Here is a 72,089-nt window from a genome sequence, read left to right on the forward strand (position 1 = left end):
TTATTCAATATCGAGATTTTCACGTGATTTTTACTTTGTCAGATTGTTGCCATTATAAATGACTATACCTATATATCAAATATTCTTTCGTCATCTTTTGATGCCAGCCAACTGGCAAAGTTAAAATGTAACGAACAACATCATTTCAATATGTTTTTGATCTCATATTCGCCTAAGTGGACAAACGTTTTGAACGAATGAGTGTTAGAAAAAGGTCTTAGAAGAAAAGGGCAAGTTATCAAAATAGCGCAAGGAAATGTGGGTTTTTTTTAATTATCATATTTTCATGATATTTCTAAACTGACCTTTTTATTTGGACAGTTTATTGATCGTTTAAAATTACTGCACACGCAATTGTTAACGCTTCCATGCCAACGTTATGTCGCTTATTCATGTACTTATGCTTTATATATTTTATATGACTGAAGATATAAGGCAAGTAGAAAGCGGACATGGAGTTTCGTGCCAACCATCTATTAGTTTCAAATATAAACCAGAAAATGTCCAAGCCACCACAAAAACATTTCGTGCTCTGAACGTTCCAACGTTAAATACGGGAAGTGTCCTGAAGACTTTAAGTTGGAATATTTTTTGGGCTTCAAAGTTTTTGACTATATCTAAACCGAACACGTTTTCTCTTATCAACGAACAAACTGCAGAATTGCAAATTCCTATAGAGCCCATGGAATGTTTTTCTTAGCGTTTTGTTGGATTGTAAAGCATTCACTTGGTTTTGAAAGGGCCATCAAAGTCACACTATGAGAAAGATTTACAACATATTTGTCAAAGTAACTGGGGAGTAATTAGGGACACCATTCCAAAGAAGGGATGTGGGCCGTTTATTGAGAATATTCGAATGGTTCATTTCGTATTTCTCTGACTAGGGTAACATGGCCGATACAAAAATGTCCAAAACTGAAAATCATGACTTTGAAATGAAAAAAAAGTCCCAACTTTAAAGGACGAATGACATTTTAAAGGGCATTATTACCAAGCTGTAGGCTGCCTAGTCAATTTCCACTCTGATGTAGCAGCCAGTTATGTCAATCCTGCGTGCAGCGATAATTTTTGCGCGGGTCGATGCATTTAAAACGCGCTGCGCGATGGCGAGAACCTTCACTGTGAAGTTACTGTGAAGGCACTGTTTGTGGTGGTTTCAATTCTTTTATCGAATTCGCTATATTATTATACCAGACTTTTATGATAATCCAAGGACTTTTATTTGCAATTTTACAACAAATTATTTTGCGTCAATCTTCTCTCAAGTTTTACTTACTCGTAAACTAAGCAGTTAAAAAGCCGTTACAATTTCCCAGCAGACCAACTTTATTAAAAGGTGGAGATGATGCTCAAATATTTCCAAATCTGCGATCAATTAAAAATTTTGCGATAAAAGCAAGATCACTGTCCACACACTGACCACCACATTTCTATTTGCTCATGTGTTAGCGACAATACTACGCTGCAGTAATATATATTGCCTAGCAGAAATCGAGGAGTCAATGTAAAGTCTTTATATAGTTGGTCCGCTCTGAGGGGTCCTAATGAATCCATCTTGTCAGGGCCAACTTTTTGTTGACCCAAGGGCTTATCTGAAAACAGGTCTTGGGGCAAACCATGCTTTGTCAACAAATTACCTTTTGCTTTGTGGTTATATATGACGATTGTCAGATTAATTTTGTTCCATTTTTGGTTGTCGAGCAAGGGATTAGCCTCCGGTTGGCCATATAATGTGTTGGTCATAACAAATCAGTATGAACAAAGTCAATTCTGCTTGTATTTTAAAGAAAGGATTGCACAACGAGACGCTCGTGTGGTAGCACTTACGAGTAATCCTAGTAAGCATGGTAATCAGCGACGGCAAGTGGCTCGTTGCGCATCACCTCAACACTGTGACACAAATTTAAAAACGGCCGCCCAGCAGCCGGACAAATCATCTATAGCGTGATCAACGTTTTTTTCCACAATTATGCGCACAAAATGTCCATATTATTAGCAGGAATGGCAGGGCTCGCGAGGCATATCGCAAAAGTTACTGCCAGTCATGCCAATGGCAGATGAAGATTGTAAGCTTGTAAGCAACAGTGGGATGAATATTGTTTCCACTCGTTGGAATATTATTATTTTGCAGAGCGCCGCGAATATGCCCAAAAATGAATTGTCTTTTTTAATCATCAATAGAAATCCATGGTGCAGATAGTGCATGTTACTTCATAGGTAACACTCTCAGGGTAGGATGGCGGACTATTTTTCTATCAAGACGCACGATCTTCAAAATATCAGTGAGATATTAAACGCGCAAAAAAGGGTCCGACATGTCCGAAGGAGGTGTGATGTCATAAAAATAAATGTGCGTGTTGAGGTGTTTAAAGTCTGCGCAATGCAGTTCGCGTTTACAATAATAGGGTGTTTTTGCAACCTCACGCGAAACGCCTACGTGAACGCCTATGTTCACGCACGTAGGCGTTCACGTAGGTTCTGTTTATTTGTTTTCACACTAGCGCTCGTGTACGTGTACGTGTACGTTTACGTGAAAGTTGAACGCTATGCTCTTTTGTGGGGAATAGGCATTCATGTTAAACATCTTACGCAATTAAGGCGTGCACTCTTTGATAACGATGCTCGGACCCAAGGAGAAATTGCACATTCATGTATTATACATGACATACTGGTAGCAAGAAAATGGCTGTGTATAACATGCCGATAGAAAACGTGCTGCAACTTGCCGTTGTGCTTGAGGACGACGGGCTACTTTTGGCAGCAGCTGAGAACAAGAAGTCGAGATCAACCTACAACTCGGAAACCCTGCTGTTTGACCTGGAAAACCAAACAGACGGAGAAAACAAGGCAATGTTTCGGTTTTCCAAGGAAGAGATCTTTAGACTTGCCGAAGCTCTTAGAGTTCCAGACAAGATAGTACTCCGCAATCGTGGAGTAACGAATGTAAGTCGGTACTTTCATGCCTATTTTCCGACACTGTTCTTAGACAAACATACACTCAGTTGGCTGTTAAACATGACACACATTCAGGAATGAGAGCGGCAAAGCCATCAGTGGAGCAATGCCGTTTTTTGTAGTCTGTTTTCACTTAAAGAGTATCATTACTGAATGACCACTAACAAAGCTATCATAGGGACAGGGACATCGAAAAGGTCGGAATGGCTTCTAACCAATTATTTGCTTTTTTAGGGTGTTGAAGCTACATGTGTTCTTCTGAGGCGGCTGGCTTATCGAAACCGTCTGTGTGACCTGGAGGGGGTGTTCGGAAGGCCTGCAAGTACACTATCGCTGATTTTTACTTACATGGTATGTTTTGATGTTGCAAACTTGTTAGTCTAACAGATGCTTCCTATATACATAATATAAGACACCTCGTGGCCGATATAAAAGAGACTGACACGAGAGCACGTACAACACCAGGTCAACCTTTTTCATTCTTAGTGTATGTATTTAGCATGACCGACGGATTTTACACTGTATGGGCCATACAACCCCAAGCCGCGTTAAAAATATCTAAAACTTGTCCGGTGTTTTATTTTCAGGTTGACCACTTGTGCACAACATTCGGTCATCTCCTGTCGAACCTCAACCAGCCTTGGCTTGATGCACAGCACATCCAGACATATGCGGAGGCGGTGGAGGCGAAGGGTGCTCCACTTAGTCATTGCTGGGGATTCCTGGATGGAACCGTCCGTCCCATCTGTCGGCCGGTACAGTTTCAGAGAGTGTGCTACAACGGCCATAAGAGAGTTCATGCACTCAAATTTCAATCGATCATGCTGCCCAATGGACTGATTGGCAATTTGTTTGGGCCAGTTGAAGGAAGAAGACATGATTGTGCCTTGCTCCGACTGAGCGGGCTTTTGCCGCAGTTGCAGGCCTTGGATTTTACCGATCAGGACGGAAATCCATACTACTTGTATGGCGACACAGCCTACCCTATTCGGCGCTGCCTGATAAAGCCGTTCAAGGGAGCGAATTTGACGGAGGAACAAGTTGAATTCAACAGAGGCATGTCGAGCGTTAGGGAATGTGTAGAGTGGGGGTTCGGGAACATAGTGCAAGAATTTGCTTTTTTAGATTTTAAAAAAACCTAAAGGTCTTTTTGCAGCCGGTCGCAAACATGTATTTGGTTGGAGCGCTCCTGACAAACTGCGACACCTGTTTTTATGGCAACACCACATCCATGTTCTTCCAGTGTAATCCACCGTCACTCGAGGAGTATTTGCGACCGGTGTGATAGAATCAAATGCCCTCCCTTTCCTGATGCCCGCCTGTATTGTTCGTCTTCGGATTAAGGGTCTTGGCCTCTCTGGAGGCCTATTGAGTGGTGCCGTGTTCTATTGTTGAGGGCATTTAATATCAGGGGGCATCTGATTCTATTACACCGGCTCCACTTCTACATGTACATTGTAATGTGAATTGTCAAGAATACTTTAACACCAGAATGCTGCTGGAAGCCATTGGATTTGTAAATATATATTATATGTAAAATACATGTAAGCCCTTAAAAAAGAATAAAAAATCAATGAACGTTGTTAGTTGCAAGCATGTAATTTCATTTCATTCTACATGTACATGAAATTGTATAGATCTCTTGAGTCACTTTTTCGCCAGGCAGTCACGCATCATCTGCATATATACTTGTTTTTCTTCTTTCTCCATTTCCAATCTTTGCTCCCGTTCCTTTCGTTCCATTTCGAACTTGGCTGCCTGCAATTTCAGCTCCTCCTTCTTTAGTTCCAATTCCTCCTTCATTAACTTAGTTTCCTCATTTTTAATCTCTGCATCCTGGCCTAGTTTTTCGGCGAGGTAGTCTGTCAAAGACGTTGTTGATCTCCTTTTCGCACCTGAAATAAGGATTAAACCTGATAAGGATTAAACCTGGTATTTATAACTAATATTTGGCCAGTTATTTGAGGGGTAGGACATCCGTATTTGAGGTGAGACCAAAAGTTGGGTAAACGTTTTGGAAGTCTGCTATTACCCCCGTTCAACATTCAGTTTTCTTACACTGACAAGATCGTGAAGGCTCGCCACCTCGTCCCCTGGGCTTAAGGGGCGAGATGGGCAGGTAGTTCGCCATATTGTAAACGACCATCAACCCCGTCGAGCGGGAAATACCCTTGGAACGAGGTTGGAAGATTCGCTCTGCTAAAACATGACTAACATCGTCCACGGCAGTACTTAGGGTTCACTAACTTCTTGACACCACAAGATTTGTGGAACTGTTTTGCGCCCTTGTTTTGTATTCTGCTTTCTCTCAATACATACATAAAATACAAACGTAGACATACCTTTGGTTTTGCCCTCTGTTGCAGCTTGCCGAATCGCTTTTCCGGCTTCCTCCAACTGTTTTTCTTTTTCATCCTTTGATGGAGCATCCGTTACGGCTTGTAACGCTTTAGCCGCTTCCCGCTCATCAGCCATGGTTACCATTTCACCCAGGAGTTGTTTTCTTTCATCGTACTCTTCAGCTGTACCAGAGCTAAAAGGCGAATGAAGCTTGAACATATCAATAAAGTCGACCCGATTGGTCAGGAGCCTCCGCTTTTTGGGACTAATGACTTGGCCCAACAAAACACTTCCATGCGCATAGAATATTGACAGAAAGCAGAAACTTGTTTTAGTTTGAAGTTGGCGAGTACTTCAAATTGACAGTTTTTTGGTTAGGAGATAATTTACAATGGATGTTGGCCCAAAATACCATGGACATCATACTGTAGGAGAGAATAGCATGCGCGGACATATTTTGGGACACGCCATAATTTGTAGGCCTAACCATAAAGTCATCGCATTATGCGGAGAATGTGAAATGTGATCTGGTTTTGTAATACCGCAGGCAAGTAACCTCCTCTCGATAGGCCCGAAGTTTAGACCATCCGTTATGAATGATGACCACTGTGAATACTGATTATCTTTCCTCAACGCAATTGGTTAGAAGTTTCATTGGGGCGGAAACTGATCTTAGAAGGTTGGGCTATGGCAACGTAAACTCCAAGTCTAATCTTTTGGACAAGGCATGGACAGAAAAATAACCTTGCGTTCAAACATTTTAAAAAAGTGGAAATACTTACGATTTTATGGAGTCTAGCTCCTCTTTTTTAAACATCTTTACCAGGCGCTCACATCGCTCTTTTACACATCTTGCTGTGAGCATACCGAAATGGTACCCCACTTCTTTGGTCTTCTTTTTCTCTTTCACCCAAGTGTTAAGAGCTGCTGCTATTGTTTCCCATCTATTTGCATCACCATCTACCGCCACAGCTTCCCGCAACATTGCGATATCCAGCGCAGGAAAAAAACGGACGAATTTTTTACTCATAATTGCTCCTGAAATGAAAACAAAGCAAAATAAAGGTTGCAGGCATCTCATGTGTGGATGAAGTATCTAAACTAATAGCATGTAGTCTGTCTACCTAATATCCAGATTGCTTGAGTCGCGGTGCAAATAAATCAGGGCACCCATACACCCCTGTTAGGTTGAAGAGCTTGAAATATAAACACCGAAAGGATAGGCAAGAAACGAAGATTTTCCCGGGGCCACCACGGTGCCGGTGTACACGAAAGAAAGGGGGGGAATTCGGACAACACAGAGACAACGTGGCAGACACATCTTTGAAATACCCATGGGCCATAGGCCATGGGCGTACAAGTGCAGAACTCACCTCTATCCAGCGAAATGGACGGTCGAATAGGACGCGCATCCTTTATAGGCCTGTGGTTTACGTCATACAGTGCGCATAAACTACTGACGTAACAGTTTCGGGATTCGATTCACGATGAAAGGCCATTTATAAGCAAAAACGGGCGTCTGAATAATAGAGCTTTAACGAAGGCCCGCACGTTATCCGTGAAATGACTTTCACTCGCGTATGTGTATACGTCACAGGTACACAATTTTCAGTGAGTAGACGTTCACGTAGGCGTTTCGCGTATCGGTGCGAAAACACCCTATTATCTGGTTGACATGCCTGAGCTGCTCAATTACATTTGACTTTGTACAAGTTGTTGTTAACTGCCATGTTGGGAATTTCATATTTATCAGTGAGAACTGTTAGAACTGATGTGACCGGCTTCGAGTTCGAATTCGAAGACTTTTATGCATTATTACTTTTAGTTTAATCTAAAATAATTCATTGCTTATACATCAAACACACACATATTGCCTGAAAGAATATATATTGACACCATCTTCTTCTTCTTATGATTTTTCAATGGATGATAACGGCTTTTGTCTAATAAGCAAGAACCTAGTTCATACCGTTTTGAAAATAAATAAAGTCCGAAGATTTTGATAATTTTGACAGGTTAAAAGCGTTGGTTATCTGGGCGAACATTTGGCGCATGTTTTGTCAACGCTGAAGGGTGTTGTGACAACCAATGTTACGAGGGTAACAACCGGACATTTACTCGGGACATGCCGTTTTCGAAACCACCTGTGAGAAAAACGATAGAAAACGATACTTTTCGAGTCCTTTTGTATTCCACCGCACCTAATTTCGGTAACATTCGATTCTTTTCGATACTTTTAGACCCCCACCTGCGGTTTCAATAGATGTGATAAGATTGCGGGTTTGCGACACCTATAACGTATTGCAGAACTGAAATAATTGCTCGATCTGAATACCTCTCGAACTCTGTCGAAAAAAATCGAAAATACTTCTCAGGCAAAAGCATTAACATTTTCGGTCATTTACGATCGTTTTCGGAAATATTCGACAGGGATTAGACCAGCAATCACAATAGAATTAACTGTTTCGATTTTCTTCGAAACTTTCCGAGTTCTTGCCCAGCATGGCTCGCCAAGGCCGGGTCGAATTCCGTGAGATTTCCGAGAGACGGTTTAATGACCGTGAAGCATTTCGAGTGATTTTCGAGTGATTTCGAGACCGATGCAGATTCCGAGAGTTTTCCGACAGAAAAACGAGAGTTGCTGTTCATAGTGTTAATGGAAAACACGTTGAAACTTTTTTTGGCCGCACGGGTCATTGCATCACAACAAAAGACAGCCTTGGTAGGTGTGGTGTTCAAGAGGAATCTCGTAGTGTGGAGCCACGTGTATCGAATAGTGAAAGAGAAAGAGTTCGAGGCCAATCTGCTCGATCTGTTGTAAAACTTTATTTAAACTGAACTAAAACATGAAACATAAAACCATCATAATTATGATGTGTAAGTTAGGTCGAAAATCAATAGTAGGCTGGAGAAAACCTAGTTATAATAATGAGAAGAATAAGTACATGTATTATTTTTTAGGGTGGAAGGCAATTTCAATAAAACCAAAATCGCTCGAGCGCTGCGAAGTCACTAAAGAAAAAACAATGAAACAAAAAAACTGATGAAACGAAGCAGATGTTTATCTGCTCCGTTCCATCAATTTTTCGTTCAAATGAATAATCCTTATCGCTTATTTGTTCCACCTTGTGAACGCTACATTGACAAAATATCGTGTTGCTTTAATTTCAGGTACTCTTCAGTCAACGGTCACCAATACCATCAGCAATTTACATCCACGTCTCGGAGAAACGATAAAGCTGAATTGTAACATTGTGCATGGAAACGCTAGCAGTGTTACATGGTACAAGGACAAACACCTCGTCAAAAAATTGATTTATTTGTCGCACAATTGCTTAGTGGTTGCAGAAGAGTATAAATCAAGACTGACAAAAGTCAAGTGTGATTCGAATGATTATAATTTTCAATTAAGTAATGTTGTCATTTCGGACAGCGGGGATTGGGGATGTGTGGCTGATGGAGAGGACGCCAAAACCTTGAGATTGGATGTTTCAGGTAAGTTCGAAAAATACATTTATCTATGCGGAATACATAATATTCTCCCAGGGACAGTGAAACGACGGTACGATAACCGGACGTACGCAACGAAATGCCACAACCAGGTTGATATTTGTATGTTTGTTAATATTGTTTAGTAAAGGCCACAGACCAGGTTTGATGTTTTCGGTATGTCAAAAAGTCAATACAGCACTCAAAATCGCTCTTAAAAGGGAGGACAGTGTCATTAACTCGGATTTTGGAGTGTTCCGTATTATTATGCCGAGTAATTTGTAACGTCAAACCAGGAGGACAACAGTTAAGTGCTGTGCAGACATGTGCGCCTTTGTTGGTATTGTAACTCGCTTTTCTCAACTCCATCAGGGTGTTATTCTTCTAGAGATGACATTGTATATATTAAAACTCGCGTAAAGTGCATCCTCGCATTCAATGGTTATGTCTTCCAATACCCAAGTTCCAGGTCTCTTAGTGATGTGAATTATGGATTTCAATTATAACCATAAAAACTGTTAGGCCGGTCTAATCGGTGCCATGTGTATTTCTAAATATGAAAAGCCGTCTGAACGGTCAATGTGAGTGAATGGGTGGTGCATACAAAAGAAGTAAATACTACTAGCAGAAGCAAAAAGTAAGAGCATTTAATAGTAGTAAATAGTAACAGCATAAGTAAAAGGTCAATTTCATATGCATAATATTTACCTTTTACTTCAAAGCTGATGCTTTTACTTGACTAGTATCTACTTGTTAACAACAGTGAGGTCAGCCGATTCAGAGGCCTGGGCAGAAGTGATGTAAGCACAGTTATGTGGTAAGCGTGTAATGCGGCTTAACTCCTGTGTTATATCTTTGAAAGTGAAACAATTATGTCGTTGTGCAAAATGAAGCATGCAACAATTACACTGGGAACTTTTTTCAGCTGTAACCTAACACGTCCTTGCAGGATAGGAAAACGTTTCTTTAACTGTCCAAAACACCGTTAAATTATGACTCTTTCCTTCTTATGACACTTGTTGTATGATCTTTGTTCTAATAAATTTACCGGGTCCTTGAAAGGAGTCATAAGCCAGGGGGCAATACGGTATCCATTACCCCTTACAACAAAGCATCCGTCACCGATTTGGCCATAAAAAGTCCCAGGTCAGATCTAGAGTATTTTCAGATTCTGCTGTCGTGGATAGATCCTGGCCAATTGGCTGCGACACTTGTAAACCGCTCTCCGGCATCACATGTTGCTTGTACATTCAAAGTGGCCACGCTTTTTCGACAAATGTACTCATCTCCGTGGTTTGAGAACCTGCACATGCATACAATCCAGTGCTCCAATGGCACAAGGAAATTGATATTTCGCTTGCCACGAATCCTTAGCAGTCTGAATATCTGCTGCTTCAGTTGGAAACTGAATCCAAATATCGGCTTCTCTACAATCTGGTCAACAATGGCAGCAAAAGATCTTGATACTGTGCACTGATGTATCTCAATGTCTTTGCCAACGCCGAGCTGAAAACCTGGATCCCCAACATGACTCAAAAAAACCTCCATTTGCTGCTTGAAGAAAGAGTGCCACCCCTAGTCTCAATTCGTTCTCCAAGAAAATGTTCGGCCATCCAAATGACGTTTTCTTCATTAAATCGAAATTCCAATCGATACATTGCACCTGATGTTGGTCTTCGTGCGTTATACTCTCTTCCTCGGTACAAATATAAATGCAGCTATTTCCTAAAAATACGACTTTCCTGTTTGACTTCAAAGGTTGGTCTGGAGCTACCTTGGAATTTTAAAGTATTTACTAGAGGATTGGTAGTAATTACTTCGTTTTATGCATAATGATTGAAGTATCTACTAATTTTGGAGTAAACGCTAGAGGAGTAAATACTTCTTGCTTCTACTAGTAGTAAACACTTTTTTACAAGTTTTACTTCATCTTTATGCATACAGATGGCAGTAAATACTAGAAATTACAAGTAAAAAGTATTTACTAGTTTTTATGCACACCACCCAATGTTCGATTTTGCGAAAATAAACACATCCAACAAAATAAGATCAGACTGAGCTCTTCTTTTAGACCAACTTTTTTCGAAATGACCGGATGCTGCTTTCTTATAGTAGCTGCGGTATAAAGGCCGGCTACTTTCTCAGTTTATTGGGTTCTGCATGTAAGAACGATAAAGATATAGGCTTACACGTTTCTTACTATGCCGCCCAGTTGCTGACTTCTCTCTCCTTTCCTAATTTCAGTTCCACCCCTGACCCCGGCCGTCAAAAATCCATCACCGATCAAAGTTGGAGACACTGCAAAATTTACCTGCAATGCCGAAAATAAAAACGTCACGAAACCTGTCACGTACACGTGGACTAAAAATGGCACGAATGTGTCACCAGGGACAACTGAACCTGGTGCTCTGCTTTTTTCACCCGTCAAGAAGGCTGATGAGGGAAAATATGTCTGTGTTGCGAAAAATGATGCTGGCTCTAAGGCAAGCACTGAAGAGGATATCGTTGTATACTGTGAGTATGATTCTTTATGCGTTTCTGTTTCTGTTTAAGCAAACCCATAATTAAGAGGTTTGTATAGCGCTTAATCCAGTTGCTCAAAGTTGCTCATATTTTCTCGCCAAGCTATCTGCCTGTACATGTACATTTATGATTGAAGCATTTAGAATGAAAGGCCCGACCTCCGCGCACAGGACTGGCATTCATATTTCGCCACCAATGCTAGCTAGGCCATTTACTCCCAAGTGGAGAGAAAAAATCTCACTGGGTCTTGTGCCTTCTCAAGTGCACAAAGACGAAGAAACAGTTCCTTTCCAGGGTCGAACCCACGACTTTATGAATATGAGCCTGGCGCTCAACCACCAGGCCACTGAACTCTCAACTTGATGGCTTAGGTACCTTTAAGGAGTTTCCTATGTGTTCGTGGCCTTGCAACCCCAAACCGTAGTTCCTATTCATATTAACATATCATGCCCATGCCTTCAAATCTGTGAAAAATGTTTGTCTTGATATGCTTGAGGCAGTTTTAAGCATATTTGTGCAATTCTCGAGGAGCTTTGGTGGAAATGACGTTCCAATGGTTTTATAAAATGTCAGTATACCAGAGCGTGTGTGGTTTTATTTAAATCAGGGTGATGAGCAGGGACTATCTGAAGACTGACCTCGAGTTTAATGTGGTCAACTTTTTGTCAAATTCAAACTTTTATAGGTAGGAATAAAATAAGCCGACTAACTCTTTTTCTGGCTTAGGAGTGCTTCCAGACAGAAAAACCATTTTTGTGACAATTTAACTATAGTATGGGTATTTTTTTCTGCATGCTCATGTGACCTTGACCTCGTCGTTTCGGCCCCCTGTCTCCAGTCAGGTTTTCGAAGGTACTGCCCAATCCTCATCTGTCAAGTTAATGATGGGATGTCAACTGATATGTGTGTGACATTTGGATACAGGAGACAAATACCAGTCAATTGATATACATGTATATATAACACTTCTGGGTCATTTTAATTAATGTTGATCTATCAGGATCAAAGTCTATTGCCTGGCCGAAGTTCGCTGGGGAATGCACCTCAGATTTTGGCTGAAAACTGTTAAGTATTACCTTACACAGAACCTATCGGCAAACAACCAATAGATATGCTACATTGGAAAACTGGAAGTAGTCGGCCATGGCTCAAATCCGACTTCTTCTGTTGTTGGCTGTCCCAATGCACTTTAGTGGAAGGCCGGTGTAATTGCCTTAAACGTCCTTAAAGAGTAAGTAGGACAGAGTGTCATTGAGATAATGGATTCTTTTATGCAATTTCAATCTCTAATCCGTCTCAAAAACAATATGGAAGGACACTTTTTCCACGGTTAGGTTGGCATTTGAGACTGCTACACCGATGCGAGTGGTCTTGATCGGAGAAATTACACAGAGTCCGATTATATTCTCTCATAAATCATCAATAATATAGGAGCTTCATAGCCTAGTGGTAAACACTGCTGACTACCACGCAATAGGGCCCGGGTTTGATCCCGGGGAGAACCCAGGATTGTGTTGGAGCTTCATAGCCTAGTGGTAAACACTGCTGACTACCACGCAATAGGGCCCGTGTTTGATCCCGGGATAAACCGGCCTGGCTTTCAAGGAACAAAAATTCCTGGCTCTTCATAACACTTGTCCGTGGTCCCGTGTACCTGAGTGTCCTATACTGGGATCATATATACCATATAGCCGCCATACCCCCGGCAAAAATCCAATAGGGTTACGACGCCAGTGGATGATATGATATGGTGAAATAATAATAATAAATCATATTTTCCCGTGTTTAGGTTTTTCATTATTTTCTATGAGTTTCACTGGCTTGAGATACCTCAGCTGGTCAACAAGAGAGATTCTTTCTGCAACATATCAAATTATTATTGACTTTGCCTTTAGTTTTCTCAACACTTAATCCAACCAACATGTCAAATTATGGCCTTGAATATAGAGTACATTGAATGTCTCCTCTTTCTAACGTAAACTTCTCATTTATAGGTCGATTGACACTATGGATGACATTACGGGATGACCTGCGTATTTTGTTGTGGGTTGAAACATGGGTGAGGTGGTATTTGGTCGTACAGCTTCACATTATGCAGAGTAATAATTCCTGAGGGGGATCATTAAGGTTGAAGAGAGATTGGTGGGTTTAAGGTGTTATAACGCATAACTTGCTGAAATGGAATCAGCTTTAAAAAGCCTTGCTTGTATTTTAGATGCTCCATCAGTTGCTTTGTTATTGAATAAAACAACTCGGTCTTTTTCAACATCGGAAGATGACATGAAAACGTTTACATGTGAAGCTATTGGCGGCATCCATGTACCGCTGGTGAAACTAATACGCCAAGAGGGGACAACAAAAGAAATGCTGATTCAGCAAAATAATCGTGTTGTAATATTTCGACGGCAAATGATTTGACAGGATAACTAGATCAAATTCTACTGCGAGGCGACTGGACAAGGAATCCCCGAGTATGATTTGTCTTCGATTGTCACATACAACGTGTTACAGACCAGGAGCCCGGGGGTTCAACCTAGCTAAAAAGTTAACCAATTTCTATGTGTGTCTACAGGCTCCTTAAGGGTAACTATCAAAGGATATGAACGCCTGCCGCGCTCGTTGTGGTGGGTGTGGTCAGGAGGGGATAAATAACTGGACCCCCAAAATAGGCTCGACTAGTTCGTTTATTAACCGCACGAAACTTGCTGCAAAATGTTCAGCATATTCTCATGTCTCATGTACCCCCACCAGACGTTCCTAATTATCCTACCCCTAAAGCTAAGCTAGACTAGCTCATTTACTAACCGCACAAAACATGTTGCAAAATGTCAAGTATATTCACATGTATCAAGAATGACCATCGCCAGATATTTTCAGTGGTGGGGTACGCCCACCAGACATCCCTAATTGCACCACCCTTACCGAGGTAAGCTAGACAGGCCCATTTACTATAAACCGCACGAAACTTGTTGCAAAGTGTTTAGTATATTCACATTCAAGAATGACCATCGCCAGATATTTTCAGTGGTGGGGTACCCCTGAAAGCTAAGCCAGACTAGCTCATTTACTATAAATCGTACGAAACTTGTTGCAAAATATCCAGCATACTCACATGTATCAAGAATGACCATCGTCAGATATTTTGAGTGGTGGGGTACCCCCACCAGACCTCTTTATTTGCCCCATCCTTCTAAGCTATGAGCTGGACTAGCTTATTAACTAACCGCATGAAAATTGTTGCTACAATTTATCAAAAACATACTCATGTGAATCAAGAACAACCACCGTCAGACATTTTCGGCGGTGTCACACATCCCTTCAAAGTTGACTAACCAATAAAGTGTATCTCAACATATCCCAATGCGTCGTAAATTACCAAGCTCGAGCATCTGTAGGGGTAGGTGGTCTACTCCTGCCATGCAGAAGGACATAGTGACAGTCATGGCAAAGAGACTATTGTTGGGAACGAATGAGACCCCGACACTGCATCTCTTAGTGAACTTAGTTGTTCTGATGACGAACCCATGGACAGAAGACTCTGATTCTGATCCTGAATAAGACAAATACTATAGTCTTTTACCTGTCCAGACAAAATGAACTTAGTTATTCTAACATTAGCTGATTTTGCAATAAACTTAAAACGTGTAATACCAGTCACTGAGGGCTATACGATTTGGAGTTATAACTTTCCTGAAAAATACAGTAAATATAATAAACAGAAGCTCATATACCAGGTGGTTGAATATGTAGATCTGTTACCACTAATATATCAAACAAGGTAATCATGTTTGTCATCAAGATCAAATCAAAGAATGTGCAAGACACCTCCACACCCTTTGTATATGTATCAATATACCCAGCATCAATCAATTGATTAACCTCATGTAATCAATATAACAGGAACGGACCAAGTCTGAAATGACAATTTGATAGTGTGTAGTTCTGGAGTATATCTTCAATAAGACATGGCATGCCTACCTGTAAAAGGCTGATGTGAAATAGTACCCGCTGAAGGCATAGCATGGTATCCGGGTAGTGCTCTGGAAAGTCCTGGTTTGCGCTGTTCAAGAACTTCGGCAATATATTGGTACGTTGATGTATCTCCGACTGTTTCCCAACCCACAATCCATAATGATGGTCTTCCCAGATCGTAGTTCTTAATGTTGCTTTTTTTTTTTTTTTATTTATTCGTGTGAAATACATGTACAATATTTGATATGACATGACAAGACATTGAATTATGAACAAAATAAAACGTACATGCATTACACTGGTAACCATGTAGGTCGAGACCTATTATATGGCACCAGATAATATGGGTTGTGTCGTCGGGGTGCCGGCGACATGCGCACTAAGTGGGCCGACAGTTTGCACAACGGCAGAAAGTGACGAAAGTGCACATGTCGTCGACATCCAAACGATCCAACCTGTCAAAATAATAAACATTAAGGGACGATTTAAAATGCATTTTTTTCAAATTATGTAATTGGACCGGGAGGCTGTTCCACAGCTTCGGTGTCCTCACCCAGTATGAGGCACCGAACGTCTCCGAGTGGAATCTCGGCTGCGCCAGTCGTAAACCGTCGCCCCTTACAGCTGGGGTTATATAAAAACGTGCATTAAAATCCAGGACATTATAATAAGAATCGTGCATAAAAACTAGATCCTTGATTTCCCGACGGTACGACAGGGGCAGCAGAGACAACGCTCGCAGACGCTCCACATATGGCATATCAGGGCCTAAAATGTGACGAGTCACCCTCCGCTGGACACGCTCTAAAGTTTCAAGATCACGTCGCACATGTGTGTCGAATACCACCGTACCATATTCAAGGTGACTACGCACAAGTGATTTATACAACATGATATTCAAATTAACGTCTGCAGTACGCCCGCATACACGCCTGATCATACCCCACATTCTACTTGCACTGCTTGCAATACCATTGACATGAGATGACCATGACAGGTCCGAAGAAAAGACAATACCAAGATCCTTGAATTTATCAACCCGAGACAATGCAAAACCATTGATATTGTAAAAGAAGTGTGTCGGATTTAACTTCCTAGTAACACTCATGACCTTGCATTTGCTTGGGCTAAATGTCATGCCCCACCGTTTACTCCAAGCGTACAATTTATCAAGGTCGGTCTGAAGTAGCAGACAGTCGGTTACAGACTCTATCTCCCTACACATTTTGAAATCATCAGCAAAAAGATCCATGGCAGTACCGTCACTAACGACCTCAGCAATATCATTTACGTACAATAAGAATAAAAGAGGGCCTAAAATTGACCCTTGCGGCACACCAGACAGTACATCTAAAAGTGATGACTCCGAGCCATTAATCACAACTCTCTGCTTCCTCTTTGTAAGATACGACGTAAACCAACTCAGAAGACGTCCACAGATTCCAAAGGAACGAATCTTATGTAATAAGAGGCAATGGGGAACGGAATCGAAAGCTTTAGCAAAATCCAAATATATAACATCAGTTTGACCCCCACTATCTAAGACCTGGCCCAGTCTATGCTGGAACTGAACAAGCTGAGTGGCCGTTTACCGCCTGTTACAGAAGCCATGCTGGCCTTTATAGACTGACGGACTTAAGACTGGATAGATACTGTTATAAATGCAACGTTCCATTACTTTAGAAACCACAGATAGGAGAGACACGGGTCTATAATTTGAAATCAAATGCTTGTCTCCCTTCTTGTACACTGGCACAACGTTAGCGATTTTCCAATCGTTTGGTAAAACACCTGTCTGCATTGAAACGTTGAATAAAAATGCGAGTGAAGAACACAGTGTAGAGGCACACTCCCTCAGAACACGATTAGAGACCCTGTCAGGCCCACAGGCCTTAGTCTTGTCCAGCCTGTTTAATACCGATTTCACCTCAACTGCTGTAAAGTTAACAGAATCAAGGTTATAATTATCATACATAGTAACATCAGGTTTTCTCAAGTCGTTATGATGAGAAAAATTGGAATAAAAATAACCATTGAAGGCATTTGCCTTGCGCAGAGGAGTCACAAAAGACTCATTGCCCAGCTTCGCTGTCTCTGGTACAGAGTTTGATTTGGTTTTTGCGTGATAGAAGTTCCAAAAACGTTTTGGGTTTCTACGCACTTCTGATCCAAGATTGTTTACATTCGCTTTGTATTTGTCACGGGTCAATTTTCTGAGTTCATTGCGCAGGCGCCGGTATTTTCTCCAACTAGAGTCACTGTTCCTGTTTTTTGCGCAGCGGCGGGCAGCATTCACTTTTGTTGACATGCGTCTCACTTCGCGGTCAATCCATGGCGGATAGCTTTTGTCACGAATAGTTTTCCGCGGAATAAAGCGGTCTAATCCAGTGTTATACACACCTAGCCACTCTGACCACAAATTGTCAATGCCGTCCTGGCCATTTTGCAAACAGAAATCAGAGTTGGGACCAAGCTCGTCACAAAGGAATGACCTTAGACCTGTGTAGTCCGCACGCGTAAAGGCATAAACAACGCGCGAAATTCCAACACGACGGGGCATTCTAGTACGGAAATTCGACACTACGGGAAAATGATCAGAATCGTACATTCCTGGCCATGTTTCCGTGTCACTGAATCGCTCTGGTTGATTTGTCAGAATTAAGTCGAGTATGTTTCCATGCTTATGAGTAGGGTTGAGGACGAGCTGTGTTAACGAGAAATCGTTCACGATATTACAAAACTCCCCAGACACATGAGAGCCATTGACTCTAGACACAGTGTCCCAATTGATGCTCGGAATGTTTAGGTCGCCTGAGAGACAAATATTGCTGAATTCTCCCTCACAACTTTTGAGAACGTCCCTGAGGTCCCCCAGGAACGCCATCTGCTCATCGACATTATCCGGTGGATTATAGCACACAATAAGAGCAAAAGGCTCGTCAGAATCTGGTTTGACCTCGCACACAAGAATCTCGGAGTTTTCTTTTTCCAGATCAGTTCTACGGTACGACGGCATGTCCGATCTACATGCCATTAGAACGCCGCCACCACGTTCTTGGTCCTGCGAGTTGTGGTCCCTTCGATGGATGGTGTACGAAGGCGGCAGTATTTCACCGTCTGCTACCTCTGCGTTTAACCAAGTCTCCGAAACACACACGAAATCAAACTGATTACAAAGCACCAACTGCTGGAATTGCGCCAGCTTATTTTTCGACCGATTTACAGTTTTTAGACTACGAGCGTTCAGCAACATAAATGAGTGGCCATCCCTGACTGCATGTTCTCCAGCGGAGTTGTCTCGACACATTGCGTCATCCTAGCGGTTTGCATTCGCTCCACGGTTATATCCTTCCTGGCGGTTGTTCGTGTTTCGTGTTACTGTTTGGTTACCCTGAGGTCGATTTCGGCTATTCATTTTATCGTTTCGATTATTCTCGTTGGGGACATATTTCTGTTGCTTGGCGACCACTCGCGAGCCTTTGACCTCAAGCACGTCGCCAGCGCCTTGGAGATTTTTCACAATTGTCCGTATATTATTCTCGGCGATTCTCTGTGACAGAGGCTTATCGTTCGAAATATACACATTACTGTACTGACGACACTCCTTAAGCGATTGTTTAGCGTCCATTATCAGAGATTTGTCCTCATACGACGTGGCAATAATCAGGCCTGGGCGGTCATTGTATGAGCGTTTGCGTTCGACTTTTTGAAAAGACAAGTCCTTCAGCTTTAGCCCTTCCCGCAAAAGGGCTTGTGTCTTGTTTGCGACATTTTCATTCTTTCCCTCCTGTAGATTTCGAATCACAATATTCAAAAACTCCGCGGAATCATCCGACTTTCTTCTAAGAGCAGCCACCTGAGCTTTCACTTCTGCCACTTCCACTTTTACTTTCTCACTAACGATGTCGTTCACCTTGCGTAACACAGATTCATCAATTGTCCGCTCAAGCGTATTAATCTGGTCAGTAAGCTTTCTCTCTATATCATTGACGTTGCCCGTAAGGTTAAGTATAGCATTCATAATGTCCTTGTTACTGAACGTTTTCTGACCTGGGTTTTTCGGCGTCTTTGTCGCAGCCGTTGCACGAATCGGTGCAGACCCCCCGGCGGCGTTAATACAGGAGGGCACTGGTGATGAAACATCATCTGAAGAACCGGTAACGTCAGAACAGCCTACAGCTCCACAAACACTCACATCGGCAAGGACCGTCCTATCACTTTCACCTGACACCTTTCGCCATTTTAGAAGCGACCCTATGTCTGTTTCACACAGGGTCTTAAGGCTTGTACCCACGGACGCGATTTTCCTTGCTTTTGCCACCGCGGAAAGTCGCAGCGATAATCGCAAAGAATGGTTCCTAGTCAATTCAGTACATGTGTTCCCACTTGAGCGATGCTACAAAATCCAAGCGATTTCTCGTGCTTTCTCGTGCTTGGTCTTGCGCGCTACGTAATTGAGATTGCAAAAAGGGCAATCTATGCGACAAATCGCGGCGACCGGTTAGGTCATTTTGACTCAAGTAACTACCTTTGGGTTATTGACAGACAGAATTACGTAATGATTTGCGGGCTTGTGTCCACAAGTAGTCCTCAACTGTTCACTTGGTCATCATTTTGGGTCCGTCATCACCAACTCGACATGTCTGAACCCGATTTTTTGGAACGGTTGATCCTGGAGATTGAGAAGTTCCCTAGGATATATAACAAAGGATTGGAGGAATACAAGGATCCTGACAAAAAAGATGACGCGTGCAACGTGTCCAAAATGAACTCCGCAAGTCCTTGAAGTCGATTAGCAAGAGATTATGTCGTAACCTGACATGAGTACGCTCCATTATACGCTTCAGTCGGAACAGGTTACGAAATTCGGCGCGCAACGACTTGTCGCGGCGGAATATCGCAGCGACGTTTTGTAGGCGATAAATCGCGCCCGTGGGTACAAGCCTTTAGACCGACCACGCTTATTTGCGCGTACGGGTGCATGCTTTGTCGTGCTTTGTGTTTGGTCTTTGATCGGCGCCATCTTGTTATATTTCCAACTCACCGACGACAGTGATTAAGTCCGCCTTTTTCACAGAATAACAACACGTTAACCGACTGAAGCCAAGATATTCCAAACGTGCTGTTCCTTAGTTGATTTATGAGACCCCTGAAGGACTAGTTTGTGCACGTAAAATCGTTGTTAAGTTCGAAAATTCAGGAGCTCCAAAAACTTTCAACTACCTACACCTACAGTGTTGAATGGACAGGAACGGACCAAGTCTGAAATGACAATTTGATAGTGTGTAGTTCTGGAGTATATCTTCAATAAGACATGGCATGCCTACCTGTAAAAGGCTGATGTGAAATAGTACCCGCTGAAGGCATAGCATGGTATCCGGGTAGTGCTCTGGAAAGTCCTGGTTTGCGCTGTTCAAGAACTTCGGCAATATATTGGTACGTTGATGTATCTCCGACTGTTTCCCAACCCACAATCCATAATGATGGTCTTCCCAGATCGTAGTTCTTGATGTTGCTATCCTAGTGCACCAATTAGTATAACCAAAACATCTGTGTCTGATGCCCTGACAATTATCTCACCTGCCGAAATGTTAGAAACATGAAATTCAATCAGTGTGTCGACCACTTCGTGATCCTCTTGGAGATGTACTGGCTTGGTGACTTCTTCATCAGGGACATACCATCAGCAATATCCCACCCAAACAAAGTCTTCCCACCGAAGATATTCCAGTAATGATCTCGTCTCCATTCGCTCAGGAGGAGTTTCCCAAGTTCATTCTTGAACACTCCGTATTAAAGAAGTTTTTCACCATTTGCTCAGTCCCCCTGATACGTATGTGTCTTCAACTGCACCTCGCATCTTCATCTATATCTTCATTGGAGTTTCCAACACATTCATTCAAACAAATATGAACCTCTTAAGCCACCCCCCCCCCCCCCCTCTCCCCCGCCCCAGAACACCGACTTGAAATAATTTTCCTGGAAATTGATGAATAGAATGCACCAGATTTAGTTCATGACTTGACTGAATGCAGAAAAAGGCGTGGATATGAGTGGAGTTTCTCGGAATCTCGGAGTCAGTGATGGGTTCAGTCTGCATGGACTATCCGGACAAAAACATCAATCTTTTCAGTATTAGTCGTTGCCATCTGCAAGGCAGGTGACTTTGCTTTCCTCGTTTTCGTTTTCTGAAGCAAAGTTTTGCACTTTAGTACGATTCACTCTTTCCAGGCTCCCGTTCAAGTTCAAAATTGCAAACTTTTGATAGAAAAGAGACTTACCCTGTTGATATTCAATCATTTAACTGCTATTTTCCAAGGAACGTTATTTTGCTCCAATCGTTTCGTATTATTGTTTTCAACAGAAACTCCAACAGTAACTGAAAGCGATAGTAGGCCGGTAGGGACGCAAAAAAATGTGATTTAGCTAGGAGTCGAACACATGCCTAAGGGTGTTAACAGCAAGTGTGACGGTGGTATTTCCCCTCTATTAACTAAACGTCTCTGGGTTGTGGGGGATGCGCAGATGTATGATGCAGATGTAGCGAGTTGAGTAGCCCCGCTTGCATTTTCTGTTCCAATTATCTCTAATAAACGTTGTGAAACGGAACACCCTGACGTTCGTGTTGCATTGCTAGCGGGAGGACAACAGGAGTGTCACAGTGGCGCCCGACGAGTGGGCCTGAATCTTCGAAAAGAAGGATAAATTCGGACCGAAATCGTGCAAGTATCGGAAAAATCATGGTCAGTTTCGAGTTTTTGATCATGACAGGTCGGAAAATATCAGGTTTACGAACCCGCTGTGGGGTTAAAACGTGATGTCAGCTACTGCCGATGGCATGATGTGTTCCTTGGAAACACTTGGAAACTAACGTGAGGTTACCCTGCTTGTAATGTTTTTCTGCGAGAAACGGTCTGAAATTAACACCAATACGATCGCTGTCTCGTTCTATTCCGACCCTTCGTTGATTTTATTATTACTGAACCACAAAGCGATGTACGTGCATGCAATGCATTGGATGCTGAGTATTAAAGCGAACCACGAGAAATGACGTCACGATAGTCTAATACCATTAGGCCCCACGGGTGGCGCTGAAGTGGTGGCCAACCGAGGGGCCTAAATCTTAACGATTTTAAACTCACTTGGCAAAGTGATCTATTAAATCTCTGCAGGCTATTTTTTGTAGACCCGATTCCTCGGCGATGGCATAACGAATATTTGTGCAAGAGGTATCGTTGCGTTTGTGGTGATGTCTATATTGGCTTGTTGAATCAGAAATGAACTTTATTGTCCACAAATATGTGTATTCGAACTCTTGGAAATCGAACCTGGAAGCAGGATACAGCTGTGTCCAATGCTCGTGTACTTGCCTTATACAAATAGATAATAAAATAGCCATCTGTGGCGAGCATGAAATTTTGTGATGCGGATTCACTGAATGTGGTAAGTTATGCATTGGATGTACACGCGCAGAAAGGTGTCTATTGAGACTGAGAGTATCAACAGTAAGCATGTCTATAAATAGCATGTACATTTATAATGTATCGCGCTCGTTGCATTGTTCATAGGGTATTGTGTAGTGGATCATAGTAAGGCGGTGGTGGTCTCTGAGGTCACTAATACTGTTTTCTGACCTTTCTTAGCATTAGCTGGCATTCTTGTCCTTTTCAGTAGGGATTGCATTTGGACAGTGCCCTGTGGTTACCATAGTGCTAGCAGACGACAACAACAATGGAGTAGTAACGTATCTGTTTTGTCTGTCAGGCTTATATTCTAAGTAGCAAGCATTGATTTTAAAATCTATGCCTGTTAGCAGTAAGAGAGGATCCCAAAACTAGTACTGAATGCGCAACCCTCAAAATGATCCACCACTGCTTGATATTGAGCATGATTAATCAACCATGTTTTCTAAATATCCCAATACCACAAAAAGAATATTGGCCTCGATCATTCCTCGCCACAGAATGCAGGCGACTAAATACCGGTGTTGTCATGGTCACCATCTGGAGCGGCAACATTGAACTATCCACCCAAGTGAATCAATGTCGCCAAATGGCTTGTATTTTTGTATTTTGGAAAATACGAATCTTTGGCTAGGAATAAATGTTAGTGTTTTAAGGACCCAAACAAATGTCTTACATTTATTTTTTCATATAAGGTGTCTGTTTCAGTCGTAAATTACACAAATTTGACTGTTAATGGTATGGACTGGCAGATTTAATTGAATAAAATATTCCATGTTTGAAAATCGACGACCAACTTCTGTACAGGTGACCAGTGTAACAGTTCATTTCAAAGCGAGGCGGGTACTGTAGGTGATTGCATTTAGCATCTGTCGTGTGGAACCACTATTAGCCAGTTCCGGGCCTCTCTCTAATCAAGAGAGTGGTTGCGTCACTCTAACGTCACGATCGAGCTTTTGCGCGTATTTGTATACAGTTTTGCAGCATTTTCCAGTTTTATAAATAGAGAGGTTTAGAAACTGCTTACGGTGAAGGAGGTGATAAGAAAATTGCGTGATTAGACAAGATGCCCGCTATTATTAGACCACCAAGGCTTGAACCATTGTCTGATGATGCCACCCAGGATATCGTTACATGGTTTAAGCGGTTTGACCTGTTTAACCCTCAAGTACCAGATGATGCTGGTGCTGATGTTCTAAGAAGACATCAATCGCTGCCATTATATTTGACTAGGCGTGCCTTTATCATTTATGACAATATTACCCCAGCTCAGAACAGTGATTATGAGGAAATCAAAGAGGCACTGAACGAACGTTTTGACCCAGCTGAGCATGCATTACTCCGCCGACATGAGTTTTCGGGTTTGCAGAGGGCACATGAAGAGTTGTTAGTTGATTTCGAGCTGAGAGTTTCCCTAGCGGCTTCCAGGGCATATGCAAAAAGAACCTAGACGACACAACAATTAATGGCGAGAGAGCAGTTTATGAGGAGTGTTGGAGATAAGTTACATCTTCTCACTCATAACCCAGCAAATATCAGAGAAGCGGTACAAATGGGACAGCAGTATTAACAGATTCATAGCATAGTGAATCCAAATGTGGATCGGAAGGTTAACCCAACGCCAGTTGTTGGGATGTGCAGGATCCCGGTGGGTTGCGCGTACCCTCTCACTCGGATTTCGCTAACCAAGCAGCTGGTACAACCCAGACTGGAATAGATGCTAGACGCCTTTTAGATCTGAGTAAGTTGGTCGCACCTACGAATTGATGGAAGAGTACGAACCGGATTCATACAAACCCAAACCGAATGAACATCAGAATGAAGGACTCTGTTGAGAGAATTTCATGATGTATTTAGTAAACATCCAAATGATCGCGGACTGACAAATTTAATTGAGTATGAGATAGATACCGGGGATGCTGCTCCCATACAGCAGCAAGTGCGAAGAATACCATTTCACTTGAGAGATGAACTGGACACACAAGTTCATGATATCAGATATCCATTATGGCGATGGAGTTGTTGAAGACTGACTTGGTCCGTGGTCATCCCCTGTAGTGTGAGTTAAGAAGAAAACAGGAGTGTTTAGATTTTGCGTAGACTACTATAAGTTAAATGCCGCGACTAAAAACGACGCGCATAATTTACCCCGTGTTGATTACTCTTTGGCAAGCATGGATGGTGCGGTGGTGTTTACGAACCTCGATTTGACCAGCGCCTGATAGACCTTGTGTGCCGGGATGAGTTGGAAAGAGATGCTCACTTACTTGGATGATCTTGCCATTTTCACTGAAGACATTGATTCCCACTTGGTGGTACTACGGGAAGTGTTCACACAGCTGAAACGCACTGGCTTGAAATTGCAACCAAAGAAGTACAACCTAGTGAGAGACCAAATCGTATTTCTTGGCCATCACATCAGTAAGTCAGTAATCAAGCCTGATCCTGGTAACATCGAAAAGGTGGAGTTGGGAGCGCCAACAATCGGCACGTCTGGACAGACGTTTTCTAGGCCTGGGCTCGCACTACCGTCGCTTTATCCAAAACTTCTCGGAAATTGCGAAGCCATTAAGCCGGTTACCTGAATCATACGTACCCTTTATGTGGGACAATCAGTGTGATGATGCGTTTGAACTTTTGAAATCAAAACTGACTACAACGCCGATTCTAGGATTTCCCCGATGGGGTGAACCCTTCAAAATGTACATTGATGCAACTGATTTGCAGAAGGGGTTGTTGCGCAGGAGCAAAATGACGTGGAAAGAGTTATCGCCTACTACAGTAGTTCTCTTGGAAAAACTGAGAGAAATTGGTGAACCTATGACAAGGAGCTATGAGCTAGTCAGACGCGGGATTGTCCCAGTTGGCTGAAGCTGAATGTAAGCAATTGCTGTATCTCACCAAAGCAGCTAGGAAGAGGAAGAACGGAGAGATGAGGAAAATGGAAGAGAGTGCTCTGTGGGATGACGCTTTTGCCAGCTTGGGGATAACCCAGCATTGCAAAGTCCCTCAAAAGGACACTTAGACTTATACCACCGGCTGATCGCTTGGTCCCTGAAAAAATCGATGCCTTTACGATAGAACCACTTTCATCTGCAGCAGTCGCAGTCGCAGTACCGAGCAACGGTAAAGTAAAGGACAACGATTGGCCAATCTGGGAGGCTGTAAAGGACCAAGGTCGGGAGTTAAAGAAATATTGACATTTATTCGATAAGCTGGAGATCCGGGACGGATGTCTAGGCAGACGTTGGACACCCCCAAGCCGCCACAAGGAGGTCTTTGCAGAAGTCATTCCAGTGGGACTGAGACCTCAGGTGTTGGAGGAGTCTCATGCAGGACTATACGTATATACGCTGCACATTTTGGACGAAACTAGACCAAACTTCGAATGTTGATACGATTCTATTGGCCTAGAATGGATACAGATGGGGCTGAGTAATGTAACACGTGTCCCACCTGTGTTGCTCGAAGGAAACCCAAGCCAGGAGTGAAAGCGCCATTGGTCAATATTGTCGCTACGCGGCCATTTGAAATCGTAGCAATGGACATAACTAAGTTATTCATAACTCCACGGTAGAATAGCTATTGTTTAGTTGTCGGAGATCATTTTACAGAGTATGTAAATCTCTACGCGATGCAAGACAAGACCGAACGTCCCATGCCATACATTCTGTTCTAAAACCATGTGATTGAGCATGGACTACCACAGTCGATTCATTTAGATGAAGGCCGTCAGCTGGAAGAAGACATCATGTAGGATCTATGTACCATGCTTGAAATAGATAAGACCCATACTAAGCCACATTGGATGATAGAACGATTCAATGAGGCTTTCAAGATCACTATTGTGAAGATAACATAGCGTCATGGAAGAGACTGGGATCTCCATTTTGGCCCGGGGCAGCTGGCCTATAATGCAAGTGTACACGAGTCCACAGGTCAGACTCCATTTTACTTGAGTTCGGGTCGTGAACCAAGGATTGTGGCCGATGTATTGTATGGTAGCCCCAGCAAGGATGATTAATGGAGGTCAACAAACCGTTATTCTAAAGAGACATTTGGGAATTTGCAAGCGGCATGTGCAAATGCGGGAGAAGCCTTGGGAGTTGCCCAGGCCAGAAAGAAAAGGGTATATGACAAGTGGGCCACACATCATCCTTACAAGGAAGGGGATCAGGTCTGATTGCATAATCCAGTTTGCAAGGATAGACATCGAACGTTGCTTCTTCCATGGGTAGGACCATATGTCGTGAAGAGATGATTCAACTAGCCAATGAGTTACCAGGTGTCTCTTACCGCATTGTACATATGGAGACTCACAAGGAACAGGTGGTCCATCACAGTCGTTTGAAACCCTTTGTTGCTCCAAGGATTCCGAGGCCATTGGCGAAGGCAGCACATCAACCGAGGATGCTGGAACCGGGATAGTCCCGACAACTACAGACCGACTACCGAGGCCGTCAACTAGTAAGATCGTTCCGTTTGCAATGACTGATATATACCCCATGATGTATCTTGATCCAGGATTGTTGCATGACCTGAATCCAGAAGTGGAAGTGCAGCCTGAACCAGAAGGGCTGCCAGGACCAGCACTAGATGTGCCAATTCAGGATGTGTCTGTTCTTAGGCAGGAGTTACCAGAACCAGGACCCGTCGTAATTCCTGGAGATAACCCGGATACGCCGGTGAGGACAAGATGTGGTCGTCCTGTACATCGCCCAGGACACCTTCAGGATTACGTGGAGAGACTTCAACTTGGAGACCAAACTTAGAAACAGCACTGTAGTGCAAGAGTTTGGAATGATAGACAGTGATCATCATGTGTTTCTAAGTGTGAGGATTTCAAGGATTACTAGTAAATTCATTGTGGATATACATTCTATAATGTGAGACTAAAAACGGGCAGCCGATGCCCATTTTTGTGACTATCAATAGAACTGGGTGTGTTGCGAACATGTTAGGTGTGGTCTGGATAATAGACATTTATGGTTGTGCTAGGACGATTTTGAACAACAACTGGACCAGTGTTATCAGACTGTTCAGAGATTTACTACTGCACTTCTGCAGTTATTTGTGTTTAGTAGTATCGTGCGCAGCTTGGAGACTTTTAACCTTCACCTTGTCTGTAATCGTATAGTTAGGTACAATGCATGAAGCCTATGGCAGTAGTGATTCAGTTTATGGTTACATGCAGTAGAACCTTTTGTTTGTGGTTGAGTGAATTAAGATGTGGGACATATCTTTTTTTAGGTGGGTGGATGTGACGGTGGTATTTTCCACCTATTTACTAAACCTCTCTAGTGAAGCTGCGCCGTGGGGATGCGCAGATGTGTGATGCAGACGTAGCAAGTTGGGTAATCCCGCTTGTATATTCTGTTCCAATTATTTCTAATAAACGTGATGAAAAGGAACAATCTGACGTTCGTGTTGCATTGCTAGCCAGAGCACAACACGAGTGTCACACAAGCATCTCCCTCAAAATAACAAACTGTAGTAATTTTGGCCGGTAAGTTTCAAGCCAATTTTCAAACATATATACCTGAATTCGAAGATGCATGCACTTGATTGTAGAAGAGGGGACAATGGCTAGCCTCGATTTAATTGGAGTTTTATAAAGAGTCGCTATAGTTTTGCCTCAAAATGCAACACCAATCTCTCTTTTTCTCAACACCAAAACCTTCTCTTTTCAGTTCCGCTCAACGTTCAAGTCAAGATCAGTAAGACGACTGTGAATGAACATGAATTCATGCGGTTTGAATGTGCCACCAGCGGTGACAACCCAGAGGTCATCGAGCGGTACCAGTGGCTCTGGCTGAAGAATGGCTCCCCCGCGGAACAGGTCATCCAAGACACCGCGACCAACACGCAGAATGGGAAGTTCTTAGAGTTCACGCGTATACCGTACGATAGAAGTGGGACGTACACATGTAAGGCTTGGATCCTTGGTAGGATGGAACAGGAATCGACATTCCTGAATGTGCAATGTAAGTTTGGTTCTTCATTCTTTGTCATATATGCTGAGATATTTCACTGAATCATCTATATCCAAACTTAGATTTCATATGAAATTCATTTTCATTCATTTGGGACAACTGGTATTCAATAGCTCACCTGTCTAACCACAATCATTTGAAATTATTGCTAAATACATTGTAATTGGAGAGGGTGAAACACTGTGAAACATCCGTGAAGGCTTTACACAGGAGAAGAAGGAATTCACATAGGTCCCAACAAAAGACTGAAAAGTAGGAAACCTAACAGTTTTCATCAGTTTACAAAATCTTTTCCGTATGCATTACACTGTGCATTATGCATTAATGGCCACTGAAATCTTCCTTTTCACCCACAGACTCTCCAAGAATAGACCCAGAGGCAAAAATGAAGTATGACGTGGTAGGAGAGATAGGCAAGGAGGCATCATTTGAACTGTTCACCATCGCCAATCCGGTCCCAGACACATCTGGTTACGTCTGGTCTAACGATGGCAACGTTCCACGGAACTTTTCTTCAAGTTATGAATTAATTTCCTGGCACAAGACGTATAGCAAGTTGATAATCAAAAACGTCAAATCCTCCGATTATGAGAATTATACGTGTTCTGTGAAAACAAGTGGATTTCAAGCGAAGGTTTTTACATTTCGACTTCTCAAACCAGGTTAGTTGTATCATCAGTTGTTAGTGTTTCCCCGAAGAGGGGTGTACTTCAATAGCCACCTTAAGAGTCAATTCTGAAAGGCCTTGGTTACAGAATATTAGTATGGAAAACACGTTGGGGGTTCCAGAAGAATCTCTTAGTGCGGGGCTTCATGCATCGAATAATGAGAGAGAAGGAGTTTGATGCTAATCGGCTATGTTACAAAACTTCATTTAAACTCAACTAAAACATGAAAGATAAAACCATCACAATTTAATGTGTAACTAACATTATTGATTGGTCAAGCTATTATACAGAGAGACGTGACCTGATAGCGTCCCGGATTCTGGCAGTTGGTATGAAATTCTAAATTAGCAGCCGAATTCTTTTCATTGTCAAGTCAACATTTTAGCATCAAAGTACCCCTCAAAACCTATTACCCGAGATTATTCAACAATATGGCAGCTCACAGGAAAACCAAGAGTCATCAGACCAAATTGGAACATACTCATCAGGGTAAACCTATCCCAGGTCTTAAGACAATGGATAAGAAATGTGCATTTGAGACAGAAGAATTATATAACATTAGAAGAGTTGAAGATATTGAAGTAGTAAAAGAATTCGGTAAGCCTGCTATCACCATTCGCCTGAACATTGACAAAAAAGCAAAACAGATTCATGAATACTGAGACAAGTTGGAAGAGGTCCTATTCAAACTCAATGATTTCCATCATAAAATTAGTATCTCGGTTTTTGCTGAATTCATGGTGAAAGTGTCACCCGGACTATGTCCAGAGAGCATAGCTCGACCCACCTCATTCAGTCTCCGATGGAAAGCATAATTTCTAGGAATCGGGCAATTTATGCCGTAACAAATCAGTTAAATTACATTAAGGCTTATATTAAGGAGAGGTACTTTCAATGAAGTGGTTTGTATTTAAATATGATAAAGTCTTGTGACCTTAGAATATGTTCCTACAAAAAGTGTAAAAGGTGGTCATTACACCCAACTACCATTCAAAACAAAAGCTGTAATCGATGTGCAATCAAATGATAATAAATGGTTTCTATGGAGTCTGTTGGCTGCTATAGTCACAAGAGCAGGACTTCGTCCGGGGAGCATGACGAAGTCACACGAGCAAAGTTCTAAAGCTCCAAAGTGTGAATATTACAAAGATACATCTGTTACACTTGAGAAAATCACATCTGAAACCCTAACTGAATTAGATAACGGTAGTATCAAAATTAACTCCGTTCCTGTATGTATCCAAAAAGATATCCCAAAGATCGAGAAAGACAACAATCTTAAGATTAACGTTTTTAAGTTACAGAATGAATCAACTAATAGCATTTATTATGCACAACTGGAACCACTCTATCTGTCAAAGAACTATGACATTGATGATGTTATCAATCTGCTTCACTTCAAGGACCATTTCATGTACATAAGAGATATCAATTTCTTCTACAAGACAGACAAGATTACTGTATTTCTCTGCAGGAGATGCATGCATTACTTCTACCGGAAGTCAACACTAGAAAATCATAAACTGAAATGTGGTGAACATGATTACTGCAAGATCAGTCTGCCTGCACCGAATAGTAAATGGTCTCAACTTAAATTTGAAAAGCACTCATTCAAGAACTGAGTTCCTTTGTGATCTATGCTGATTTTTAATACATAAGTATTCCTGTTGTTAACCCAGTAACCAAAATAACCCCAGTAACCCCAGCAACCAAAAAGCTATTCAAACAGATTGCGTCTGCAGTTGGAGTTTATGTGCATTCTGACCACCTGTAACTCTACAATAGTGAATACAAATGTCACAGGGGTTCTAATGTTGTAGACGTTTTCTGTGATTGGTTAATCAGATTGGAAGAATTACTCTCTAATCTATTGAACTGTAACGCTTCTTTAATCATGAGAGATGAGGATTCGAGCAAAGCTCTTGGAACAAAGTCCCATTCGAGCAAAGCTCTTGGGACGAAGGCCGACTGGCAGAGATATCACGAAGAAACGCACTTTTACTACTGCAACTAGTGCTGAAAGGGTGGATGTCGTCCTGGGTGCCGACAAATGGTACCCAGGTTCGAGATCGACTGGACAATAAGCACCCTGGGTAACATTACACTAGACAAACAGCACCCAGCTTCTTTTTGCCTGGCTTATGGATCTTAGGGACGACGTTTCTTGCAATCTCGTTTTATCTCGCGCCGTGGTACTTGCGGCATTAGCAGTGCTCGAAATAAAAAGATAAACAGAAAAAAACCCGTTTAGGCCTATATGTCATTGAAAGCACATTTCGGATATATCCCTCCTATACACCTTTTCTGAATAAATCATCCAAAATGTGCTTTCAAAGACCTTTAGGCTTAAACGCGTTTCTTTTCTGTTTATCTGTTCTTTTTATTTCGCGCACTGCTAATGCCACAAGTACCACGGCGCGAGATAAAACGAGATTGCAAGAAACGTCCTCGTCCCTAAGATCCGTAAGCCAGGCAAAAAGAAGCTGGGTGCTATTTGTCTAGTGTAATGGCACCCAGGGTGCTTATTGTCCAGTCGATCTCGAACCTGGGTACCATTTGTCGGCACCCAGGACGACATCCACCCTTTCAGCGCAACTAGTTGCCAGGTTATGACAAGGTCAAGGATCATGATCATTACAATGGTAGATATCGAGGAGCTGCTCTCAACTCTTGCAACTTGAATGAAAAGAAAGCCATGTTTGTTCCAGTGTTCTTTCACGATCTTAGTAGCTACGATTCTCACCTATTCATTAGAGAATCAATCACTACTTCCTGAACATAAGAAACTTAAAATACTTGCTAAACAGCAGAGGAATACATTTCATTTCAGTTCGGGTGTTTAGGTTTTTATGTTTATGTTGTCTAACCCAGATTGAAGGAAACTGTACGAGTCTAAAAGCCATAAAACACCCGAACTGAAATGAAATAGAAAACATTTATTATCATTTGATTGCACATCGATTACAGCTTTTGTTTTGAATGGTAGTTGGGTGTAATGACCACCTTTACACTTTTTGTATGAACATATTGTTAGGTCACAAGTCTTTATCATATTTAAATACAAACCACTTCATTGAAAGTACCTCTCCTCAATCCGAGCCTTAATGTAATTTAACTGATTTGTTACGGCATAAATTGTCCGATTCCTAGAAATTATGCTTTCCATTGGAGACTGAATGAGGTGGGTCGAGCTATGCTCTCTAGTCCGAGTGACACTTTCACTGTGAATTCAGCAAAAACCGAGATACTAATTTTGTGATGGATATCATTGAGTTAGAATAGGACCTCTTCCAACTTGTCACTGCACTCATGAATCTGTTTTGCTTTTTTGTCAATGTTCAGGCGAATGGTGACAGCAGGCTTACCGAATTCTTTTACTACTTCAATATCTTCAACTCTTCTAATGTTATATAATTCTTCTGTCTCAAATGCACGTTTCTTATCCATTGTCTTAAGACCTGGGATAGGTTTACCCTGATGAGTATGTTCCAATTTGGTCTGATGACCCTTGGTTTATCTGTGAGCTGCCATATTGGTGTAAGAAATGTCCTTCTCACATGTATCACAATGAACCTTCTTGTTTCTATCCATTTAGATTTAAAATATTTATTAAATTCCATCTAGAGTTTACAAGACTGGGTCTAGAATTTACTAATATGGTGTGTAAAGAGGTGCTGATGATAATGTTGTTTGATACTGACCATGATATTGATAATGGTAAATGTAAGTGTTCCCATTTCCAGGTAGTGGCATTACAGGAACTGACGTTCCAGGTACTTGCGTTCCAGTTACTGGCTTTTCAGTTTCTCTAACATGTCTGTCCATACTAATTCTTTTCCCCCTTCTAAAAAAGTCTTCTTAAGGGACTCGACGTCAACCCCAGTCTCGTTCTCCGTTTGTTTCTTTCCAGTACCATTTTTCATTGTAATGCACTTTTCCTTTTCCTTGAGAATTAAACTAAACTCTTCTGTAGAGATGTGTGAATCGGTTAAGGCTTTACTAACTAAATCATTGACAGGGTAAAGTATGGAAATAGCAAGCATACTTATCTTTTCATGTTTTTCTATATTCTTAATTATTTTTTTTTTCTGCCAACTTAGAAATGAGGAACAAAGGGCACTTCCTATGGTAACACCACCTAAAACTAAACCTATTGTAGTGATGACTCCAGCTAATCCTGAAATACCAACAGAGCCTGCTGTTACACTTACAAAATTAGACCATGGCTGATCCCAGTTATCGCGTCAGATGCTTTCTTGTATTTGGAAAAAATCGTTCTTCTACATTCATTCTCCTCCTCCAAGAACTTCTTGACATCACTGATTTTTTTAAATCTGAAACCCTGAGGTCCGTTCTCTTGTGATCTTCATAAATTGGGACTGGTCAAGTTATGACTGGTCAGATATGGATGGAGCGATTCTTCCATGTCTATTTAGTCAATGAGAAAAACTAGAATCTATTGTTGTCTCTGGACTTGGTCCTGTTCGAACAGAGATTTCGGGACGCAGTATGCTAGGAACTGGCTTACCAGTAATGGGTTTACTCAAGCTGTGGAGATTTGCTCCTGTAAACCCTGTCATGCTCTCTTGACGAACACCATCGGGTAGATCTAGGAACTGATGTTACTGGTTTAACTGTACTATCAATATTGGGCTTACAAATAGCTTCTTCTTCTTCTATCTTTCTGTAAAACTCTTCTGATCTTTCTTTCCAGTTCTTTGGTCTCTTTGTGTAACCCCAAGTTCTATTCATTTAACTGAAGGTAAACGTAAGGTAAAAATAATCAATTTAAAACTTCAAGTAATACTCGATTAAATCTGTACTTTAAGTCATCAGGTGTAGTCAAATTAAATGTAGTCAAATTACTTTGAAGTCTATTACTAAGTTCAATCATCAAATTAATAGTTTCAGGGTTTATGCCATTTAGAAACATATCATTGTTTAAAAGCCATATATAATTAAGTAGAGAAGTATTTTCAAATTCAGGATAATAACCAAAATACTGTGTCATCACTCTTTTCCAGTTTTCTATTAAACCCCAGTCATAGTAGTAAAACCAGTTTTCATTACTTTTATGTATTATGAAATTAACAGACCTATCTAACTGTTCTTTAAAAATACACCAGTCTACTGTAGCACTCTTCTATCTGTTTTCTGCCTGAGACACCAGTCTCATGTTAAACCAAGAGAAACATAGTTCTGGGTAATCCCTGAATTCCTTCATTGATAATACATGATCTAACTCTTCTTCAATTATCGGAGTTGATCTTTGGTAGTCTAACCACTATCTGAAGAACCAACGGAGCAACCTAAACCTAATCCTGAACATGGCTTCGTCACAAGAGCACAGCTCGAACACACTGGTCCTTTAGATATCCTGTTTGAACCAACACTCACTTTATGTATGTCTTTATTACCACTCTGGTCAAGGTAATCCGTTTTGAAATATGAATTCAAGCAAGATCTACATTTGACTCTCTCACCATCTTTAGCGAATTCCCCATCACCAAGAGGCAGTATTACATAGAAGAACTTAAGGTTAAAAACGGGTCAAAATTAATCATCAGGTTTCAACATCCCGTTTAAACCCAAACAATTCATTGCTTTTACCCATAGACATCGATTCTCATATCTTCTCTTATGTAAGTGTATGATAGCCTTACCAGTGGGTTCTTCTAAATCAAAGGAATCAATCTTCTAAATCGAACATCTCGGAAAGTCTAGAACCATCAGCATAATCTGACACGAATAGAAGCAATATGCCTTTAATTTACAGCCTTGGAAAATTGATATTCTCGTTAATTAGTGTATCATTACCTTGAACACTAACGGTCATGAAATGATCTACCCAATCGTAATAGAATGAGAATCCAGAATTGTACTTGTTACTGAGCTGAGTGGCTATTGTCTTGTTGGTTACTGTGTTATATTCAAAACAAATATTTTCAAGTTTGTAGTAAATGGCGGCAGTTGTGTCTGTTACTATGATTTTCTCCTTAGGCGCTTATATATATATGTTTATTTCGTACTCGTAGGTACAATACAGTGCAAGGGGTGCATTACAAACACTAGTGCATTTTTTTTTCACGCGATATTACAAATAGAAATTAAAGAAGAGATGGTCGAAGTGCCACTCCCTGAAACCAAATGACAATGTCGAGACCCACGGTTGCACCAAAAATAATTAGCTTACTTTTGGACGCATTGAAAGTTATCATAAAATCAACTGAAAACTTAGAAGCTACACGTAACATTTTGTTCAAAGCACATACAGTCGGAGCTAACAGAACCAGGTCATCGGCATAGGCGAAGGCGCCAACAAAAAGTAAACCGATATAACACCCAACGCCCGACTTTTCAAGAGCAAACAAAAGCTCATCGAAGTAAATACTGAATAAAACCGGAGACAACACTCCACCCTGTTTTACCCCGTTTTTAGCCGTAAACTCGCCTGACATGTGAGTCCCCCACCTAACTCTTATCCCCTGATTTGTATACAATATAGCCAAGAACCTAGCGACAAGGGGGCATAGCCCCTTACGTAGTAGAAGTCGAAATAGTTTGATAAAATGTACCTTATCAAAGGCCTTAGAGGCATCAAGCATTACACAATATACATTGGTAATTTGAGAATTAAAATAATCAATAACCTCATTCACTACCGTACTGCAAATGGCAGTAGATAACCCCTGTTTAAAACCAAACTGCATGTCAGACGAGGAAAAAACATTACTGTATTTATGAAGGAAAGCGTAATCCAAAATCTTGCCCATAATGCTGCTTAGTGAAATGCCCCTATAATTATCCGATGCGGTCAATGATTTCCTTTTATCTTTAGGTATAGGTATAACAATGGTTTTAGCAATATCTCCAGCACAACACCCATGATTCACCATTGATGATAAGAGAAGAGATATCATCACCTTTAACCTATTCCCCCCATATATAAAATGATCAGATTTGACACCTTCGATACTATCACTTTTCCCTTTTTTATGCCCCTATCAACATCTTCGAATAAAATTGAGTGCCCTTCAGAGCAACGCCCTCTGCAACACTTATCACGCACACCTGTATCAATATCGTGTATGAGTGCCTCCATTTCATCATCATCATACGAAACCGAATTATACACGTATTTAAATTTATCGGGAAACACCTTACAAATGGTCTCTGGCCCATTTACGTTGTCCATTGTATTAGGGATGTTATTCCCTCTATTTCCTCTATTGATTTTGCTGACATCATTCCAAAAATCTTTACTACTCTTTCCTTGCATTTTTGTGGCCAACTGTGGCCAACTGATCTCAATGATCACGTCCTCGTGAACTGGAAACTTGTAAAATGGAGCATGATTGTAAAACATCTCACAATCTAATGGTATCTTGTGTTTATTACCGAACACTTTCTTCAATGTCTTTTCGTTACTAGTTTCACCAGTAATATTAGCCGTTCAGATACACCAGATCTTACTTCCTGAGATTGTCTGATTGAATTCCTTGAAACACCCTATGTTTTCTTTCCTCTTCTGTTAACCACAAATCTTTAAATGTTGAATAATGATTGTATTCGTTGAGATCAAATATTTGTTCTGTTCCCGATTTAACCAACATCTTGGAGATCAAGTTTCTACTGAGGTTGTTACAGAAAAAGAGATTTAGGTACAAAGAATGTATTCTCTCTCAATGCCAGTATCCTGATTTACAGTACTTCTTTAGGATTAGCAGAAGACGGATTGTGAGTGATAATGTGATGTTGCCTATCAGCTTTTAAACCGAGTGGTATCTTATGTGCCCTTTCAGTATTGAGTAATCCTCCTGTAGCCATTCTATTTATTTAAATTGAGATTTAACTAGTTCCTTTGTTTAATCGCTTTAACACCTTCTATTAACCCATGGATTACAGAACTAACAACCACCACCAAAAGTATTACGATATCTTCAGCCAGAAAACCAACTACAGCACTTACTGACTTCAATAGGAGTGAATCGATAGACCCTATTATTCCTGGTAAAGCTGTAGCTGATTTCTTAGTCATTTCTTTAAGCCACTCAGGAAACTTATTATTATTATTGGTATCTTCATTCGATATGTAAATTACATTTACACGTCTAGACAAACAAACATGATTACAAATTATGCACAGTGATACAAAAAAATGGTGCAGGCGCGACTCCACAGAATACAGGTTACAGGGTGCTACTCAGTGCACAAAAAATCAACAATGGTTTTTATATTTACATCCCCGCGGTTTGTATCTAGTAAATGGAGGAAATCCCTAATGGCACTTGACCGAACCAAAATAGCTTCTGAAGGATGAACGTATGGCACCGCGTCGATGTTTCTGATTGTAGAACGCGGTGCCCCAATTAAATTAGTAATGTATGAGATAGAGTTAGACACAGAGGACGAGCTTCCATCTAATGCCAACTGAAAGGCTATTTGAATGTAGTTATTATTTGTTTCCGATGACCTGCTCATGAAACGTAGAAATCTGTTGTGGAGAGTAGCCTCTATCGGACTTGACAAAATTAAATGTTGTAATAAGACACAGTGCGTTCTAGGATGTACAGATAAAATTCTTCTGACCGCCTTCCTCCATGCGGTATACAAAAGGTTGACAGACCTATCTCCGAGGTCCCACAGAACGGAACCATACAGGGACATACAAAACGATTGAAAAAGTTTAACCTTTGTTTCAAAATTACAGAAATGAAACCTTGACAAAAGGACATTGACCCTTCTGTTAAAATCAGATATAGACTTAAGAATATTTTTATCTTGAGAATCTGGTCCTATGATGTTTCCTAGGTGGGAAGCAGTTCCATTAGCCCGTACAGGAATGTCTTGAAAGTTTATTATTATATCACCAACTGTTTTGTTATTGGACTGAAAAAATAGGAGTTGGCATTTGGTTGGGTTGAATTTGATCATATAATCCTTTGAGAACTGAACTGCTATATCTAGCTGGGCCGACAAGGGAAACTTTGTTGGACATAAAATAATAATATCGTCAGCGTAAGCATAAGCTCCTGCAAATGTAGCGCCAATATAAACAACCATATCCCGAACCTTTTAGTTTTAACAGTAGTTCGTCCATGTAATTAACAAAGAGAAATGGAGAAAGTATCCCTCCTTGCTTCACACCATTTGTAACACTGAAATAATTTGAGTGGGATTTACCCCAGCGTATCCGCATTTTCTGTTTTATGTACAAGTTCGCAATCATCCGTGCCATAACAGGACATATATGTTTTTTAAGCAATACTTTCACTAATCTCGTATATTCTACCCTATCAAACGCTTTGCTCGCATCTAAGAGCATTGCATATACTTGTCCTCCACCATTTAGATAGTATCTGACAACTTCATTCACAACAAAGGTACAGTCATTGGTCGACACGCCTTTTTTATAACCAAACTGCATATCTGACGATTTCAGAACATCCTGACATTTTTGTAATATGACTGTTTCGAAAAGTTTACAAAAAGGACTATTGAGGGCTATTCCACGGTAATTTGCCGAATCATTCAGAGACTTCCTAGAATCCTTCGGTATAGTAATGACTGTACTACATAGCATGTTCACTGGAGCATAGCCATGCTTTAACATGCTATTGAATAAAAGTGACATCATAACACATAACTTATTTGTACCATACTTAAGATGGTTCGTAGAGAGAATGCTGTCACCATCATTTTTATGATGGTTTAACGAGTTGATAGCTGATGTAACATCCCCAACTGTTATCACATGTTGTACGTGACATTTACTCTGCGGATCACAACATGTTTCCGATATATTACGGTTAATATCCAGGAGAAGATTATCCATTTCATTTCTGTCATATGAGACTGAATTATAAAGATTTTCATACTTTTCCGCCAGGTGTGTACATATAGCTTCCTCGCCAACATGTCCGTCTACATTGTTTGGTAATTGGGAAGTCGCGCGGGTTGTCTTTTTTATCTCGCGCCAAAAGTTTTTATCATTTCCCGACAGCATATTGTTTGCCAAACTATCGGCAATAAATCGTTTTTCATTTTTCTTTGCGGTTTTGATTGATAAGTGATACTGCATTCGCGTTCGACGCCGGATATCGGCTATTAAACCATTTCGCGGAGACCCGTTTGATTTCCAAAGGTTATGCCAACAAAGGGCTTGCCTTTTTGGCTCCGCCACATAGTCATTCCAGCCTGGCATGACCTTTTTGTCGGAATGTACTTTATAAGGAATGTTCCTTTCACTAGAAGACATACATGCATCTACAATATCCTTGAAGAGGGCATCAATTATTATGGTCATCTTTAACCTTATCTGGTATCAAAGGTTTAAGCCCTGGTTTAGGTCCTGGTCCTGGTTCTGGTCTTGGTCCTGTCCTGGTTTGGGAACAGGTTTAGTAGCATTGATACCCATCTTGATAGCAAGACCTAGAGCTGAAATAAACATACTAACATACTTATGAAACCAATTGATAAACCTTCCAATTTGAAAAGTAAAGTAATTCTATCCATTAGAGAGATCTTTGAATCTGGTTTCTTAAAAACATCCTTGAATAAGCGTTTAATTCTTTTTCTGCTACTTTCCGTTTCTCTATCCAACTCAAATGCTTTTTGACGTTTTTTAACAAGTTTATCTATTACTTTAATCAGGTCCACTTTTACTTCATCAATTTCTTCTTTAAATGCTAGGTTTTCTTCAGCAACTTCTGTCATACCTATCAGATAGTCTCTTTGTAGATTTTCAAATCTCTTTCTGTATTCTTCCAACCTCCCTTTCAATGTCTCTTTCTGCTCTTTCTGCTCTTCTAGATCTTCGATCTGTCTGTCCTTCTCCAACCTTACTGCAGCAAGATCATCACTAGCCTCATTTTTAAATGAGCATCTAATTTCCCTCATTGCATTATTCGTAAAGCCAAATAATTTAAGTGCTTCTTCATCAGCATCTATCAAGTTATCAATAGGTTGGTTAGAACTGATTACATCATTAATTAATGTCTGTGTTTCAGGAGTTACTAATTGCAGTTGATTTACTGGGGTCGAGCCTTCCATAGGTTCGGGTAGGTTAGATGCTGTTGTATCAGGTGCAATAATACCTTCTATTTGTCTGGCAAAATTAGTACCATACTTTTTACTTAATGTTGACTCAGCCAAGAATTTTTTAGTTAAAGAAATTATGATAAATTCTTGTTCAGGTGTTAAAAACTTGGTCATAGTTTCTTTTTGTGTTGTTGCAAAGTCATTGATTTCTTGAGTTGTTGGTATGAAGAAGAGATTGTTTCCTTTAACATAAATACGTGGTGCGAGTTTATTCAGAATTTTAATTTTATTTTCCCAATCTGTTCCTTTCATTGCATTACCAAGTTTATCCTTTACCTTTAATAGCCATAACGTCTGTTGTTCTAGTTCAGGGACAACACAACACCTCTTGGTCTTTCTGGAGTTGAAAAGGTAGTTTCAGCAGTTAAATTAACAGGAACTATGTTGTAATCTGCTGTTCCCTCAATTACATTAGCAGGATCTGTACTGTATTGTGTTGTTGTGTCATCCTTAAAAACTAGATTACTATCAATAGGATTATCAATAACATTACTAGTATCATAAGCATTAAAATCACCCAATGGATTTATTTCCATTTCTTTTCCTCCTTCATACATATTTGATTAACAAGTAAAACAACCAAACTACCAACCACTGTGTACAATAGGAATTTAATTGTATCATGTGTGTCATCTGGATTACCCGGTTTATCAGTAACAGGGGTATTGACAGTAACAGGGGTCTTATCAAGCTCAGTACTATGATCAACAACAACATGGCTGGGGTCAGCATGGTTGTGATCAATCTTATTCTTAATTTTACTAACACCATTAGTCTCCACCCTTATTGTATTAACACTTTGTCCTTCTATCGTTGATGGTGATAAAGTTGTTTTATTAACATCAATCTTAAGTTTAGCATTACCGGGTGCAATTAACATATTGTTATTGTAATCAGCTATCTTACCCATCTAAAGTAACATGTCAGATCCAATGATGTGAAGTCCTGGTGATATAACATAATCCAGTCTTGTATGAGTATCAGATAATGATTTCTGCTACCTTGAAGTTGGAGTTGGAATATCAGGATGTTTATTGAAAGAATCTTGTGAAAGTTTGTTAAATTCTTTCTGTGCATCTAATTGTGTTCCTCCTCGTCCTGTAATTGGAGATCGTTGGATTGTAATCCAGTACACCAAAGGAAGCCCGACTTTCATCACTTTCAAAAACTGAGAAATCGTTTTCATTATTTAATTTAAACTCACTAAGTAACTGCCCAAGTTTATTATGATTTATGTAATTGCTATATTCATTGAAATTGATTTCACCTAGTGGAGGTAACTGTAGGTTTTTCATGATTTTACATATTTGATAGTAAGCATGACATCTGTAAAATGACTTGATCAATGAATCACTATGATTTAAATGGTCTTTAATTGAAATCCCACAACCAGTTGTTGCAAACCATAATGCCATTTAAAATTGATTCTGGTAAATCAATACTGGGTTATTCATAAGTCTTAAACAGTCCTTACTGTTTTTAAAATTTAGTAACCCATGTGTTATGCTAAATTCTTTTACACTGAAAAAAACTATTAGGGGTAACATAAACATCAAAGTTAAAGAAGTCATATGCAAACATATCCTTATGGTGTGTTGCTAATGGCTAATACCCAATCATTTTTTTCGGTGGGCCAACCACTTTTTGGGAGTTGACTAAAATCCTATTCATGAGACCAACGGTTCCTCCTACGCCAAGACTCCAGTAAAATACCGTGTGGCAAAATAATTAACGTTTCTAATTATTCTACATTATTTTGCTATTAAATACCAGTGTACAGGGTAGTAAAAGTAAAAAATGGTAATTCTAGAAATGGCCTTTTTACTCAAATTGGGCTCAAAAACCATGTTTTTTGAGGCCGTTTTTAAAAAAAGTCGTCAATGGTCGTACATCATCTTTCATATCACTTATGCTGTCAGAAAGTGACAGCAATCACAGCAAATATCGACGATTATACTAAACACATGTAGTTCATGATTCCAACTGAGAAGTTAAAAAAACCGAATCTGTACATCCACCTTATCCACCCTCCGCACCCAGCAAGCTCGAAGTAGTCAGCTCAACTGCTGTCGCAGCGACTGCCGAATGGATCTCAGATTTCAATAGTAAATTGGAGACTTTTAGACACTCAATTTCTTCACCTGCTTAGTTCACACCTGAACTGCAATATTTGCCTCTTGGGGAATACCTCTGATATGTGTTCTGGCTTTCTATGAATCTTTACTACCGGCAGTGCCTTTAAATAGGATGAGAAGCTGAGATGCCCCCCCCCCTCACCGCCTTGATTTACCACTTTTGGTGCTGATGGATTCGATCCAAAAATGCTGTTCGGTATAACAATGACTTCCCATACCATCTTCATATCCTCAGCCATTGTTTGAACTAACTCTTCAAAAGTGTTTGTTTATTTACTTTGCAGAGAAACCCGAAACGTCCCTCATAGGTGTGAATTGGACAGGTAAAAAAGTAATCGTGCTCTGGAAACAAGTGACTGGAAATTATTCAGGGCTAAGGATCAGAGCACGGACGACTGCATGACTTACACCTTGTCTAAAGGATACATATGCAACCTTTTCCGTTGATCCCAATACAAGACATGATAATTTCATGGTGGTTGCAGATGGTGGTGATATTGCATACACTAGCACAAGTCAGTTTGGATTTAGCTCTATCCCGGAGCTATATATGCGTATTTACAAATGTATATCGAAGATTATAAACTGATAAAAGCTCGAAAAAACTAAAAAAGTAACTTTTAATTGCAACATGTTCTGATAATCTATTCATTATTTCTGCATGCTGCCAGAATAAAAGGCTTAGTTTATTGAAGATAAAATCTTCTTTTTTTTTACAGCTGTTGTTGTAGGCAGTCTGGTTGGAGCAGGCATTGTAGCGATAATAGGCATCACTCTGGCTGTTGTTCTATGGTAAGCTACTTTATAGTCGACATATTTCGCTGAGGTTGAAGGAGGGACATATACTGTAGTTGTCGACATTGGTTTCATGATCGCATTATAATTAGGATTTACTATAAATTTCACAGAAGCTATCTACACATGAAGCTTGCTGATGAAATACTAGACAAATAATCCTTAAGATTCTTATTAAACATTTACGGTTCATAGAGGTGGCTATTATGAATAATTGAGGAAAGTCATATGACATATAAATGTGAAATTAACCTGCCAGGCACACAAGATGTTTTGATTCTGATAGCTTTTTGCGTGTAGTAACGAGAATCCCAACTTAAAAATCTTAACCTCTCTCAAATGTATTAAGCTGCGTTTCCTTCTGTAGGAAATGTGGTCTGGTCCGACGGGGATGGAGGCTAAGTCATCGGCCTGCAAATTACGATACCAGGGTTGAATTCACAACAGCCGGAAAGCCCGCTGTACACACCTTCTTCAACAATGGGACTGATTATGTAAGTAATGTGTTTTACCCTGTACGACTGCCTGGACAAAACCATCTACAGCCAATTCCTACGTGGCAGCTAGTTCCGGTTCACGGAGTCCATGGGAACGAGTCCGAGGACTCAGACGATGACGACCACTTGGGTGATCCTAGGACATGGAAGCAGGGTCTTAAGGGTGAAAACTCAGTTCTTGAACATCAGGAGAATCAAACGGAGTGTGCCACCGCACACGAAGAACAAGGGCAGATTGGCTCAAATGAGACATAGGGCGGGCAGGAGAGACAATATGCTGAAGAAGCACACAATGACCAAGAATCTCCGTAGAGGGGCAGACCAAAGCACAGCATAGAGCAGTTCAAGCCAAGCCAATGATGGAGCCATTGGCGGACACCAAGTCGCTCGAATGGCGCCCAAGAGTTGACTCCAAGTCGTTCGAATGACGATATGGCAAACGAGCAAGAGATTTAGATCCAGTAGCGCCAGTAAAGCATGGGGATTATTTGGACATCAGACAAGTAAGGTCGGAATGATAGGGTATCCACACCCTAATGGTCGGCGCAGAAACGCAGACAAGATTCACGTTACGTCTGCCACAACAACGAAATACCCTAGTGTCAGTCAGCGCCACGTCACGGCAGCCGTGGTTTTGCTAGTAACCTGTTAAAAGGACAATATACGCAGCCGCCAGGCTGGCAAGATAAATTTACACAAAGCCACCAATAGTGGTCTCTCTCGTCTCGCAGTAAGTTGAAATGGCTCAACATTGTACGAGGAATGTATTCAGCGCTGATTCTGACATGACCTAGTGCCCTTACAGTATTATTAGTCACCTGAAGCTGGCCACATTAGCCACTCTGCTCCTGCCTATAGTCCCACGTTAAGACCTACATGTATCAGAAACTCTTAAGAGGACACCTATGTCGAAGTGTATGTCAGTGCTTGTGGAATCACCGACGTACAGGTCGCCTGTGTATAACATGATGTACTTATTGTATTGTTAACGTAATCTATATTTAAGAAGGTTGTGACCGTCGGTTATGTCACGCTGGTGTTCGTTGGTGCAGGACTCCATCAAGGCCGCAAAATTCCCCGGTCACTTTTACAGATAGAATTTCTCTTGCCGCAAAAGGTCCTTACCTGTATATCTTCTCAAAGCAGTGGTTTTGTTATATATTGCGTACACCTGAGCACTGACGTGCTGTAGTAGCATACCAGGGAACGTAAAAAGGTCGAGCTTCGTGAGGTAACCGAGGGTCCAAACCAGTCCGGTCCAATAAGGTATAAATATTGAATATATCCATAGTTTGCATTATACACACCCGGGAAGAGTCTAGCAGCCCTACGACAATCCATAACTTTTTTAAAACGGCCTCAAAAAACATGGTTTTTGAGATCAATTTTAGTAAAAAGGCCATTTCTAGAATTACCACTTTTCCTATTACTACACCCCTACACTGTTATTTTCCTTATCCAGTTTCAGACGGATCAAACCATTTTTCCAGACAGGGGTGTTCTCGTTGTTAAGCTAGTGTTATTTGAGCATGCCCATTGGTTTTGATAGCAACGGTCCTCTCATCCTCGGCACCCAGTGGTTTTCCATATGCTCCAGCTCTCGCTATTACAAACCCCTGGGGAAATCCATGCCCTTCAGACGGATTGTAGCGGTAGAAAAAAAAGCGCCCAATCAGAGCGTCGGTTGTATTTGAGTCTCGGAAATTCGTAAACCACGGACCCAGGAATTAATGCTCTCAGATGCACTATCAATTGTATAGTCTTTTGCGCCATAGGGCTCGGGTCCGAGGTAGCGCCATGAAACGCGTATTTTCATTAGCTGCTATTTTTAGAACATCCGGGTATTTATGAAATTCTGAATTTTTCAGTGCTGTTCCTTCGTATTGCGCGCACCCCGCTGCAAATTTATTTCATTACTTAATTAAAACACAATTACACGTCTACACAATGTTTAACAGCATAGAATCGATGAAGTATAAAACGATTTAACGATAGGATTATCTTAAACTTTATTCATATACATTTTATTGTCATATAAAACACTATATATACATACATTACGCACAGTGTATCAGGTTATCAGAACAGCCACCCTTCGCTGTCGATTCTAATGGATTTTCTCAGGGTTTTGTATGGGACGTAGGAGTATCAAAAACCTGAAGCTCAGGATGCGGTCCTCTAGGTATGAGCGTGGTTACCAGGAAGTAGTTATCTTGTTACTTCAGCATGCGCACTGGTTCTTAGCAACTGACCAACTCCACCTAGCCTTAACTGATAGTGGTATTAAAGCCAAACAAGACCTTGAAGTGCTAGTTGCTACTGGTAAAAGCAAGGATTTATTGAATAAACAGATTACATTTAATGATTTAGATTGTATGACAGAGAAGGAAATCTTGAAACACCATCTACCAGACAAAGATGGGTGCCAGACTTAACGATTCATTGGGTAAGACAGTCTTAAAAGCTTACACTAAATTTACAAAGTTGTTCTTGCCGGTTGATGATGGAGATGATCTTATGAAGACTTAAGAAATGATTACATTGTTACCAATGAACTTGACAAATGGTTAGGGTGGCTGAGTCTTAGGATGGGAGCATAAACCGCTTTAGCATCATCAACTCTTATCACTTCAGGGCATTGTAATGAGGTTCAAGGCCACAGTCCTAACAGACTATGTCAGGAAAAATCAATTACAATAAATGGACCAGGAGGCTCCTGTGTCACAGGTGATAACCATTGAGAAACCCAAGAAACAAAGATCAGATAAGCAATTAGCATGGTCAAGAGAGTTAGTTAAAGGTCACAAGAATTTAAGAGGTTAAAAAGGGATATCAACCAGAACCTGAACCACAACCGGATCCTGAACCCGAACCCGACCAGAACAGAGAATGAATCAAGTGAAACTGTATCTAAGACCTTATATGGTAACTTACACAGTAAGCTAGCTGTGCAGCAGTTGCTATTGTCGCTACCATTTACCTTAAGTTTAAGAAAAAATTAAGGAGTGTTAAAGAGAAGGTTGTTATGACAGATACTCCTGTAATGGTAGATATCCCTGTGGTGAAAGTGGTGGTTAAAGAACCAAAATTATTTTCAATGGAGTAGTTAGTTACTCATTTAATGGAGTGAATACATCATCTACAGTTTCAAGTGAAAAATGTAAGCTAATAAGTGTTCTTCTAAAATTGAATATTTTACCATCTTCATCAGTGATATCAAATTTGATATGATTTGTACATTTGTTAACAACTTTAGTGCAATCAAGTTTATGTTTTGAAGCTTTACCTGGTCACCGTCCTCTACTGGAACTCAAAAGGTATCAGAAGGTTTATTGTTAAACAATGTTACTATGGTCAATCAAATTTGATCTTAAAATAAGATCTATTACGTAAAAGTGAAGAGGTTTAGTAGAGTAGTATTTTCCTTTCTTTTTAAACTTCTCTTGACTAAAACCAAACCACTTGTATCGAAGATTTTTTCCAATTAGAATTCTTTGTCCTCTGTAAGTTCAAGGATAAGGTTATTATTTTTATTACAGTTGAGATTAACATAGTCAATTGCAGCTTATTTTATTTTATCTTTCCATTCTTCAGAAAACTCACTTAAACTAAAACGATATGTGCATGGAAATCTGGTGGTATAGGGTACAAGAACATCTTCAATTGCTTCCCATTCCCCAACTTCTACCTCGCCTTATTCTGTGATAGATAAAACGATTTGGAATGTGTAATCTGTAAATTTCGGTAGAAAATCAAATGTCTACCAAGAATTGTAAAAGGATATCGAATTCAAAGTAATAGATTTTATGTTTATTCGTTCTGTTTATCTGTTCTGTAAGACACAAAAGTGGTTTCATTACATTCTTGTTCTCTTATTATAAAGTCCATTACTATTTAAATTTAACAAAAGTCAAGCCTTGCCGAGCTTTGCTCTCTTGACGAAGTCATAGTTATGATCAAACAATCTTCATAAATTTCTTCCTAACATCTTCCCTTTTCTCATTCCCATTCAAAACAATAACAACACATGGTAAATCCTGTTGGTTTTCATTGACTAGTTCTGGGCAATCCTTAAATTACTTTATTGGTAATACATGATTTAACTCTTTTTCATTATGCGAGCTGAATTGATACATCTTTGGTAGTTTATCCATTGTTTGAAGAATTCATCGGAGCAACCTAAACCTAATGCATAACATGACCGACAATCTCAAACCTTTAGATAACCTGTTTAAGACAACTCTCACTTTATGCATGTCTCTAATACCACTCTGGTCAAGGTAATCAGTTTTGAAATATGAATTCAGCATAGATCACAAAAGGAACTCTGTTCTTGAATGAGTACTTTTAAAAAATAAATTGAGACCATTTGCTATTCGGTGCAGGTAGACTGATCTTGCAGTAATCGTGTTCACCACATTTCAGTTTATGATTTTCTAGTGTTGTCTTCCGGTAGAAGTAATTCATGCATCTCTTGCAAAGAAATACGGTATTCTTGTCTGTCTTGTAGAACAAACTGATGTCTCTTATGTAAATGAAATGGTCCTTGAAGTAAAGCAGATCGATAACATCATCATCGTCATAGTTCTTTGACAGGTAGAGTGGTTCCAGTTGTGCACATAGATGCTTTTAGCTGATTCATTCTGTAACTTAAAAACGTTAATCTTGAGATTGTTTTCTTCCTCGATCTTTGGGATATCCTTTTGGATACATACAGGAAAGGAGTTAATTTTAATACTACCGTTATCTAATTCAGCTAGGGTTTCAGATGTGACTGATGGATCTTTGTAATATTTAGCGGCAAATAGACTCCATAGAAAACATTTATTATCAATTGATTGCACATTGATTACAGCTTTTGTTTTGAATGGTAGTTGGGTGTAACGACCATATTGTAAGGTCACAAGACTTTATCATATAATTTAAGACAAACCACTTCCTTGAAAGTGCCTCTCCTCAATCTGAGCTTTGATATAATTTAACTGATTTGTTAGGGCATGAACTGCCAGATTCCTAGAAATTATGCTTTCCATTGGAGACTGAATGGGCTGGCTGACACTTTCACCAGACCTTACGATCCGCAAAAATCGAGAGATTAATTTTGTGATGGTGATCATTTAGTTTGAATAGGACCTGTTCCAACATGTCTCTGTACTCATCAATCTGTTTTGCTTGTTTGTCAATGTTCAGGCTAATGGTGACAAGAGGCTTAATGAATTCTTTTACCACTTCGATGTCTTCAACTTTTCTAATGTTAACTAATCCTTCTGTCTCAGATACACGTTTCTTATCCATTGACTTAAGACCTGGGAGAGGTTTACCCTGATGACCCATATAATCTTTCTTTCCAGTGAATGTAATCTTTCTTTTCAGTTAGTTGGTCTCTTTATGTAACCCCGAGCTCTGTTCATTTAACTTAAGGTAAAAGTTATTTTAAATCGAGCTTTGGACCTTTGCTCCTGTGACCCTGTCATGCTCTCTTGACCTGAAGCTAAATCTGTACTTTAAGTCATCAAGTGTTGTTAATTTACTTTGAAGTGTCTATTACTCAAGTCAATCATCAAATTGATAGTTTCAGGGTTTATGCCATTTAGAAACACATTGTTGTTTAAAAGCCGTATATGATTAAGTAAATTAAGGTTATCGAAATCAATGTATTAACCAAAATACTGTGTTATCACTCTTTTCCAGTTTTCTATTAAACCCCAGTCATAGTAGTAAACCAGAACTCATTACTTTTAACTATCTTGAAACAAATAGACCTATCTAACAGTTCGTTAAAAAGACACCAGTCTACTGTAGCACACTTCTATCTGTTTTCTGCCTGAGACATCTGTCTCATGTTAAATTAAGAGAAACATAGTTCTGGGTAATCCTTAAATTCCTTTATTGGTAATACATGATCTAACTCTTCTTCAATTATGCTAGTTAAATTAATATATCTTTGGTAGTTTATCCATTGTTTGAAGAATTCATCGGAGCAACCTAAACCTGATGCATAACATGACCGACAATCGGTACCTTTCTGCTTAAGACAACTCTCACTTTATGCATGTCTCTATTACCACTCTGGTCAAGGTAATCAGTTTTGAAATAGAATTCAAGCAAGATCTTCATTTGCCTCTCTTACCAACTTTAGCGAATTCACAATCACCTAGTAATTTCTCTTCATCACATTTAGTGCATTCTTTGCTTAACGTTTCACCACATACTTTGCAATAATCTATTAGTTGATTTCTTCTATTCTTTGCGAATTCACTTTCAGTCTTTGTTGTAAAACATTTGACACAGTATTTCGTAGGCCCCAATGGTATGTAAACATTGATAACATCTATTTGATAGATATAATTCTTTTTTTTCTTCTTATTTCAGAGATTTGATCTCGGTAACTGGTAACCATTCATTGAAATTGTCACTGTAACCTTTCCACTTCACTAGTCCGTATTTCTTACCTTTACTGGTCTTGTACCTTAATATCTTCTCAATCTTGTATTCTAGTTGGTCAGTATTCGAAACGTAACTCAATTCCTGTTCATAGGTGTATCCTTGAATTTCCTCTTTGTGATAATCTTCGAGCTTGTAGACGATAGGGTGAGTGAAGATGATGTGTTTGATATGGAATACTTCCTCAGTGTAGTTGAGAAGGTATCCTTTTCCGAAAATAGACTTGTACTTTACAATTCTTACACGATCACCTACTTTGTACTTTGGATCAAAGAAGGTTTCTTTGAGGTGAAGATTGTAAAGGTTGTACCATACCGCTCCTTCGTTTTCCATCTTTCTGGCATCTGCTGGTTTCATACCTATTGATGAGTGCAGTGAGTTGTTGTAGCCACTGATCAAGTCATCTAGGACATCAATCCACTTGTAAGTCTCCTTAGCAGTGACATACTTCCACATTTTATCCTTTAAAGTTCTGTTTCATCTTTCTACACTGCTGCCTTCTTACTTGAAAATGTAGAGAACGATTCTATGTAGTTTTCTGTTAAGAGTTCCTTGAAGTGTTTGTTGTAGAATTCAGTACCATCATCGAATTGAATCTTTTCTGGTTTAGCCACAACTTGTTTTGCCTCTCTAAAAATCACTTTAAATGCGTCTCTGATTTCTTCTTCTCTCTTACTCTTCACTGCTAGAGTCCAAGCGTAATGACTGAATAAATCTATTACTGTCAGTATGTATCTGTAACCTTTATTTTTACTCTCAAACTTCTGCATGTCAACCAGGTCGGCTTGCCATTGTTGATCGATGTAAGATACCATTGTCTTTCTAAAGGTGAATTTAATGATAGCCGGTTTGTCTAGTTGGTAGGTTGGCAGGGTGTCTGGTAATTGTTTCACTTCTTTGTGCTTAATAAGTTTCATATCTTCCTATCAACCTGTTTCCACATTTCCACATCAATCTAATGGCTAGCACATCTGATGGCTCACCGATACTAAGTACTTTATTAGTGTTAAATAGATATCACAGTGTAAAACAAAATAGTTTATTGGTCTGAAATTCATTGGATAATCACTTACGAACACACCATCATGAGAGGAATAAGGCCACTCCGAACGTTTAAACCCAAACAATTCATTACTTTTACCCATAAACATTATTTGATATCCATTCTCGTTTCTCTTAAATAAGTGTATGCCTTACCGGTGAGTTCTTCTAAATCAAATCTAACAGCATTTCTACTGAAGATGCTTTCTTTCAATCGATATGAAAACATTTTTGAAAAAAATGTTCCAGATTATAAAGGCCATCGAGTATCATAATAAGTGTCATGTATCTATCCCTTAACTTGATTTTGTTATTCTTCCTAGCTTCACTTATGTTGTGAAATGAACAAGGTCTTCCTGCATAAGTTAAGCTAACAATACTTGCATTCTGAATTTCATTATTGAGATTAATAACTAAATCACTTGAACTCTGTTCCGGGTAGTCTCTAGAATCAATGTTTAACAGTTTTCATTTCATTTAACTTAAGTTAAATTTCAGGTAAAAGTTGATTAAATTTAAACTTTGAATTTGACTTCGTCAAGAGAACAAAGTTCAACTTAAGCTACTCCACTCTACTAAGTCGAGAGAGCAGGACTTCGTCACAGGAGCAAAGCTCGAAAGTTTGACTGTGACTTCGTCAAGAGAACAAAGCTCGACTTAAGCTGCTCTACTTCATTATGTTTCTTGGTAAGATCCCTTGATCATAAAGGTACTCTTATCTTGCATTACTAACAGCTACAGTTCCACCCACTTTAAGAACCTCTTCTAAGTTGGTCTGACTTGGTGAACCAATATTAATTCTTAAAAACCTTCCCAGTAAATAAGAGTAACAAATAGTTGTTGTTGCTACTAGTACACTTTGGTACAGTGTATTGATGATGTCTTTCTTACCTAGTGTATCCATTTAGTTAGAAGGAAATCTATTGTTTCCTCTGGACTGTTACATGTTAATGTTGTAAGGAAACAATTTGTGAATTCTGTGAATGTTAACCCGAGCATCAGAAACGGTGAATATGTGCATTTTGTATGGTACCTTTCTTGTTTCTTTTGTTATCGATAATTGTATTCCATCCTTTGTGTTTGAAGCCTTTTACCTGAGCTGTGGAGATGGTTGTCCTCTGTGGTTCTCAAATCCAACCATAAACCATAGTGGTTAGTGTCACGGTAGTATTTCTCCATTGTCATGAAACAGTAATGAGTTTTCTTCAGATCTTCAGACATGAAACGCCTCTTGATCTCACACTGGCCCATTATTCTCATTCCTTCGGGGAACACTTGATTAGAAAACCCTCTATTGTTATATGTACTTTAGTGATATTGGGGTTTTCGAACATCTCGGAAACACTAGAACCATCAGCATAATCTGACACAAAAAGAAGCAATATGCCTTTAATTGACATCCTTGGAAAATTGATATTCACATTAAATAGTGTATCATTAGCTTGAATACTGACGGTCTTGAAATGATCTACCCAATCGTAATAGATTGAGAAGAGGGAATGGTACTTGTTACTGAGCTGACTGGCTGGTGTCTTTTGGGTTACTGTGTTCTATTCAAAACCGATATTTTCAAGTTTGTAGTTCATGGCGGCAGTTGTGTCTGTTACTATGATTTCCTCCCTGGGCACTAATGTGATCTCAATGATCACATCCTCGTGAACTGGAAACAAAAAACTAAAATGGAGCATGATTGTAAAACATCTCAAAATCTAATGGTATCTTGTGTTTATTACCGAACACTTTCTTCAATGTCTTTTCGTCACTAGTTTCACCAGTTACATTGCCTTCAGATACACCAGATCTTAGCTTCCTTAGTTTGTCTGATTGAATACTTTGAAACACCCTATCTTTTCTTTCCTCCTCTGTTAATCATAGATCTTTAAATGTTGAATAATGATTGTATTCGTTGAGATCAAATATTTGTTCTGTTCCCCATTTAACCACCACCTTGGAGATCAAGTTTCTACGGAGGTTGTTACCACACTGTTTTTGGAATCAATGGAAATTGTGACATCGGCCGACAGAAAAAGAGATTTCGGTACAAAGAATGTATTCTCTCTCAATGCCGGTATCCTGATGTACAGTGTTTCTTTAGGATTAGCAGAAGACGGATTGTGAGTGATAATGTCATGTTTCTATCGGCCTTCAAACCGAGTGGTATCTTATGTGCCCTTTCAGTATTGAGTAGTTCTCCTGTAGCTATTCTATTTATTTAGATTGAAAACTCTACCTAGTTTTATTTTCTTTGTTTAATGGCTTTAACACCTTCCAGTAACCCCGAGATTATAGAACTTATAACCACGACCAAAGGTATTACGATATGTTCAGCCAGAAAACCAACAACAGCACCTACTGATTTCAATATGAATGAAACGATAGGCCCTATTATTCCTGGTAAAGCTGCAGCTGATTTCTTAGCCATTTCTTTCAACCATTCGGCGAACTTCTTAAGACCATATTTAACCTTATCTGGTATCGAAGGTTTAGGCCCTGGTTAAGGTCCTGGTCCTGGTCCTGGTCCTGGTTTGAGAACAGGTTTAGCAGCATTACTGATACCAAGCAATAGCAAGGCATAGAGTTGAAAAAAACATGCCAGTAGCTGTTATTATGGGACCAATTGTTAAACCTTCCATTTTGAAGAGTAATCTATTTCTATCCTTTAGAGAGATATCTGAATCTGGTTTCTTCAAGACATCAATGCTTAAGCGTTTCGTTCTGCTTGTAGTGCTTTCCGTTTCTCTGTCCAACTCAAACACGTTTCTTCTTTCCATATTTATTTCGTCTGTTATATAAGCCAGTTCAACGGTTACATTTTCAATTTCTTTCCATAAATCTTCCCTTGCATTAAGGTCTTCTTCTACAGAGTTTGTGAAGTCTCTTGTTAGATTTTTAAGCTGTTCTTTAAGTTCTTTATTATTTTTCTCTAGATCTTCTATTTGCCTATCCTTCTCCGACCTTACTGCAGCAAGGTAACACAAGCTGATTTTTAACCCGCTAATTTCCCTCATTGCATTATCCACAAAGCCAAATGATTTAAGTGCTTCTTAATCAGCATCTATCAAATTATCAATTGGTTGGTTTGAACTGATTACATCATCAATTAATGTATGTGTTTCAGTGGTTACTAATTGTACTAATTGAGGTCGTCTTGGTCTTACTGGTGTTGAACCTTCCATAGGTCTGGTAGATTAGGTGCCGGTGTATCAGGTTCAATCATTTTTTGTATTTTTTGAAGAAAAGTAGGACAATTTTTTTGTTTTATTGTGCTAACAGCAAAGAACGTACCATCCTTTCTAGTTAATTCAATTACTGGTATTTCCCCCTTTTCATCAGGTAAATATTTTATCCATTCTTTTTGTTTGGAGCTAAATAATTTATCATCACTGAGTTCTTTATTTGATAGTTTGTAGTAAATTGTTTCCTTCCACTCGAATGTGTTGTGCGAGTTTATTCAGGTTGTTATTTTTATTTCCCCAGTTTGTTCCTTCCACTGCAGCATCTAGTTTGTCCACAATAGCAGTGCATTCTAAATCTCTTCCCATCAATTCAGGGACAACGCCTCTTGGTCTTTCTGGAGTTGAAAAGGTACTTTCAGCAGTTAAATAACCACAACCTGTGTTGTAATCTGCTATTCCATCAGTTGCATTAGCAGGATCTGTGTTGTATTGTGTTGTGTCATCCTCACAAACTGGATTGTAATCTGCTACTCCATCAATATTATTACTAATATCATAAGCATTAAAATCGTCCATTTCTATTGGTATCTCTTCTTCAACTATTCCTCCTTCATACATATTTAATTAACAAGTAAAACAACCAAACTACCAACCACTGTGTATAAAAGGAATTTAATTATATCATGTGTGTCATCTGGTTTACCCAGTTTATCAGTAACAGGGGTTTTAATTGAAACCCCTAAACCAGTTGTTGCAAACCATACAGCCATGTTAAATTGATTCTGGTAAATCAATAGTGGGTTATTTCTAAGCCTTAGACAGTCCTTTTCATTTTTCAAGCATGAAATCTGCATTTTTTAGCATTTTTTAAGCATGAAATCTGTAAAATGATCCTACGTGAGCTCCAATGGTTGCCGGTTGAGCAGAGGGTGAACTATAAAATCCTCATGCACGTTTTCAAATGTGTGCATGGAATAGCGCCTGGCTACTTGTCAAGCCTGGTCAATATCTATAGGCCAGGAAGAGACCTTCGGTCGGCTGATGACAATAGACTAGTACTTCCAAGGGCCCGTAGCAAATATGGGGAGCGCTGCTTCTCATTCTCCGCAGCTGTTTTGTGGAATGGGCTCCCTTTTGAGGTCCGGCAGGCAAAGAGCCTTGCATCATTTCAAACGATGCTCAAGACCCATCTTTTTTCGATTGTAATTTTGTTATAAATATTGTAAAAGCGCCTTTGAACGGATTTAATCTGAAAAGGGCGCTTAAATTTAAATATGGTATATACATACATGCATACATACATACATCATTGGATCACTGTGGTTTAAATGGTCTTTAATTGAAACCCCACAACCAGTTGTTGCAAATCATACAGCAATGTTAAATTGATTCTGGTAAATCAATAGTGGGTTATTTATAAGTCTTAGACAGTCCTTTTCATTTTTCAAGCATGAAATCTGCATTTTTTAGCATTTTTTAGTCATGAAATCTGTAAAATGATCCTATCATTGGATCACTGTGGTTTAAATGGTCTTTAATTGAAACCCCACAACCAGTTGTTGCAAACCATACAGCTATGTTAAATTGATTCTGGTAAATCAATAGTGGGTTATTTATAAGTCTTTGACAGTCGTTTTCATTTTTCAAACTTAATAACACAGGAGTTATGTTAAATTATTTTACATTGAAAAAACTATTAGGGGTAATATAAACATCAAAGTTAAAGAAGTCATGTGTAAACATACCCTTATGTTGTGTTGCAAATGGCTAATACCTAATCAGATTTTGAAATCCTGCCCATGAGACCAACGGTTCCTCCTACGCCATATATATATACCGTGTGGCAAAATAATTACCATTTCTATTTATTTAACATTAATTTTGTTATTAAATACCAGTGTAAAGGGTGTAGTGATAGGAAACGTGGTAATTCTAGAAATGGCCTTTTTACTAAAATTGTGCTCAAAAACCATGTTTTTTTAGGCCGTTTTTAAAAAGACATGGATTGTCGTACATCATCTTTACTATTACTAGCCCTGGTGGTGAGAGATGAACTACTTTTTGTAATTAGTACTTTTTATTGCATAACTATAGCGGTGAACTTTAGTTGACACTCCTCAAGGTTTCGTTAAAGGAGAACTTTCTTCCATCAGATTAACTTTTGAAAGTGAGAGAAGTCAATTTAGACCTATTTTTAATTCTGCGGACGAAATGCAAAAACTTAGACCAGTTTATATGCTGATCCATTATTTAACTTACCAGATCAAATATGTATTCTGCAAACAGCACTATAGTTTTCACAAGATTGATAGATATGATGTTGCGAATGTATTCTAATACGTATGTCATCTTGTTTTTCTTGAACCCAACTAAAATCTTTATGGGACTGTTTATATATATACAGGGCTACCTGGTGAACAGATTTCATTCAAATGAAATGAGGGCACAATGAGATATTGAACCCCAAAAAGCACTGATATCAACATTTTCAGCGACGTCAGCGCCACCTATACACACCTATACACCTATACCTATACGCGACTTCATTATCCCACAATATTTTCAAGTGGCATATACATCATGTATTCGACAAGCTAATGGAATCCTATCATGCACAAACAAAACATGGATGTTGAGGGCGCAGTCTAGGAATGTCTGAAATGCATGTGTCATTTCAGAAAAAGCACTGTTTTGCAGCGCCCTTACAGTCCGCGCCATCAACTACCCACAAAACTTTTCACTTTTTTTCCAGCTCCTTCCAACATAGACTGACATCTATCGCAATAAAGCTGGGCAGTCATTGGCGCATTGAGATTTTCTCAACTTCGAAGATTATTTTTTTAAGAGGTCAAATAGTGATCCTAAAATCCGTGACCATTCCAAGGGCCCAAGAAAAAAGCTGTTTGTTTTAGGGACCTGGAATTTCAGCCAGTGAGTAGATAGAAAAATCCTGAAATTCCTGATTCTTATAAAAACTGACCCGTAAATAAGTGCATAAGCCAGCATTCACAAAAGAAAGCCTGATTGAGATTGTCCTCATATGTTAATTAGTTAAAACTGTTTGTGTGTATATACAGTCATGTATCGTTGTAAAGCCCAATCGGTAGATGACGTCCTAGGTACCCCTAAAAGGTACCAAGGACCAACCTGGGTACCCCTAAAAGTTACCCAGGGTACCTTTTAGGGCAGTAAAAGTTACCCAGTTTGAAATTCACGCACTTTGGAAACCTGCCGACGAGGTTCTTAAAAACGGTACTTTAGCGTTTTGCAGTGCACGAATTCATTGGAATCTTTGACACCTGTCAAAACACACGTGGTCAAAATGCGAGTTTCTCCCGATGAATAAGATAGCTATTTACAATCAATACCATCGTTTAGAGATGGGAAATTAGTTTCAAAGGGAAGAAAGATTAAGAAGAAGATAATTGAGGTCGTGGACGGCAAATACAAAATCCGCGATTTCAACAGATCAACAGATCATCCTTCTTGATGAACTGAGCTGATTTCGTGCACTGCAAAACGCTCAAGTGCCGTTTTCAAGAACCTCGTCGACACGTTTCAAAAGTGCGCAAATTTCAAACTGGGTAACTTTTAGTGTCCTAAAAGGTACCCAGGATCGTCCTGGGTAACTTTTTAGGGGTACCCAGGACGACATCTACCGATTCGGCCGTTGTAAACTCCTCTATTTCCTATACCTGATGAAGACATGGTTCGTGTCGAAAGCTTGTATCAAATATACTCTGGTTAATCATGATAAAGGTGTTATCCTCTCTTCCCTGATTGAGTCTATGCAATGAACATTTCGGCCATATTATAGATTATATGTGATAAACTACATTCCAATACATTAGCATTTGTTCAGCTCCCAAATACGAATAAGGGCGTAATACCAGGTCGATTAACATTTACTTGCAAGGTACAGTCCTTCCAGGAAGTAAATGTCCACAGGTTTTTTTAATATCACAGAGATAGAATAAGATAATTGAATGTGGTTTTCAGCAGGGAATGGTATCTTTAGTTGGTCATGTATCTGTTGTATTTGGGCCCAGCTAATCCTGTATCTTCATTATGTAACAGGCAATTTAAAAAATGTCCGATAAGTAACTTTTTTATTTCATTTCATTTTCGTTCTTTTTCACAATGTATGGGTGATCTATAATGTAACAAAGGTTTTGTTGCTTTCATTACTAGAAAATTCCTGCTAAAATCTTTCATTTTGAAGATTAGCTTAGCTCGCTTCAGGTGATTGTTTTTTTCAGACAGCTAGTGACCTTTGAGAACACACCTCATACTCAGCAATGCAGTCAGTCAGGGTCTTTATGGCCAACTCAGCTCATACATGAAGGATTGGGGGTCTTTATCAAAGGTTATTGAAGAGATAAAAAACTAACATAAAAATCCTAAGCAAAAATGTGCATTTGTCATGACCATCGAACACACTCCATGGAATTGCAAGTGCCAAAAATGATGATCATAAAGCACAGTTCATGGGCTCATTTGAACTTTTGAAAATGAAATGCGCATGAAACAAAAAAAGGGAATTTTGGAACTTTTTTTAAAATGTTTGTTACATAATGAAGGGATGGAATTAGGTGCACCAAATACAACAGATATATGACCAACTAAATATACCATACTCTGCTGAAAACCGCATTTAAATATCTTATTTTATCTCAGTGATATTTCTTTAAAACGGTAGACATTTACTTTCTGGAAGGACTGTACATTCCCCAAAGGGGAAAAATACACATACACACATCACGGCGCAGAGCCTACATGCAATACACCAAGAAACTCTCGAGAACCAACGAGCCTGTACACTCATCTCACATTTAGGAACAACAAATAATCGAGTGCGACTCCTTCTATAGAGTCGTCGCATTTGTACCCCGGCTAATGCTCGCAAGGTAACCGCCAGCAATGCTCGCTAAGGATTTTTTATAAACCCCAACTAATGTTCACAAGGTAACCGCCAGCAATGCCCTCAACGGATTTATATATACCGCAGCTAATGCTCGCAATATGACCACCAGCAAAACTCGCAACGGATTTTATAAATCTATACCCCAGGATGCTACTATTGCTTGTAACAAATGTCTCGCAAGGTATATAACCGCTAGCAAAGCTCGTAACGGATTTGATGATACATATACATGCACATGTATATATAATCGAGCATGCCACTTTTGCTTGTAACAAATGCTCGCAAGGTAAGCCATCAGCCGTCAGAGAGCGAAACTTTACACTGAAACAGAAGGAGCAGATGAACCAGACGATCCGACTCGATCGGCCGGAGAGAGAATGGTGAACGAATGACGGGGAGCCCAAGGTATTCATGCGCTCGACGTTATAGATGTCGCCTCGGGTGCACGGATGTTCGTAACATGTTATCCTGATGAAACGTTTTGTTTATTTTCGAAAATTTACTATAGCAAAGCAGTAGTGAGTAAATTTCAATCCGATCTATCAATTCTCCTCACCACGCAAAGAAGCAAAGTTATGATGCTTAGTAATGCAGTGGCCTAATCAGTTACCTGCACTCCCTGTGGGGTGACAGGCATTACCTGTTGAACAGCCGGGTGTAGGGATGATTGGAACAGCCGGTAGCTGATGACCTGTTCAACCTATCTATTCATACCAGTCATGTTGTTTACATTCTCTGGATCCTGCATCAACCGTTATTGAAATAAGGTGTTTTTGTTGCATAATTGAGGGCAAAGAACAACTTGAAAGTCATCGGGCCAAGGCTTACAGTGTACTGTACTGCAATAGCATGCATGAAATGTGGCATGCTCCCCCCCCCTAATTCGTGCCATAAGTGATTAAATCGGGGTGGGCCTGATCAATGAAATGTTGCATGCAATCGTTCTCCAAGGCAGACATTCCGCCTCATCACACGACTTCTATGACTACGCCGGAGTATGGCATGCACCCAAACACTAATGGCCATGTGTGCTCATGTGATAATATACGTTGCGCCCGGTACCTATTAGGCGGATTGATTTCACCACGATTGGATGAAATGAATCCCAACATGAAGAGATTAGTGTCCGACAAAAGTACTTTTGATGAGCACGTTCAGAAACTAAAGACATGAACAAATCCGTTCCTGGCTACAATAGACCTGAGGAGATGAACTTTAAGTGGCTAAAGACCCAGGCCCTAACGTTATCGGATGTCCTTTTATCGTTGTTCTCATCGCGATAGGCATACATATATATGATCAATCCATGCAGATCGTCAAGGACCATCGTTTACTTAGAATATTGTCTACAGAGAAGACATACAATAAACATACACTCTGAAACTGGCGGGGATCGCCTCTGTTCATCAACATGGCTGCATATTGAAAATGAAAAGGCCAGGGGCCATTGTGCTCACCGTTTAGATATTTGGTGGTTAGGAATTCATCCTGGTTAAGAAACATGCTATATGTATAGTATATAGGTCAAACCAAAGTCGGTACGACATGTGATGTATTGTTGTTTGGAGTAACTACCATACAAATATCATCGAAAACTAGAATTGTTAGCTGAGTCTTGCCAGACTCTGGAGTCTCCGCCACAGTGAGGCTCGGATGTGTCAGGCTGTGCGTAAACCCCTTACTGTGAACATTTTGGGGACATCTAGGCTTGAAACGCATTTTTTCAACGAGTAGCAATTTTGCTAATCAAAGTCCGAAATGGATTATTTTTGGAAATTGATTAGCAACTGTCTACAATTTACAGCAATTTTTATAGCATGACAAAATAATACCACTTCTTCTAAAAAGCCCATGCAAAATCCATCATTGCTGTGTGTAAGAAGTTCAAATCTCCCGCCACTGACACTTTTCAGCGACCAAGACATTTATGCCAAAAGAAATGTTTCGAAAAAAATCACTCAAACTCGTTGATCAAGTTGTCACAGACATAAGAAACAGTCATTATATGTTGTTTAGAACAGATTAAATACCATTCAAAACTTTTGAAAGCTTTAGGGAGAGTTTGCTTGTGTCAAATGAGGACTATAAAATCGGCAAAATCGATGTACAACATACATTATGTAGATAGATTGTAGATCATCGCTTTATGGACACCATGCAATAATGTACACAAACTCGTACCGAGACTCAATGTCAGCAGACAGACGACTGCAAAAAAGCATACACTGTATACACCGTAAGCATGCGTAACTTCTTTTAGGTACCGTGGTACCGGTTGAGATAGAGGTTTGTTCTATGTATTGCCTTTATGTACTCCTCTGTGTATTGCCATAGCACTTTCGCACTGGAGCCCAGATTTGCTCGATCGTAATACGGACAAGCCTCGTTTTCCTGACGTTTTCCAATGCATTGCTGTCTGTACATACATACACAACTTCCACCTGGAGACGATAGTTTGCTGGAAAAAATTTTCTAACAAGTCACTAATAAGCGAGATATTGCACTTTTTCCCTTTTTTTAGTTTTGGCCTCCTGGTGGCCAAGTCGAGAATCAGATCGGATCGAAATTCAGTCTCCGAGGTAACATTACGTAGGGAGTCAAGTGTACCAAATTTCAAGATCATAGCTTTTGTGGTTAAGAAACGTGCCATAGTTACACTGAAACGGCCAATTTACGCCATTTGACCTATATGACCTTGAAAATTTGGACAAATCAAAAACCCGTATTATATGTGATGTATCCTTGCTAGGAGAACCTACCATCAAGTTTTTTATCGAGAACGAGTCACTCACAAGAGAGATATCACACTTTTTAGATTTCCACTTCTGGCCCCCTGGTGGCCAAGTCAAGAATCAGATCGGACCGATTTTCATTGTCAGTGGATACATGGCATAGGGAGTAATGTGTACCAAATTTCAAGTTCACAGCTTTAGCAGTTAAGAAACGTACTATAGGTACACCGAAACGGCCAATTTACACCATTTGACCTCTGTGACATTGAAAACGAGGTCAAATCAAAAACCCGTAGGATATGTGATGTATCCTTGCTAGGAGTACCTACCATAAACATTTTAGCGAAAACGGGTCACTCATAAGAGAGAAATTACACTTTTTAGGTTTCCACTTCTGGCCCACTGGTGGCCAAGTTAGGAATCAGATCGGACTGAAAATCATTGTCAGAGGTCGCCTGACCTGAGAGGTTATGTGTACAAAGTTTCAAGTTCATAGCCCTAGCGGTGACGACGACGACGACGACGGACGACGGACACTGCGGTTTTGTAGACCCACCTAGACGATGAGCCAAAAAGGTACGTTAAAAATTCAAATAGGGCAACTCATCCTGACATAACCAGTGATTTTCAATATACTCCGCCTCTCGATAATTCAAACTCCTGATGAAATGCGGAAATGCATGCCCTTCAGACGAGTTGCAGCGGTAGAAAAAAGCGCACAATCAGAGCGTCGCTCTGTATTAAAAGCGGATTTCGCACGAGCAACATGCACAATGCCCTTCCCGTACCAAAATCATTATAAAAAGCGATTTTAGAGTAACCGTAATCAAGTGGAACGTGAGTTTCGGAGTGGAAGCCTTTCGTCAATATGTTCATCCTTATTAGAGTAACTGATCTGCGCCGGACTTTTGACCAGGAAATAAGTAGGTACATTTTTACCGCCCGGGAAAAGGCAAACAGTAGGCAGAATCGCTAGTCGTGCGAAATCCACTTTTAAGCTTGAGTTTTCGAAGGCTCTTAGTTGAATTGCGCGTCACCCGCTGCAAGTTTGTTCCACACAAAAACACTTCAACATAATGTTTGACAGCATAAAATCGACGTAGATTGAAGAATCAAAACGTTAGGAACGTGTTTATTGTATTATATCGCAAATGTGAACATGAACTATATACAAGGCGTGAAAAGTACTCACAGCCACCCCAGCGGACTGTACTTGTTTTTCTCAGGGTTTTGTATGGGCGGTTATTACCGCAAATAAAGACAAACCAAAGCAAAGACACTTGTGTAGCATATCAAGGACACGTAGATTGATACTCCTATGTGTGCCACATCAAAGACATCTAACGATGCGAAGTCAACAGACGGCGCCAACGTCTTGGGAAAAGTAAAAACGACATCGGCAACTTCAGGTTTTTGTTGATATAAGCGACTAGCGGGAAAATGCACATGTGTTGTTATGTCACTATTGCATCTATTCGTAGTAGACTGTCGTATTTTGAGATCCTCTTTCTTTTCAACATCATCAATCATACTAGTATATCATTACCATGGATAGAGATAAGTTAGAAAACTGTGTCAACCTCCTTCAACTTTTTACTTTTCCCAAGACGGTGGCGCCGTCTGTTGACTTCGCATCGTTATCTTTGACGTGGTGTATGGCCAGAGAGGTATTGCGGTCATGTCTTATCTGTGCTGTGTATGGCTCATGAAAACAACTGTCTATCCCAGAGAGGTTGCGGTCTAGTTTTATCTATGCTGTATCAAACAAAAACAAAACATGCATTCCAGATGTCTTTGATGTGGCACACATAGGAGTATCAATCTACGTGTCCTTGATATGCTACACAAGTGTCTTTACTTTGGTTTGTCTTTATTTGCGGTAATAACCGCCCATAGTTTTGTATACGAGGTAGGAGTATCAAAAATCTGTATCACAGGATGAGGGCAATTAGGCCTTGATAATTATTACAGTCACGAGTTCAGTGTTTATTGAGGTCCCGTGCAGTAAATCAGATAACATAATTATGTATATAATGTACTTCTCTGTCTATTTGTATTCGCCAGCCCCGTCAGACAACGGTGATGTATCGAATGCCATTCCTGTCACATAAAATGCGTTTTTTAAAAAGCCATACACATCTGATAGTTTGCCATTTTGACGATTACACGGAATTTAAGGCCAGTAGGTCAGATCAAAAAGGGACTGTGTTGCGCTAATGCACAGTTTAAGTTTGATCGCGATCACTATGAAACTTCTTTTGGCCCTTTCACTTCTCAAGATCCGAGGTAAGACATTTTGGCGCACATAGCACTTTCGATTATCGCACTGATTGCTGTTCACTGCAGCAATATATATCATTACTAGACCAGAGTTGGCTACTTATTTCCGATTCTCACGGCTACAGAATTATTAAGGGCGAAGTCAAAGAACTTTGGATAAAGCTCATTAAATCTGTTACACTGGGGCAGCCCCATGAAGTCATTATAATTCGATAGCTGATGGTAATGTAACCAAAGACATTAACCGTCCCAACCTTAACAAATTTTGGGAAAGTGTGAATCGGCAGACAATTGTAATTTTTTAAAAATTGTTCGAAGACAAAAATAAAAGTTACTATGAGAAATATATCTCAGCGTTTAGACGGATATTACAATTTCTCATTTGTTTGAAAATTCACCTATTCCCACTGAATTGCTCAAACAATTCCGCACCATGTTGTTTAATTTTTGCCAGTTGTTGGCCTGTGTATACAAGGGTAAAAGGTCCTGTTGCCTTTTTAATTTCAGGTACTCTCGGGATAATATCACGGGAAAATGGAGACACCGGTGAGTAGGGTTTGTTCAAACCTTATATTGGCATGCATACAATCCGATAGAATCAGAAGTATATCAGTGTTGACACGGTTTCTAAAGGTATCGCCTATTCCTGTTTCGCCTATTCAAATGTATTGCTAACCTCCCCACAGACGTAGGAATATGAACCGTCCCTTACTATAGTGTTAAAGGCTATTATTAAGAATAAAGTCTGAAATAATGGATTTAGCGACATGTCAATTATTTCAGTATTATTCGGAATAACTTTGGAAAATTATACATAGCTTACATAGGCTCATGTTTTAGCTTATTTTAAAAGGCAAGATATAAAATAGTAAGAAAGTTTTACCCTATCATTAGATTTGAGAAAGGTTTCTTAGGCCTGCATTTTATATTGTGGATTCTCTTTCCTTATGTCTTAGTCAGTAACTGGCTTCTTAATAGAAAGAATACCTATAGCTACATTGTTCTTTTATTCCTGATTTCATTGCGTTCAACGATGTGATGGCTTCCTATTGAAAAATAATATTTTCTCGGGGGTTTCATTCCATATAAATAAAGAGGTCATGCAGGGGCTTTTCACACTCAAAACAACTTTGCATGATGGCTGATGAAGCTCAATTTGTTCCGACCAAAAGAGGAGGGGAAAGATCTACAGAGAATTCAAGTTTTGATTGAACAGAAAAGGAAGGGATGGCAAAGTTGTTAACAAAGTTGATGGCATTTGATTAGTCAAATTGTCATCACATCGTTAGCATCATCCAATTGTCCCCTCACATTTTCCCCATAAAATGGACATGCATCCCTAAGGTTCCCCGTGGGAGAGTCGATTTATTGTAGGGGTACTGGAAAGTAGGCGAAACAGGAATAGGCATAACAGGAAATAGGCCAAACAGGAAATAGGCCAAACAGGAAATAGGCGAAAAAGGAATAGGCGAAACAGGAATAGGCGGAACAGGAATAGGCGAATCAGGAATAGGCGAAACAGGAATTTTGTAGGCGAAACAGGAATAGGCGAAACAGGAATAGGCGAAACAGGCATAAACCATCCCGTAGCCTATATAGTTCTCTCCAATACATGCATTCTCAATGCTGCTGCATGGGCACAATCTGTCTTGTCACTAACTTTGATCACATCACTCCGATAACCGGGATACTCCATCATCTCCGAGTCAAGGACCGAGTAGAGTACAATATACTCCTACTCACATACAAGGTAGTCAGTGGACTGAAGACCTGAGTGATACGAGCAAGTCACCAATAGGGTTTTTATGCGCTATTCTTTCTAATGGTGCCGTACTGTTGATTGTTCTGCGCGAGACAAGACCACCATTGAATATTCATAGGTTGAAGGATCCAGACCTTTCAATTAGACGCGAGTACTGATAAGTCTATAATTGGAGAGGTATTGAAATAATATTTGCTGTGGCAAGTCTACAGATAATAAATTATTTCATGAAAAAGTAATTTTAATTCTTCCTAATTTGGCAATAGGGCTTTTTTTCTGCCAGTTGGCTGAAAAGGCTGGAAATATCATCAGTGTACCAATTTGTCCGATTATTAAAAATTTTCCATCGACAACAACAGTTTAAATTTCACCGAATATCATATCAAAATTTCATATTCATAATCCCGCGCAATATATGATGTGAAGCGGTCAAGTATTGAAAAGGGTGGTCATGTCTCGCGCAGACCAGGATGACCATATCAGTTTAGTGCTGATCAGATGGAACTGTACAGATGTTTGTGTCTTCGTTGGAAAATACTAACATCAATTCCAAATACCAATTCTTCACCATCGCGTAACTCAAGATCACAACTGTTGCTTCATTTTAGGTCCACCCACGGTACCTAGCAACCAAGCGGTGATCAACGCAACCGCTGCAGCGACTCTCGAATGGGTCATAGAATTCAATGGTGGATCGGAGCAGCGATTTCACGTCCAATACAAGAAGTCTGCAGAGAGCTGGGATGATGCCACGGAGGTTCCTCAAGGAGTAACAATTACTGATCCAGGTCCCAAGGAAGTGTATCTTGCGTCGAATGTGTGGCATGTGTTTCGGGTGGCCAGCCACTATTCCCACCCGGGGACTCACGCGAGTGACCTGAACAACATAGCATCTGGGAAAACATCAGGTATGAGTTTTTATAGAACTTTATATACATAAGCCGTCGGCATTTTAGTTCACAACGGAGTTGCAGCTTACATCTTGTGGTACGCCTCTTAACTTCTGCAGAGTATAGGTTTTTATGAAGGATATAACACCCTGCACATCCACCCAATCTTTGAACATGTGTGATAGCTTTAAATGTGATGGGAGGAAGTGTTGGGGAACATGAGAAACATCTGTTAGGATACATGATGTACGAAAAGGGCTGACATTGGAAGGGGGAATTTAAGAGTGCATCGGCCTAGGGATAGGATGCACAGCTGAGGTGCCTAGATAGTGATATTCGTGACATAACATTCAACGGCGGCTAAGTACCCCAGAAGTCGGCAGTTTCCTTTCTCAACAACAGTCCTCCACCTCATTGTTTGCTTATAGAAATCCAGTCGTGGCTCAAAATCTTTATTTAGACCAGCTGAACGTAGTAAAAGTAACTAAATTGGTGATTACCTCTTATGCAGTGCATTGACTGGAGTCAGTAATGTTATGCAACGTAATGCAATGTTACCCAGGTGACCTGCTCACATAATCACCTACATGAGGGGATCTCGAAACTGTTAGATGTTATCAATGGAAGCTCATTCCCGCCTTTGGTTTTAAGAGACAATACCACCAATGAATATTCATAGGTTGGAGGGTCGAGACCTATCAATTAGACGCGAGTAAAGAAATTATTTGATGAAAAAATTAATTTCGAATTTTGCTAATTTGGTAATAGGGGGCGTGTTTTGAGATTTTTCTGCCAGTTGGCTGGAAATATCAATGTCTGTCCAATTTGTCGATTATCAAAAAATTTCCGTGGTCAGCTACCAGTTTACTTGTCACCATTTACTTGCCCGACTGTCCGGAATATCATATCAAAATTTCAGATTCACAACCCCACGCAGTATTTGATGCGTCGCGGTCAAACATTGACAATTGAACTGCTAAATGGCTTAAAAATCAATGGTGGTCTTGCCTCTTAACCAGGCCGTTCAAATCTCCCCATTTTTATAAGCGTTTCGTAATAGGTTTCCTTTACTTAACTTCACAGAGAAACTCAAAACGTCCCGTACAGGTGTGAAGCAGGCAAACAACAAAGTTACCCTGCGCTGGAAACAAGTCACCACAAGTTATACAGTCCTTAAGATCAGATGCTGCCAAAACGGCTCGGAGAACTGTTCGAATTACATTGTAAAAAACCAAACGGAAACCAAGGCGATTTTTTTTATTGATGTCGACAAGACATATGATTTTCATACGATGGTTAAGAATGGTGACGATGTTGTATACAGGAGCTTTATACATATATATTCACACAGCGAGATGGATGAAGACCATCGCAAGAGTAAGTCAATATGATTAAAGCCTCTGCTTATTCAATAGATTCTTAATTAAAGATAAATAATGATAAATACTATTTACTGATTAGAAGGCATTTTTAGAGCTATTTCGGAATTGTAGATAAATTCCGTTAAAATTTTCGGCTACATTTCGGGGTTTTGACGAGATCTCAGCTCTACCCTCGAGTGTTTTGGATCTCAACTGATATAGACCCGATACAGAGTGTAAATGGGCTATCGGCATCCCGCTGCGCAGAGCTGGCTGTCGCTAGGACATGAGGGATTTGTTAAGTGATGTAAGTGTATATAAACCTGATGGCTGCGCTGAAGAAGTGCCAATCACAAAGTAAGCAATTGTCGTCTTATTTCTACATGTAAATGCCGCAGTGAACATAGAGATGACTGGAAACTTGGCGCCAAATCGACTTTTAGCTTATATCAATTGACAAAACCATGTACTGTAGCAGCAGCCAAAGTAACACCGGTAGGCCATTTCTTAAATCCAAATGGTGTCATTGCTGTTTAAGTTTAAACATGTTTTCTTCACAGTTCTTCTTGCCGTTACTGGCGTTATGGTTGGAGCAGTCATTGTGGCGATAACGGACGCCATTGTGGCAATTGTGCTTTGGTAAGCAATTTTTCTCGGGTGGAGCTAAACAGTTAGCCAAAACCTCGGCTCCGCCTCGGTTGTTGTCTACATTTTAGTTCCTCATTCGCGGTGTACATCAAGTTCTGTATCAATTTCGTCGTAATTCGTAAATATTGAGTTTACAATGGCGAGTACTCTACATCAGTACTGTTACAGAGTGCTACTGCTCCTGTATTACTTTATATGTTTTCTTTCAAACAAGGTTAATACCTGTTTGTTTTCAAGAATATTCAAAAATATTCAAGTAATATTTCATTCCATGCTTGGCAAGAAATTCTTCGTTGTAAAAACACCCATGCTAAAAAAAGTCAGAGTATTTCCATGTACCAAAATTTCTCGCTTGTACCTTGGTCGTCTAGAGTCGAGTCTTAAGGGACTTCACTTGTAGTTGCCGTCTGAGCGGTGCCTCAAGGTACAGGTGACTGACATGATGAGTTAATGTGTAGATTAATGTTTTGGTGGACAGTGAAACCCTTTTCTGTTGCCAGCTAGTCTGGAATCTTTCTCGAAACAAGACACAAAATTCTTGTGGGGTTCATATGGCTTCCTTTTTCTTTTTTTTTTGGGGGGGGGGTCAGTTGGTTCGGAACATGGGGAGTTTATCAATGTTTTGAATGTACACCCGGGGAAGTCCTATTAGGCTGGCCCTAATGGGGTACGGGTGATGTTGTTTTCATCATGACTGGCGTCTGTCAAGCCCTTCAAGGTTGCCTTTGCTGCGTCAACAACTGCAGGCCTGATTGGACTCCTTGCTATAAAAGCCTGGCCCTGAGTCCGGTTCGGCAGTTCAATCTTGACCTTCCAACCCGATTTTGAAAAATACCTACAGCCAAGGTAAGCTTGGCCTCTTTCCCAGCACACTTCCACAAAGGTTTGTCTTGAATAAAAAGCTGAAACCAATTTCCGAATTTTAACTTTCTGTCCACAGTCCCTGTCCAAACATACTGGATGTCTACGCCTCGCCCAGGTGCGAGTCAGCATCCCGTTGCAGTACTGCTGAAGTTTCGTGCCCACGCAGTAGGATCTGATAAAATATTGACTCAACTTCTTTAAACCCGCCAGAAATTATCAAAACATGAAGCTATCTCATGAAATATCCTCACAGTGTTATTCTTGGTTACTGAAATTGGAATAAAAACAAAGTTTAGATAAATTTAAGCAGTAGTCCAAAACGATGCCGACAAAACACTTAACAGATCGCAAGGAAGTGACTACAAAACGCTATTCTGTTATTATCAAAGTTCAGTTGAAACATATAGCAGTTTACTCGTACTTCCACGATCGTTAGTTTCGTCCATGGACATTCGTCAGGTCTAATAAACTGTTTTTACTTCCGTAGGAACCGTGGGATCGTGGGATGGGGGAAGAGACGGAATCGGGGACCTGCAAATGGCACCGTAGATGATGGCTGGATTGAATTCACAACAACCGGAAATGAGTCTCTATCCTGCGCCAACATTGGTACTGAGCACGTAAATGATATGTTTCACCGTGAACACACGGCCGGCCAAACGGATTATGCCACCACATACGATCACTTTTGGCGGAGTGATTCAGATGAGAGGCAAGAAGGGCAGGAGGAACAGGAGCATGTAGGCTATGAAAACGTGAACCGGCCGACAGCATGGCAGCAAGTTGCTTCTGGTTCCAATCCGGTCACTGCTAGCCAAAAGAATCAAACGGATTATGCCACGCCATACGATCACTTTTGGCAGAATGCTTTACATGAGAGGCAAACGGGACAAAATAATCTACCGGACTACGACACCCCATACGAACCGGTCCACCAGAATGTTTCAGTTGGAAAGCAAATGGGACAGGAGATAGTGGAGCCTGAAGGCATGTACAATGACATGAGGGTCGTCGTACAATGAGGGCCTGGACAAATCACGACCGAGAGTGGTTCAAGACAAGCCGATAAAGCCTATGGGTGAAGTCCAATTCGCTCAGTTGACAATTTAACAAGGATTAAAGAGTCATGATTCAGTAGCGACGATAACTACTACATGGAGTATTTGGACTACGACCAGGTCCGGATCAACTGAGACGGACATTTTTGATGTGGCTGTAGAGCTCTTTATCAGGGAAATAATCGTTTATTATATTTTATTTTTAAGTAAGGTGACAAAAGATAAAAACTGCTTACTATGTCATGTATTCATCCTCGACCGGAAGTGTGGCACAGTTGTGGTAAATACATGGCTGGGATGGATCAAAGTGGAATTAATTCTCAATCTGAGGTTGAGTCTGTGTCTACAGAGTCAGGCCATCACAGAAACATGCTTTTTGATAACATATTTAAGAAATTGTGGTCACACTGGTCAGTTTAGAACCTGTATTTTTATATAAAGGGCCATATCAATGCGCGAGTGTTGATTTGACGGATATGCTGTTCTCAGGCAATTGGTATTGGAATGTTGTAGAATCTTATTATGATATTAGTAAATGGTTCTTCTTAACGCATATAAAATTTGGTGAGGATCGATTGGCCCTAGGGGTACTTTTTTACAAAAACCTATGAACAGCGATGTACACGTGATGTACACAGTGTCTAATACAGGGCTCTTGCCTAAATGGTAAAGACCGAACTGAGGACTCTTTAATTTGGCTCTGATAATGGGATGGTGGCCCCTGTTTGTGGCGTCAGGGTATAACCTTTATGCACAATGTATATTATTGCCATCATCGCAATCTAGGCCTAAATATTGACATAAACATGCACATATCTCAACCTGGAGGCAGGATATGCAATTAAAGGGATATTTGGCAAGCCGCTCGCCGACCTAGCATCATTTTTGTCCTGTTTGGAGAGCCTCTTGCCGAACAGTACTGAAAGCAAGCCAGTTTGGCAAGCCCGGCTTGTCAATACACAAAATCTATCGTGTTTGG

General features: G+C 40.1%; 2 protein-coding genes across 2 annotated transcripts in view; both read left to right on the forward strand.

Annotated features, from left to right (window-relative positions):
* The first annotated feature begins 9,340 nt into the window (after window positions 1-9,340).
* Window positions 9,341-44,185, forward strand: LOC135502203 (hemicentin-1-like). Its single transcript, XM_064794857.1, has 7 exons — window positions 9,341-9,365; window positions 11,029-11,298; window positions 28,433-28,726; window positions 29,092-29,397; window positions 42,923-42,961; window positions 43,358-43,430; window positions 43,801-44,185. The coding sequence occupies exons 1-7, from the start codon at window positions 9,341-9,343 to the stop codon at window positions 44,183-44,185; spliced, it is 1,392 nt and encodes a 463-aa protein (XP_064650927.1).
* Window positions 44,186-64,451: 20,266 nt separating this feature from the next.
* Window positions 64,452-72,089, forward strand: part of LOC135502433 (uncharacterized) — an 8,422-nt gene continuing 784 nt past the window's right edge. The window contains exons 1-6 of the mRNA XM_064795263.1: window positions 64,452-64,533; window positions 65,035-65,073; window positions 66,898-67,197; window positions 68,263-68,556; window positions 69,101-69,179; window positions 70,540-72,089. The exon at window positions 70,540-72,089 is cut by the window's right edge and continues 784 nt beyond it. Of these exons, the coding sequence (XP_064651333.1) occupies window positions 64,464-64,533; window positions 65,035-65,073; window positions 66,898-67,197; window positions 68,263-68,556; window positions 69,101-69,179; window positions 70,540-71,074 (1,317 nt within the window). The 5' untranslated portion in view covers window positions 64,452-64,463 and the 3' untranslated portion in view covers window positions 71,075-72,089. The remainder of the gene's footprint in view (window positions 64,534-65,034; window positions 65,074-66,897; window positions 67,198-68,262; window positions 68,557-69,100; window positions 69,180-70,539) is intronic.

This window comes from Lineus longissimus, chromosome 18 (assembly GCF_910592395.1).
Source record: "Lineus longissimus chromosome 18, tnLinLong1.2, whole genome shotgun sequence".
Lineage (NCBI taxonomy): Eukaryota > Metazoa > Nemertea > Pilidiophora > Heteronemertea > Lineidae > Lineus > Lineus longissimus.

Excerpts from the sequence above, each read along its gene's own strand:
- LOC135502203 (XM_064794857.1), top strand. The coding sequence starts at position 9,341 with ATGAAAAGCCGTCTGAACGGTCAAT. Across the intron at positions 11,299-28,432 it reads AGAGGATATCGTTGTATACT|TTCCGCTCAACGTTCAAGTC; the intron begins GTGAGTATGATT and ends TTCTCTTTTCAG. Across the intron at positions 28,727-29,091 it reads GACATTCCTGAATGTGCAAT|ACTCTCCAAGAATAGACCCA; the intron begins GTAAGTTTGGTT and ends TTTCACCCACAG.